Here is a 71,939-nt window from a genome sequence, read left to right on the forward strand (position 1 = left end):
CTGGAGAATCTTGTCCCTGGTTGATACTGACTTCTTGGAATAGTGCCAATAGGTGCTATCAAGTGAAAACTCTATTTAATTAGTATAACTGTGGAAGGGACTTTGGAAGCAACTTAGCTGACAGGGCCTGGGTTACATTGAAATTGGTGAAGAGGCTTCTAACACAGTCTGATATGAAGCCAAAACAGTCTATGAAACACATGGTTGAGGAATACAATGTCCATGTCAGTACAAAAATTATTAGCAGGGCATTGAAAGCTACACGGGAGGTTGTATTAGGCAATGAGAAAGCTCAATATGAAAAAATTCGGGATTACCTGATGGAGTTACATAGTAGTAACCCTGGTTCAACAGCACTGATGAAGGTTATTCCTCAGCCTGAATCTCCCCCTCTGTTTGATCGGTTGTACATATGCATGAAAGCCTGTAAGAAAAGGTTCAAAGAGGGATGCAGTGGGTTTAGACAGATGATTTCTAAAAGGGTATTATGGTGGACAACTATTAAGTGTAGTGGGTCAAGATGCCAATAACCACTTTTATGTGGTGGCCTTTGCAGTGGTACCCAATGAGTGCAAGGACACTTGTGCGAGGTGTTGAACGCGAAAATAGTTGAATATAGAGGAAGACCTATACTAACAATGATAGACGATCTAAGGTATTATGTCATGAGGAAGATGGCCCTACACAAGAAGAAGTTAAAAAATCATATTGAAAAATTAGCTCCAGTTCAGCACAAGAGGTTGGAAGAATTCATCAAGCCTAAAGCAAGTAAATGAATAGCTATTTGGGCAGGTGATAATGATAGAGTCCTCTTTAAAGTTCATAAGCAAGGACACAAGGTTGGGGTTAAGCTTGCACAAAGGACCTGCACCTACAACGTTTGGGAGTTAACTAGTATGGTCATTGTTAGTATTTATATCTCTGTGAATTTATCTTATTATGCATCTAACTGAGTACTATTTCCAGGCATGCCTTGTAGACATGCAGTAGCAGCGATGTATAAAATTGGTGTGAATCCTGAAGACCTCGTACACACCTGGCTAACAATAGATGCAATCAGAGTTATTTATGCCCACACAATGAAGCCAGTAAATAGTGAAAAGTATTAGGAGTCCACTGATGCCCCAAGGCTATTGCCTCTACCAATTAAACGACCAGCACATCGACCAAAGGTAAAGAGAAGAATTGATCCAGTGGAAACTGAGATGAATCCCAACAAGGCAAAGAAAATATTTGAAGTCACTTGTAACAAATGTGGCCAAAAAGGCCACTACTATAAAACATGCACCAATCCTCCAACAGATCTAAACTGAAAATCAATGACTAAAAAAGAAAGGAGGACAAATGGAGTGAAGAAGAAAGCTCACTCGGTTGGAGTTGATGTCTCTGAAAACACAACCAATGTGCATGTATGGAACTAAGTAAGGATCGATTTGTCTTTAAAGTTAAGTGGTTAGGGATTTAAATGTCTCAATTTACTTTGGTCAAGGGTTTAATTGACTATAAAAATGATGGTAATGTTCATTTGTTGTATATGATAGCAGGAAGGAGGAGATGGAAACTACAATAAGGCCCTAATGTGGCTAGAGTTGGTGTGAACCATAAGGTTGTTTTGTTAGTTTTGTCCTAACTGAATAGTCTTTGTTATATATATTTAACTCTTGGTGGTGCTATTGTTATCATTGTTAGGTAAAAACTATGAAAAATAAGAAGAAACTACTAAGAGGAGAGAAAAAAACAAGTGGTATAGGTCCAAAAAATCAACCACAAGAGATTCTTTTGTCACAAAATGCCCTATAATCAGAGGAAGTAAAGTTATCCTATATATACTTTAAAGTTAATTACCTTAGCTTCATAAATTATTTGAGACATCATAAAAAATTCTTTGTAAGTTCAGCATGCTACAAATTCCAGCAACATTCAACAAGGTACATCTGATGCAGCCTTCACAACTCAATTCAATCCAACCCGAAGGTTAAAGAATCCTGTTGTCAGGCGCCCACCTCCACCAACTCAATATATGCAATTCAGTCAACCACCTATAACAGATCAATCTAACCTAACAGCTAACATGTCAAGTTTCATACCCACACCCCCACCAGCACCAAAGCTAACACTCTGGTTCAAATCTCAACCAAGACAAAGTCCAGCTCTAAGGTCCCATACTTAGACAAATCCTACTCATGGCCTAATAACTCCTCCAACAAATCCAACAAGTGGAGGTGGTGCAATAGCAGCAGAAACAATGGCTGCTGCAAGTTCAGAAACTGCTTCAAGACTTTTTAAATTTGTGCCCGCTCCTGGATTCAAGCGTCCAGGACTTAGGCCATCTAAGAAGACATGAACTTGGACTACCTTTTGTTGCTATTTTGTATCTTAGTTACAAGTCTTTAGGACACATATTTTGATTCAAAAAAATTTCTATATTTTGCTACTTAATACTACTGATTTTAATTATAGGGCTTTTTGTTGAGATCCCTATATTTTAGTTATCTGACTCAAGACAATGTTACTGCCCATATTTTGAATGGTATATTATGTGTTAAGTTGTTTCAACAACTGTACTGCTCCTTTATTATTAATATATTAACATGCATTTTTCTTTGAATGTAGATACTTACTGCTACTTAATTAGCATGCATACTTGTTAAGTTTATTTTATGATATATATGCTATTAACTATCAATACAGGGATGAAATTTAACATATTTATCACAGGTGATGGTTCAAATTTTACAAATTCACCACAATAATTCTTATTTCATTCATCATTAAAAGTGTTGTTCACAACTCAACTCTATGAAATAACAAAATTCAGCTATCAAAATCCTACACACTTACTCTGAACAAGCTTGCAATTAAAACCCCACCCAAAAATGCTAACAAATTAAACGCATACCTAATATATCTATTTTCACCCATTTTCAATCTGCAGTAATCTAACTGATCCTTCAAACCAATTAATTTTTTCTCTAACTCATTAATTTTTTTATCTACCACATAACTATGACCTTCCAATCGATTCTGCTTATGCTTTGATGCCCCAAATGAGACAGCCTTGTTAGCATCCTCACCACATGAAGACATGATCGTCTAGCCATGCAAAGAAGTTGCAATGTCATTTTTCAATCTACAAAAATGTTTAACATTTGTTATCATCTATGGAATAGAAATTGAAAACAAAAAATAGCTAAATCCTAAAAAATTACCTTGAAGTTTGGGCAGCGAAAGAATAATCTATCTGGATTCTTCACCGTCCCTAACATGAACAATATTGCATGAGAATCATAATAACAAATTCGAGCAACTCATTTATTCTTCCTCGGAGCTCCAGCACTCCCACTAGAATTCAAGCTCCAGCCTGAATCGTCTCTACTTCATGGGTTTGATGATGAACAACGCTCTCCACTACCAATCATGGTCTCCTAGGATTTGTATTTGGCTTGGGAGAAGAGTGAGAGATTAGCTGCATGGAATCACTTTCAAACCATTGTGTTTCAGTGAAGATTAAAAATGACGTAATTTTTTGTTTCTAAAGCGGGACAGATCGACCCCTTACCATTCCATAATGGCACGTGGCGAGAAACCCAAAAACGACGTAGTTTTAGGTCTCTAAAAAGGGACAAATCGACTTCTGTCCATTCTCTAATGGCCAACGTAAAACTTAACAGAGTATTAACTTCCAACTTAACAACGTTAACTGACACGTAAGTAATTTCTATCTATTTTAGTCAGAAGAGATGACGGAAGGACTGAAAAATTTTACGAAAATATTCACTCTGTAACACTTATTTAAATGAATAAACTAAGTAATGAGTTAATCACTTTGACCAACCTAAAGTTAATTAGTTATTACAAAATATAACAAATTAGGAAGTCAACAACAAAAATTCAGCCAACTTCGATTAATAAGGATTTTAGTCTTATAAAAGTATTCTTCTATTCTTGTTTACTTCTTCTTTTTTTTAACTACCACAATTTCATTTATCATTATTGTCATGGGCCATCCATTGCCATCTCCACCCATACTAAATTCTAAACATCAAATCATAAATTTTAAATTCTAAATAAATCTTAAATTTCAAAACTTAAAATTTAAATTTATTTTATTTTTATTTTACTTTCAAATATTTTTTTACCTAAATTTTAGATGTTTTATTGTTTTTTGTTTATAATGTTTTATTTTATGTTCATTTTTTCTTTTATATTAATAACTAATTTTTAAATCAACTGGCTGAATATTTTTTTGTGACTACTGGCTGAATTAATTAATACCTGTTCCATCTTAGTCTTTTCAGTTTTCAAAATATAAACATCTTCATAAATCCTATACCACTAAAGTCACTTTTTTTATTTTTAATATTAGATTAACAATAGTGTTTTTTTAAATTATGATCTACTATAGTATTTTTTTAAAATGTAGGATGATTTAATGTATGGAGTACAAATCGGACCGTCCGATTTTTAAGTATAGAAATCGGACCGTCCAATTTGTGTTGAAAAAATTAAAAAAATCTGGTCAACACAAATCATTAGGTCCGATTTGTGTATTCTAAATTTTTTTTATTTTTTCAACACACGATTTGTGTACTCCAAACTTTTAAAATTTTTTAAACACAAATTGAAATGTCCGATTTGTGTACCTTTCATAATTTTATAAAACACAAAAAATTATCGCGTTAAGATATAACACTCATTTTACTTCCATATCTAAATTTTTTAACCCTACTAAAATTATTAAAGTGGAAGCGACAGCAATATTAAGAAGAAAAAAAAAAGGAAAAAGGGACAAAGAATAATAAATATTATTATCTGTTACATATATATGATGTTTATCTTCTGCTTGGTCCAGATGCCTAGCTATCTATCTTGGTATTCATTATATATAAAAAAAATTGGAAGAGATGACGAGATTCTTTGACGATCAATTCAGATCACTAGGTTCAAATTATAAAATGACAGTTTTCTGATAATGGCAACAAGAAGAGAATGAACAACTCATTCAGCTGTGTTCTCGACATACACCAAAATTCAAAATAACAACGTCTGTGTTAGATCAACATGCACGCCATGTTGATGGATATTATCCATTCTTGTATGATATTCATGAACCAAAATTCAACATTAGCTCTACTTAATTAGAGCCATTAAGTTTAGACTGGTGAATATTAATGTATTTGTTTCGAAAAAAATTAAGGAGTGTAATATTTTTTTATTTTTAAATTTTAAATTTTAAATCTTGAACTTTGAATTTTATTAATAATGTTACATATTTATAGATTATTATTTAAGGAGTGTAATATTATTCTCTATTTGTGTTTAGTTAATGCTTAGATTATTATTTATGGGTTTTTCTTTTATTTTTTTTAAAATTAGTTTGTTATATGATAAGATAAAATAATAAATTGGTCCCTTACGTTTAGACGTAATTTTATTTTAGTCCTTAAGGTTTAAAGTATTTTATTTGAATCCAAAAAAATTTCATTTAGTTTCAATTTAGTACCACCGTGAGGTCAAAGTTAAATAATTAACTAAATGTCCTATATGACAGCAATACAAGAACAAGGTCAATAATCTGAAAAATAAATACAAGTTCCAGAAGCATCAAAATCAACTGTGAATGCATTGATACATTTATTTATCAATTTCCTTAGTTTTGTGAAAAATATTTCATTTAAATTATAAAAAATGATAAATAAAAGTAGGTGAATTCTATGGTGTAGAAAGGAAATTGTTTCTACATGTGTAGAATGATAGGTGTCAATGCATTAGTAGTTTATGTTGATGGTTTTTGGATGGGAAAGAATTAATTAGAGTACACAATTATTGATTCATTGGACCCACAAAAAAAAAGAGAGTGTGTGACATTATATCTATGTCATAGAGACAACTTATTAGGTTTTTTTATTTTAATAAATTAAATAAAAATTTTATTTATTAAAATAAATAATTTAAAAAATTATTACCATGTAGACGAGATATATGTATTTATAAATATAAAAATATATTTTATAAAAATAATAAAAATATTAATAATTTAAATTAGACCAAACTTTTAAAAATATAACATTTCAATTAATATGGAAGGTGGACGATCTTAACCGTACTACTTCCATTCACCGGCGTTTTTTATTAGAATTTACACTAAATCAATTCAAATATTAACAAGGCGGGATTCGAATCCCCAACACTTGCTTAAACAAACTAGTGAGCTAACCACTAGACAAAGTTTATTAATTAGTTAGTTAAAACCGCCTATTTCTTCTATTATTTTGAAACTGCTCATCTTTTCTATTATTTGAAACTGCTTATCTTTCTTATTATTTGAAATATTCTATTTTTAAGAGTTTGATTTAATTTAAATTATTAATATTTTTTATTATTTTCAAAAATTATATTTTTATATTTACAAATACATATATCTCGTTTACAGTAAGGAGATATATGAAAATTGAAAAAATACACATATCTCGATACGGATAAAATTATCTCGTTTACAGTATAAAAAATATAAGAGATGCTGATGTATTTTCCTAATAATTTTTAAAATTATTTATTTCAGAAAATAAAATATTTATTTAATTTATTAAAATAAAAAATTTCCACATATTATTTGATTTATTGTTAATAAATATGTATATCACTAATCAAATTAGAATTAAGTCCATTAGATGAAAAAAATTTTGAAAAAAAAATAATATTTTTTAATATTAACCAAAATATTTTTCATAGAATTTAAAAAAGAAAAAGATTTGGAGACTAACTTACTTTCACTCTTAAAATTATTATTATTAAAAACGAAAGAATGTATAATTTAAGTAATAGGTAATTACTATTCATTTACTGTGGTTAACAAATTTAATTTGTTTTTATAATTATATGTCCTAAATATATTACTAATTATTTTTATATTTTTAATATTTTACATGTTTTAATTTATAAATTGAATTGATAATTTACTATTATTAAAGGTATCCCATTTTTTTAGAAGAAAATATTTAACTTTGAACAAAAGATTAAATTAGAACGATATAAAATGTTTTAGACAAAAATAAAATATTTTAAACATTAAGGATAAAATTAGAATTTAGTTCAAATATTATGGACCAAACAATATTTTTTCAATTGTAAATTGTTATTTATTTTCAAATATTTAATAATAGGGTAAAATATACTTTTGTCCTTAATGTTTTCAATTCATTCAATTACAATTGAAAAAATATTTTACTTTTGTCTAAAATATTTTATATCGTTCTAATTTAGTCTTTTGTTCAAAGTTAAATATTTTCTTCTAAAAAAATGGGATACCTTTAATTATAGTAAATTATCAATTCAATTTATAAATTAAAACATGTAAAATATTAAAAATAAAAAAATAATTAGTAATATATTTAGGACATATAATTATAAAACAAATTAAATTTGTTAACCACGGTAAATGAATAGTAATTACCTATTACTTAAATTATACATTCTTTCGTTTTTAATAGTAATAATTGTAAGAGTGAAAGTAAGTTAGTTTCCAGATCTTTTTCTTTTTAAATTCTATAAAAAATATTTTGGTTAATATTAAAAAATATTTTTTTTTCAAAATTTTTTTCATCTAATGGACTTAATTCTAATTTGATTAGTGATACACATATTTATTAACAATAAATCAAATAATATGTGGGAATTTTTATTTTAATAAATTAAATAAATGTTTTATTTTTGAAATAAATAATTTTAAAAATTATTAGGAAAATACATCAGCATCTCTTATCTTATTTATACTGTAAACGAGATAATTTTATCCGTATCGAGATATGTATATTTTTTAATTTTCATATATCTCTTTATCGTAAATATATCCTTATTGTAAACGAGATATGTATATTTGTAAATATAAAAATATATTTTTTGAAAATAATAAAAAATATTAATAATTTAAATTAAATCAAACTCTTAAAAATAGAATATTTCAAATAATAAGAAAGATAAGCAGTTTCAAATAATAGAAAAGATGAGCAGTTTCAAAATAATAGAAGAAATAGGCGGTTTTAACTAACTAATTAATAAACTTGGTCTAGTGGTTAGCTCACTAGTTTGCTTAAGCAAGTGTTGGGGATTCGAATCCAGCCTTATTATTATTTGAATTGATTTAGTGTAAATTCTAATAAAAAACGCCGGTGGATGGAAGTAGTACGGTTAAGATCGTCCACCTTCCATATTAATTGAAATGTTCTATTTTTATGAGTTTGGTCTAATTTAAATTATTAATAATTTTATTATTTTTATAAAATATATTTTTATATTTATAAATACATATATCTCGTCTACATGGTAATAATTTTTTAAATTATTTATTTTAATAAATAAAATATTTATTTAATTTATTAAAATAAAAAAATCTAATAAATTGTCTCTATGACACATATATAATGTCACACACTCTCTTTTTTTTGTGGGTCCAATGAATCAACAATTGTGTGCTCTAATTAATTCTTTCCCATCCAAGAGCCATCAACATAAACTACTAATGCATTGACACCTATCATTCTACACATGTAGAAACAATTTCCTTTCTACACCATAGAATCCACCATAAAAGTATTGATGCATCTACAATTGATTTTGTATATCTGGAATTTGTATTTATTTTTTAAATTATCGACCTTGTTCTTGTACTGTTGTCATGTAGGACATTTCATTAATTATTTAATTTTGATCTTACAATGAGATTACATTAAAACTAAATGAAATTTTTTTAAATTTAAATAAGACACTTTAAACTCTAAGAACCAAAATAAAATTACACCCAAACATAAAGTACTAATTTAGTACTTTACCATATATCATATTATGCGGCGTATATATATGATCTCATGAAATATATAATGAATATGTTATGAGTATCGAAGATCAATATTTCCAAAAGAACTCCACATCAAAAAGTTAATACCTAAAAAATAATCTTATTATATGGCCTTGTGTTCTCTTAAATGAATTTTATAAGATTTTTATATTACGTTTTATTCTAAATATATGAGAAAATAAGATATTAAAAATAAAATATAAAAAATAGAAATATAAAAATTAGTATTTTTATATTTTATTTGGTGATGAACTAGAATAAATTATAAAAGTCTAATTTAGAAGAGTGTTAAGAGGCCATCAATTAATATTTTTACTTATTAAATGCTGACCAAATTTTAATAAAAGTATTATCTTCTTAGATTTTCTATTTAATTTATTCTCATTTTTTATCATTCAAAAAATTTGAGAAAAAATATATAATAATAAAAAATAAAATTATAAAAAATTAATACAAATAATAAAAAAATAATTAAAAATAAGTTATATCTCTTATTAATATCTTATGTTTTTTATTAAAATAAATATAAAATATATTAATTTAATACATCTAAAAATAATATTTTTATTTATATCTCATTTTATCTATCAAACATAATTTTATATCTCTATATTTTTGTCTCAATATCTCATACTTATAAATAACGGCAGCCTTGCTACTAGCCAAACCGAAGAACTACCTGAGTAGGGTTTTAACCAAACAAAAGAAAAATTAGTAAAGTTCTGCAAAATTGATAAAGGCATTAATGTTATTTGCACACGTAAATTGGTTACTTTTTTTTTTTATACACCAACTTAAATTTAAGATAAAAAAATAGGATAAAATATATTTTTTATTTTTAATATTTGTATTTTTTAAATATTTTTAACGTTTAATTATATTTAATTTTATTCTTAGTATTTTTAATTTGTATCAAAATTATTTTTAAATATTAATTTTATTTAAAATATTAGAGACAAAAATAAAAATATTTAAAAATATTTTTGAAACAAATAAAAAATTTTAAGAACAATTAATTAAATAAAAAACATTAAAAAAAATTAAATATTAAAAATATTTTTAAAAAAATTACAAATTTTAAAAATAAAAAATATATTTTATCAAAGAAGATAAGATAGGAAAAAATAAATGAGAACTACAATCAAAATAATACTTGTAAATTATGTTTATAAAATAAAATTATAATTTCGGTGTACAAATCATTTATCCTATATAAAAGGATACACATAGGACACACAATACAAAATCAAACACAAAAATTGGTTATCTACTTCTCCATATTTGTTATTATATATTTATAAATACTAAAATGGATTTAATTAAACTGAAAATAAAACTTCTAATTTATGATGACTAGCTAGTAGATATATAGAATGCTACTACTTTTAATGAAGAGAAATTATTCTAGTACACTAAATTTTTTTAACTTATATATTAACACTCATTTTAACATCTTAGATTTTGATGTGATTTTTACTTTTAATACTTTAACTCTTAATTTTTCATCCTTAAATTTTATTGGTATGAAAAAAAATAATGCACAAAATAATGAAATATCATTAATCTTAGCTATAAAATAACAAGGAGGAAAAATGAAAAATATTTCTAGCAAAACAAATACAATTAAAATAAAATTTAGATCCTCTAAATTTTAAATTTTCAATTTAAAAGATAAAATATAATATTTTTTTTGAATAATTTTTTTCTCATATTTTTTTAAATTTTATTTATAAAATAAATAATAAAAAATTAATATTTTATCCTTGTGATATTCAAAATTTAAAAAATCTAAATTTATTAAAATGGGAGTGATAATATTTCTTATCAATTCATTTTTTGAGTTAAAAGATTAGAAGAAAAAAACTACACCAGTCAATTCCAAACCGCCAAGGTCACTGAAATATTTGACTTCTACAGCGTTATATGGCCTTGTAACCAGATGTCCAGACGTTGTGTGAATGGAATTTCTTTACCTCTTGTTTCTTGTATCATGGATGATGAATGACGTTTACAACACAATTTTCCCAAGATGAAAAAAGAAAAAAAAAAGATAGAATGTGAAAAGGACATACCGACATATATAAAAGGAATAAAATGAATTAACAGAAAGAACTGCCACGAAAATTATCCACAGAGTAGTCACAAAGGTCAACATGGGGAGGAAACTTGATGTGAAATGCAAGATTAGAAGATGGGCCTAATGGGGATCTTGGTTGTTACTTCTCAGTTTCTCAAAATTATTAATGGAATCTTTCTTCTTCTTTTTTTTTTCATAGATAGCTAATTTGAATAAAAAAAATCTAAATTCACATAATAAATCAACCACTAAATATAGTTATTATATATTTATTTTTTTATAGATATGTACAGTAAAATATATTTTAAAAATAAAAATTATACTCGAAAAGCTCTACTCTATTCTCATTAGTAAATTAATTATATTATGCATATAGTTACTAAATTAGTAATTTGTATAATATATATTAAAAATGTATAAAATAATATATATATTTATACATAAATATATCATAACTAATTTTTAGTACACGTAATATTTTTATAGTAAATAAGATTGTATTTGTTTACCAGGAAAAAAGACAGTGAAATAGGAACATAAACACAAAAATATATGATAAATTCTGTGGTGTTTGTAATTTTGGTGTCGAAATTGCCGTTATTTTTTATAGTAAGTTTAAATATTAAAAAATTATTTATTTTTATATTTTTTAATTTAAATATTAAATTTTATCTCATTTTAGTAAGTTAGGTAAATATATATAGACATCATAGCATACACTAAAATATATTTAGCAAGACAAAAATATTGTATCTAGAGATATGAAATTAGTGTATTTTATATGTATCTTGACAAAAAAAAACACAACCATTAATAAAAAATACAATTTATTTTTTATTTTTTCATTATTTTTATTAATTTTTATAATTATATTTTTTATTATTATATTTTTCTTCTCAAATTTAAAAAAAATAAAAATAAATTAAATTTTTATAATTTATTTTATTTTATTACCAAATAGAATATAAAAACACTAAATTTTATATTTCTATTCTTTATATCTTATTTTTCGTATCTTATCTTATTTTATTCTAAAATATATATATAATCTAATAAACAATAAATATTATAATTTATAAAAATATTACATATACATAAAAAATAATTACTATATATATATATATTATTTTATTTATTTTTAATATATATTTTATATTTTAATATGTATTTTATGCTCTTATTAATGTTTATAAACTGGTACCATGATTATAAAGTTTAAATTAATCATGGAATCTTTAAAGTCTACCTAGTGGCTTTCTTACCCACACGTGTCAGTTCGATTCAAACGTCCCTATATATTTCCAAGAAATTTTCCTCAAAATGGACTGCAAAAACCAAACACACAGACAACACGTCCTGTGTTGGCAAATCTTAACATACAATAATTCATTGACGTGATTCTGGTTGAAACCTTTATTAGTATCTTAATATTTTTTGGGACTCCAATCTAGCCAACTTTCATTATTATATCCAAATCAAAATTATTTGTGCTTTGCCAAATTTTCACTCATCCTCTTCTGTCTTTTCCTTAACAATCAAAAGCCAAACAAAGAACACCAGTTTGTTCATTCAAACCAGAAACACAAAAGCAATCATTGAGCAGCAAAGTTTGGATCTTTTCTTTGATTCCTTTTCTTTATCATGGTCTCTGTTTCGGTCTTATACTCTGTTTCTCTTTAGATTTCTTCTTTACTCCTTTATTTCCATATACCCTGAAGTTCCTTAATCATCAAGTTACTATTTTTGTGCCAAAATTAGTGTTTTTGAATCCAATCTAAACATGGGTCACTACACTTTGTTGTTGAACACTGGTTTTCTTATAGTGGTGTGTGCCTTCATGGTTGTTCATTTGCAACTTCCTGAAGTTGTCGATGTGGACAACCACACCGACAACTCTTTCTCTAACATAACAACCGACCAAGATTGCAACAGTTTGCACAACCATGGCGACTACAAACACAAGTGTCTGTACCTCAAATCCAACGATCCATGTGTCTCTCAGGGCTACATCGATTACCTTTTCTTCTTCTATTGCAAGCTTGGGAGGTTCCCTCTTTTAGGTTACACTCTATTGATACTTTGGCTCCTTGTTTTGTTTTACATGTTGGCAAACACAACTTGTCAGTATTTTTGTCCTTCACTTGAAAACCTTTCAAAGTTTCTTAGGTTGTCGCCAACAATTGCTGGGGTGACTCTTCTCTCCCTTGGCAATGGTGCCAGTGATGTCTTCTCAAGCCTTGTTTCTTTCCAAGGAAGTGGGACCCAAAGCATTGGCTTCAACACTGTTCTTGGTGGGGTTTCTTTTGTCACTTGTGTTGTTGTGGGCCTAGTTAGCATTTCAATACGTAACAAGAGTGTTGGGGTTATCAAATCTGCGTTTGTGAGAGATGTTTGCTTTCTCTTTCTCGTTCTTTTGTTCTTGTTTGGCATCTTGATCAGTGGTGAGATCAATGTTCTTGGTGCAGTTGGTTTTACTCTTTTGTATGGGTTGTATGTGGTTGTTGTTTACGTGTCTTCGACGCGATGGAAGGGTGGTTGTGGTGGCGATCATCAAGTCGGGGTTGTCGAGGTTGATGGTGTTGCTGATATTGCTGAAAATCTGAACGTGCAGCTTCTGAATTCCATTGAGAAAGGTTTTATTGATGAAAATGAAATGAATGATGTTAAAGAAAAGAGGAACTGGTGTTTGGGATCTTCAATATGGCGAAATTCCCTTTATGCCCTTGAGATGCCACTTTACTTGCCAAGGAGGTTGACAATTCCGGTTGTTTGTGAAGAAAATTGGTCAAAGCCATTTGCTGTGGGTTCAGTGATTTTGGCACCGGTTCTGTTATGTGTAATTTGGGTTCCTTTTAATAGAGAAAATTTTATGAGCACCTTTATGATCTATGGGATCGGTTTATTAATTGGAATTGTACTTGGAATAGCGGCAATTTTAACTACGAATATGTCGGCGCCGCCGCCGCGGAAGTGGTTGTTTCCATGGCTTGCCGGAGGGTTTCTGATGAGTGTGATTTGGAGTTATATTTCAGCTCAAGAATTGGTAGGGTTGCTAGTTTCAATTGGATACATTTGTGGAATTAGTCCTTCAATTCTAGGGTTAACGGTTCTTGCTTGGGGGAATTCACTTGGGGATTTAATGACGAATTTAACCCTGGCTATAAATGGTGGATCTGAGGGTGCTCAAATTGCAATTTCAGGTTGCTATGCTGGCCCAATATTCAATACTCTTGTTGGGTTGGGTTTGTCTCTTGTGACTTGCACTTGGTCACAGTACCCACAAAGTGTTGTGATAACTAAGGATTTATATCTATGGGAGACAATGGGGTTTTTGGTCATTGGATTGATTTGGGCACTTGTGGTTTTGATTAGAAAAGATATGAAACTTAATGGACTTTTGGGAGTGGGGCTTTTGGTAATTTACTTCGTTTCTCTATTTCTGAGGCTAGTTCAGAGTAAAGGGTCTCTAGATCTAGACCAATTCTAGTAGAACTTCATAATTGATAATTCTTAATTTGTAAGCCTGTTATTATTGTAAAATTGGTGTATTGATACAAATTTAATAACTTAGATTTAGAAACAGTCATGAATGAGTTTTTATTATGAGAGTTCCTAAGTTTATGATGCTATTAGAATTGTGTTCATGATGTAAGAATTATTTATTAGTATGAATTTGCTGTAAGTGTTGTGTAGTTATTATTGTTAGTATTGCCAAAATGGCTTTGCATTATGTAAAGGAAACTTTTATAGGAAGGTCCCAATTATTAATTTAAAAATTTTGTTTATAGTCTTTAATCTTTATAGAGTGTTGGTTAAAAGCTTTTTATTAAGAGTACTGTAATTTTTTGTCTATATATTTATTGTTATATATAAATAGTTTAAATTTATAGGTGCGATTTCTTATTCTAATTGACCAAATTTTTTATAATATAACTTTTATAATCATCAAAAATTAAAGAATATCATGTATTAAAATTTAAATATTTAATTTAATTCAATTTTTTTATTTATTATACAAAGAATATTACATTATCTATTTTTTTTAGAACGCATTAACATTTTTTGACCTATATCTACTTTCTTTTCTTTTTTTTTTTTCTTTATTCTTCATCATATATATATATATATATATATATATATATATATATATATATATATATATATATATATATATATATATATATATATATGGTGAGTTCTACCCAACTCCCTCTAAATCAATATGTAAATTATCATTTATGACGTGACACCTCTAAATCAATATGTAAATTATCCTTTATGACGTGACACCTTTTAATTGAATGTTTAGTTTTAATTTGAGTTAATTTAATCCAATAAAAATTAACATCTTAACTAAAATAGGGTCATTTTATAATTAAATATTTTTTTAAGATAGATGATTATATAATTTTTGTAAAAATTAAAAAATAAATTTAAATGTTTTTTACCAAATCAGTATTAAACTATTAATTTGATTCGCTCTACCCTTCTATTAAAGAACACCTCCCTTGGGGAGTGAAGAACATTTCCTCCCTTCCACTATTATTTTCTACTCAAATTCGTTTCTACTAAGCTTCACCTTCACCTTTTTAATTTTTTCATTTTAATTATTTCAGAAAATTTATACATGTATTTGACTGGAACGCAATTTATGCACCTTCAATAGTAGATTTTCAGTTAAACAAATTTTATGGGACAGAACTAGATATTTGGCCTCTATACGGTGCAAAGACTCGGATCATTTTAGAAGATTTCCTAGCTTAGATATATTGTGAGATCGAAAGACTATGATTCATTGGTTGCTTTTTCTTTTCTCTTTGTTATTTTCTTTTGTAAGACAGGTCTGTTATCCTTCCATCTTGTGTCATTTTCCCCATATTAATGATACATTTCTTTTCAAGTCTGATATAATTTTTTTATCACAAATGCTTACAGTTCTAAAATATGACAGAAATATGACAAACCAAGAATGAATCAGAAAATTGAAGTTTACGAATCTAAATTGATAAGATTCATTGAAGCTAGACATCAAATATTATTCACTCGTGAAAAGTACAGCAGGCCTTAGATTTGGTCCTGTTGCTTCCACTGCATCAACTAATGTCTTTTCTAAATTAGGGTTTTCTGGAAGTATGATTTGGGGAAGAAGCATAGATTTAATTTTTAATATTTTAATAAATTATATAATTATCCATTTTGAGCTCTAGTCTAATTTTAAAATAGTTTAACTATAGTTAACATAACAACTAATTAAAAAACGACATGTTACAGAGAGTAATTTACATGTTATTATAAGAATGGCACAGTAGAATTTACCTATATAACACAGATAAATAGTATAATTTTGAAAGAATTAGTAAGGATAACGAGGGGGATACACGTTACACCACGATTTTGAATCAGAAGAGAGATCTCAAGAAATGGCAGATCTATTCACTCTATCAATAACGGAGCCGGATCTGGTGTATCATAAGGGATTTGCCTTTTCTATTGATTCCTCCGGATTGGATCAAAAACAATTCTTGAGGGGGGTATTCAACTCCAGGGATAACAGAAAGAGGGTAAATACAATAAAAAATGACTTGTAGTTTGCAAAAATTCAACAAACATGCATGTAAATCTAAACAAAATAAAGATTGCTTAAAATGCATTTTTTATTTTATACTTATTTAATATACGTTTGGAATTTAGTGTGTTTGTTTGAGGTGAAAATGGGAAGAAAGAAAAGGAAGGAAAAGAAATTGAAAGGAAAATAGTTATTTTTCTTTGTTTGGTTGAAGAGAGAAATGGGAGAGGAAGGAAAATGAATGGAAAAATATTGGTGGGACCTACCAATTTTCTTTTCCTCCAACAATGGAGAAAAAATGGAGAGAAAATTATTTATCTCTCTCTGCTTCCAATATTATCCCTTTACTTTTTTCAATATATTTTATAATATAAGGATAAAATTATTTTTTTATACCATTTCTTTCCTTCCTATTTTCCTTTCATCCAAACACATCTAAAGAAAATAAAAATCCACTCAATTTCTTTCCTTTCCTTTCTTTCCTTTCTATTTCTTTCTTCTCTATTTCTTTTCTTCCAACCAAACATATTAGTGAAATGTATTACTTATGTTTATTTTGTTTCAAATATTGTTTATTTCTTTGTTTATTGTATGTTACATTTATTGATTATACAAAGCCTATTTGTCATAAATGAGAGTGGTGAATAAGTGTCAAAATATTTTTAATATGATCATTTCTGACATAATGAATAACTAAAAGTAATTTTGAACAACAGTATATATTGAAATCATATTTGAAAATAAAAAGTATTATATATATATTAAAAATTAATTATTAAATTAATTATTATATATATATTTATATATATGTGTGTGTTATTTTACACATGTTTTAATATTATTTTTTATTTTAATATATATTTTGTACGAATAATTAATTTTGTATATACATATAATATGATTATTTTTTAAAATTAATAAATAATTTTATTCAAAATATATTTACTTTGTCATATTTAAGATTTAATGATGCATCTAAACAGTTGGATATACGATAAACAATGTACAATAAATTTAAGAAGGGTTATACTTGCATCAAAAGCATCACTAATTACCACTGCTACTTTGTACATAGCTTTAATTTCCTTGGCTATTGGCAATTCTTGTGAATTAAGAATAAGATGTGAATGAATTACAAGTTTTCAGTGGCCTAATAAGTAAGCATGGATATGGTATTAGTCAAATTCTTGGTCTACAATTCTTGACTTCAATCAAAACGCATTGAAGCTTCATTTTTTTTGAATCCATTTGTCGACAACTATCCACTACCCACTTTGGATTGGTGATGCATACCTCACATTTAATCTCTATCTCTCTCATAATAAAAAAGATAGTTTGTTTTAATTATTTTGTAAAATTTTGACCAAATAATTCATTATAAAATTTAGGAATTTATTATCTTAATAAGTCTAACTAACAATGGTTATCATTATAATATTTGTTTTTAAATTATGTAAATCATTAATGATCGCTTTCTCAGATATTGTCTTTCAAGATAATCGATAAAATTTCATTAAATATTTATTCTGAAACAATAACTATACTCACATGCATGATGCATATTTATATCATACATAGTCACCAACAAAAAAAATCATACATAGGATACATAAAATTTTATTATGGGCATTCGTTATCCAAAAACAAAGAGAAAAAAAAAAAAAAAAGAATGACTCACAAAACATATGATTCTTTTTTCTTTTTTTCCCTCTGATCTCTGTATTCTTTCACTCTGTATGAGAATGTTTTCCTTGAAACAGAGGGTGATATACCAAACCTATAACATAAGTCCACCTCATATAATAAATCAAATTATACGTCGTAGTCAACTAGTTATCACTTTTAAATTTTATTATTTTAAAAAAAATAAATTTATTATTTTAAATTGATTAACCCTTAAAAATCGAAGTGAATTGATTAATTATTAATTTTTTACTAGTTGTTTCAATTTTTTTATTGGATTGATTTTGAATTAAATAGACTATTTTAATGGCCAATTCTTGATTAATGCAATCGAATTGGTCGATTCTATTCGGTCCGATCCTCATAAGAACGATGTTTTCCCTCCAAAACACTATCTAAATCCCTCACCATCCATCACCTAAATCACTCCTAGTGACTTAACAACTTACACTAATTTAATGAAAAGTCTAGGGGGCAGCAGTTTTATTGAATTTTGGCCAGCATGTAATCAGCAGAGAAAGGTGAGCCATTGGATGAAATCTCACACTAATCTCACACCATCAAATCATCATTGATGACTAGTTGATGGCTAACAATCACAAAAATTGCTGGCCCCTAGCATTGCTCCTAATTTAAATAGCATAACCTTTGATCCACCAATAATATGAAATGTTTCTTACATATAATCATTCAAATCATTCGATTAATAATACGATAACATATCAATACTTGTGCAAACTAAATATTTGCAACTTAATTCCTTTAAATAAACGATATAATTCAAGCACAATATATATAATATCGTAGGAGTATATAAGAATAAGAATTTCTCAAAAATTAAGGCTTGCTCCCTTCTATTATTGGAGAAAGATATCACAACTTTAGAAGTGCTCCAACACTTGGACTAATCATGGAGCAATTTTGGTGAGGGCTCATGGATCTTATTAGCTTTCACTTAGATGATTAAAATTTATAGGTGCAATTTATTATTCCATTTAACCAAATTTTTTATAATATAATATTCGTGATAATAAAAATTTAAATAATATTACATACCAAAATTGGAACGAGCCTATATATTGTACTATACAATGCAAAAAGTATTGTACATTTATACTCTCTACTTTTTCATAGAACGCATTAACATTCGTTCTTGTTTTTTGATCGACATGATCACTTGTCAATAAAACTCATTCTTAAAACTTATTTTTTTCATCGAATCAAATCCAATATCTCAATATACATCCACACTCTTCTTGTCAAATCTACCAACTGATGAGTAAATTTGCATGGCCGCCCCAAGCTTGTAACATTGTCCACATTTACTAACGGTTTCAACTAAATTCTAATACCACCTGTCGTTGAGACCTTTGAGTGTAAAGGATAGCAAGATTTTGTTCCCTACTTTGGAGGATGACATATATGTTCTTTTTTGTGTTCATTGCATCAAATTTTGATTGAATGGGCCAAATATTCTACTGGATGGCCGGCAACCGAGTAAGACAGAAGGCCAAGTGCTTCAAACGGTTTAATTAGAGGTTAAACCAAATTTAAATATAAAGTAGATGGTCAAAATAAATATTGGCTGAAAAATAAAGAATATAAATCCAGTTCAGCTAGGAATTATTGCATGATTGAGTAGACTCTCAACTGTGCCACTGTGTAGTGAAAGGGAAACAACAGACAATGAAACCGAAAGGTATCATTTCAGTTATATGGGTCATCCCCAAATCATGTCACTTATTGAAGTTACATAACGTAGACAATAAGAATTGAACTTACTCCCTCAGTTCCTTGTAAATTGGGACCTTGCAAATTATTTTCTCCATATCATATCATTGAAAGAGAAATACTTAGATTTCTTCCTCTACATCATCAAAATCTAATTCCATGGAATATATAAACACGTCTCCTTATTTTACAAACTTGCCTAATTTGATCGTGGAAGTCTGAAAGACCCTAACCTCAACATCAACCTTGATCTCAAGCTCAACATGATTCCGCAACATCATGATTTTACTCTCGGGCAAATTGATCCCAAAGTCATAGAGCGGTGGTCCACAATGATTTGTGGATTTTGTGCTTTACACACTACATTTCCCATATTGGATATTTCAGTTTTCCGGTATCATTTATTACCCCAGTGCAGCTAATCTTCTCTCCCTCAACATTTCCATTTATAATTATTTCATGTCCCCAGATGCTCCAGAGTCCAGACCTCGGATTATATTAGGATAACAGTAAAACTTCAAGTAACTGACAATATTTTTTGAACTTATGGATATAATAGATCTGGAAAGCTTTCAAGTGTACTGGTATACTGGTGTTTCAGTTACCAAAATTTCAGTGATTTTTAACTGTTGATTTTAATACCGGTATACTGGTACACTTGAAAATTTTCCTAGATCTTAAAGTAACAGTATATTATTAAGACCCAAATCAACAACTCAATCAGAAGATGAGGTGAGAGGATGAGGTATAACTTCACATACTGGAATAGAAGATTTGTAACTTCGCGTGACTAGGTAATGAGTTGTCGAGTAGAGTTGTTTGAATGGGTTGTAGAAATAACAAAATTGTTCATAAATCGTGTTGTTCCTACTAAGTAATGGAGCATGAAACGCCTCTACAAGCTAAACATGTTAATTTTAGTCATGATAATTAGGTCACATACATAAGATACTCTTTAGACATGATGAGAAAACTCTTGTATGTACCAGTACATAAGGGATTTAACATGTAGCATGAACAAAAAACCATCGCTAGATCTTCAGCCGAATGTTGAAATCAGGAAGGATTTGTAAATGCTCATGAACTTAGCCACAAACGCTGCCATTGTCAACATATAGAGCAAAAAGAAAAATATACGGTCAGCAATAAATTCTTGTACAGGCCAAACATATATCATAGTATATAAGATTATAAGTGATTCTTGGATGCTTCAGGAGAGACATGAATTGTGCTTACAATCGTATCCTGAAAAGTCAACTCCTGGTGGCCAAGAATACCTTAATATGGGGTTGCTTCAGTATAACCCCATTGCTACTCACATATTTAGACCATTACAAATGCTAATATAGATAAAAAAATTGTCTATAAGAATTCGCAATGGTTAGCCCACAAGCTCACAAGATATAGCTAACTATTTGACTTTGACTACAACGGAAAAATACCTTCTATGTGAAAAATGGCCTTCTGTCCAAGTCGCATTCTATGTTCCTGTTCCAATGAAGGGAAAAAAGAATAAGAGACTCCATACTCCAAAATAGAGGAAAAAACGGCCAGACAAAATCTTTTACTGTATAGTATATATTAATGCACTTACATAATATGCTGCCCAATGGCATACTTCATGCTTTAGTTCATAATCCAATTTCCTCAGCAGTTCATAAAGAAGCCTCTGAAAGAACAGCCAACAGATGCAAGTTGAAGTCAATGAGTCAACTAGTCACGTAAAATAGAATTTAACCACAACATATGCTCTGGATCAGCTAAACCAGACCTAGTTCCGCATCCAGTGTCCTTAATACTTCCCATGTAAATTTTAGAATGGAATGAGGAAAATTTGCAAAGGAGTGCATTTACCTTCAAAATGATCTCTGGGGGAATGCAATTGATTAGCAGCTCATACACCTTTCCTCGGACTTGAAACAACCTATAAGGCATATATGTGTGAGAGACTAAGTGTTGTGATAAGAGATGTAATGCATGACACATAAGGTACTTAGGTGAACAAATTCAGATTAAATTGAGCACACCATTGAATATGAAACCAGTAGACCTGATTGTGTTATCAATGCTCTAGCAAAATATTTATAAGGAAAATCTAGAGGGCAAACTCTGTATAAAGCAAACCTTTTTGGGCTCTGTTCCTTCATTATATCAGATGAAATTTCGGAAATATATTCCTCCCAGTCCATTGGGGGAATTGTTTGTTTGCTAGTGAAAGGATACCTAAAAGAAATACAGAAACATGCAACAAAATGAAATAGAATTAATGTCAGCAGTTGCCATTAAGTTGTGCCTTAGAATTGAGATGATGAATTAAGGTGATGCATCCACTAAGGTGAGAAATCCATGGGGCTTACTGTTGTACACGGCAAGTCTCAAAAGACAATATGGCCCTCCTTAAATTTCTATTTGATTTCTCTGCTATGCGACTAGCAAAACCAGGGGGAAGTTGCAGCCCTTCTTTCTTACCAATGAATTCCAAAACTTCAACAATCTGCCACAGAGATTCCCACAAAGATTAAGTACAGATAAATATTCAAATCAGAAAACTAGAGAAGATGTAATCAATATAATAATAGTACTCCTTTGACACTATCTTATATACAGTGCATACTGGATACTGGTCAGTAGCATATTAAAGTCTAGGTGGCCAGTAGTTTTGTTGAATTTTGGCCAGCATGTAACCAGCAGAGAAATGTGAGTCATTGGATGAAATCTCACACCAATCTCACACCATTAAATTATCATTGATGGCTATTTGCTGGCTACCAATCACAAAAGTTGCTGGCCCCCTAGCATTGCTCATTATATTATATCATATTGTACAAAATTCAAAATCTAAACAAGAGTGAGAGCAGCTTCAGATATATTGAAACAAACAGCCAAAATATACCATTATTATCAGTAGTTAACAAGAGTGAGTTCTTAGTTTTCTTTCTTTCTTCAACAAATAGTATGAGTTTTTCTCCACTGAAATACTGAATAGCAGTGGTTAACAAGCATATCTAAAATTCTAAGTAGAGAACATGCCAGCAAAGCTTCACAAAGTAATGATGGAGATAGTTGTAAATCAAACATTGCACTTATCAGATCAGCAAACTCATTCTACATTCAATTATACTTCCTTTTTCCAACTTTCTTCATCAGCATAATATCATACCTACTTCAATAGGAAATTAGGAACAAAAGCTACTAATTAGTACATCCCCACCAGAGAAAGGCAAAAAGCCACAATGCTGAAAAATATTTTTCTTATAGAAACTGGAAAGCAAAAGATAGTTTCCTTTCTTCCCCTAGCTACTGTAGCATATATTAAGTGCTGACCTTATCTTCACTTGGTGCATTTATTCGCACATTCAGACAACGAGAGCGGATAGCTTCTGTGACTCTTGAAGAACTATTGCAACACAGAATCAATCTGCAATAAGCACTGTACTTCTCCATGGTTCGGCGGAGAGAATGTTGTGCTTCTCTAGAGAGTTTGTCCACATCATTGAGCACCAGTACTGATATGGGACAAAAATATCAGAATGCAATTGTCAACAAAAAATAAGAAAGGCATCGCAAAAGCTTTTAGTCCATATATATTAATTATAAAACCCCAGGGGAAAGCGGTTTCCCCTATAACACTGCCAAAAATAAAGGGACAACAAGAATACTTTCAATTAGAAAATGCCAGATCAAACAGCAATATAACAGTCCATGATAAAAATATTTCAAAAGATGAATAAATAGAGGAACCACGATGACAAAATTGTGCAAAAAATCCAACCAAACTTAGTTGACTATGCGAAGGTGCCTACTTCCTATTTCATTGAAACCATACTCATGTAAAAAATTAAAAACAAAGAATCCAAGTTACCTTTAAATGCTTTCTTCCCTTTGGTATCAATGGGTCTATTCTTAGCCATTTCTTTGATTATTTCTTGAACAATGTATCTATCCTGAAAACCTGCATCACTTGGACTCATTTCAATGTGGTTGGCACTTGATAGTGTTGTCAGCTCAAGATCAATCGATCTACTACCAGCCTGAAACCAATTCTCAAGTACTTTAAAATAGAAACAAATGATTTATAAAATGTCAAATTGCCAATGATTCAGATTGCTATATGTGTAATCCATTCGAATATAATTCAAACATAATCTGTTATGCATCATAATCCACATGTGGCGCAAAATAACCCAAAATTGAACAAGTGTGATATCCTGTGGCAAGCACACACAACAGTGAGTAACTTTTATAAGAATGGGATATCTTTTTAAGTTAAAAGGATCAACACAAATATTTTGAGGAACATTGAGGCATTCATTATTTTCCAAGTCAAGTCATATAGTTTACATATTATTGCCTCAGAATTTTTTTTTCTTTGAATAATTATAATCTTTTAAAATCACATATTAGTTACATGTTGATATCAGAATCTTCAGGACTTGAAAGTTTATCAGAGAAAATCTCCCCAACCATAATACTAAGGAAATATTTCTAATAAGTTGCAAAATAAGGAAGAAGGACTTGGTAAATAGAAGGAAGCTTACATCCACTTTCCAGGTCCTGTTTTCCACCTTCACCTACAATGTATATGGAAAAAAAAAAAGAAAAAAAATTAGAACAAATCATATTGTGGGCGCCAAGACAATAAACCAAAACTGAACTACATTACTCACTACTCATGTTATACAAAATTTCCTTTTATGGTTTTTCAGAAAGCCAATCACTCAACACAAATAATGCACATGAGAAAGCGAAAAACAAACAAACAAACAAACAAAAAGGTCAGAAAAGAACCTTTTCAGCACCAGGCCCAAACATTTGGCGGAGAAGAGCCATTATTAGAGTTTTCTTGCCAGAACCAGGTGATCCATAGAAGAGCAAATGGGGGCAATCCTGTTCTGTAACCTGCAACAAGTAATCACAGGGAGACACATCCAAACACACATGAATAACAATAATAACAGTAAACAACTTAAAAACTTGAGCAACAGATTGATTAAATTACATTTACATGCAGAAAGAAAAAGGAAGGAGCAGTACCAACTTCTTGAGATTTTGTGCGATGTCGCCATGGACCATAACCTGGTCGAGAGTTTTAGGCCGGTACTTGTCCACCCACAACATCCTTTGTCTTATGCCTCTTGTTAGCCTTCAAGTGTTCAAATTCAACTATACGTCAAAGAAGAAAGAGATGCGCATGTCACACAGTACAGATGGCAAAGCGCCCTGCCCCACCCCACCAAACCCTGCCAGAAAGGGCGCCGGACCAGCCCAGCTTGCCAAAGAAAAGTAGGCTAGATATAATCCACCCCGTTTTTTGGTGGATTGGCAGGTTGGTGGCATATATATTAAAGAAAAATTCTCATTTTTGTCCAGCAACAATTTTCAAACAACTGTGCCAATTTCAATAACACAATGTCTAATATATTTATGCAACAATTAACAATTTCAACCACTTCAGACATTTCAACAACAATACAAAAACAATTGCAGAAAATATATAATAAATAAGGTGAAAACTCAGGTGCAGTTGAATTCACGTGAAGTTGATAACTGAAAGCCGAGAGTCGCTAGATGATTTGACTGATTTGATTAAATTTTAATCTAATGGCTCTCAACTATCAAATTCACCTAAAATGTACTGCACCTGAGTTTTCACCAATAAATAAATATTAAGGAAAAAAGGGCATGCAGGAGAGAAACTACTCGTCCGGGAACGTGAAGAGAACTGCCGGGGAGAGAATGATAAGATTAGAGCTGCCGGAAAGAGCTGTCGGCGCCAGCCATCAGTGTTGCGAAGATAGAACAGCGAAGGGAAAGCCGTGAGCACACCTAATGAGTGATGAGAAGCCGACGAGAGGCGAGGCGAGGCAAGATAGGAGTGCGAAAAATTTGTAAAACTTAGGGTTTGCATAGATCAAATACAAAAACATAAAAATTTCGAAAATTTCGCACCAAAAGAAAGAGAGAAGCCGTAAGTTGAGGGAAATTAGGCTGTTCACCAAAACATTAAAATTAAAAATAAACAAACAAATTTTCAGTACGTCTTAATAGAACTGAATCAAAAGAGCACAAATTGCAGTAAAGGAAATCAACGAGCGAAGAACATAACAGGAAGAAATTGCAAATTGAACGATTAACAATAACCAGTGACTCGCTAATCACATTAAAAAAAAAAAACGCTGAAACGAGGGCAATGGTACAAACCAGATAAAAAGCAGCTTGCGTAACGGAGAAAAACGACACCTGCCTTTGCTCGCTGGGTAGTGCTCTGTTCGGCCAGTGAGGGGTTTAGGGCTCGATAACGAGTTAGGTTAAGCACTTAAGTGCATCTCTCTCCTTTAGTGGCGGGAAAGGGAAGCCCGCGTTTCCTTTTTTTTCCCTTCCTTTTTTGTATGGAGTCCAGTCTGGTAGAAAATTTTTCACGCCAATTACTTAAACTAGTCCAAAGTTTTAAAGAGTGGATATTTTAGTTTCTAAAAAATGTAATATACAGTATAAGTATACAACTATCAATGTTTATTTTTGTCAGATAACATCATTTTCGACTATATTTTTTTATTATTCACTAACATACACATCAATTTGCACGCATCTTTGATAAATCTTCATGTATAATAAGATAGATAAGTTAATGTCAAATTAAAAAATAGGATATTAAAATAAGGGAGTACTAAGGAAGTACTTCTTCTAACTTCTTATTAAATAATTAATCAGCAACCATTATAATCAAGTAACAATTTTAAAAATAAAATAGACAAAAATTATAGCTTATTTTTTTCAAAATATTCAGACACAAACAAAAATATTTCTACCAAAACTATAAAAAGTTAAAAACTCTCAAAAATAAAAAAATAATTGTGATAAAAAAATATTATTTTTGTTTTTGGTGGATTCCTCGATCCCAAAAAAACAGAGAAAAAAAAACCACTTATCCATTCCATGCTAAAAAGAAAGAAAAAGCTCGAAAACAAATTTCATTACTTCGTGTATCGTTTCCGTTGAATTCCGATGGCCGAAAAGTCAACCCTATCCCCAACATCGCAAACCTCTTCTCCTCTTCCTCGTCGCCGACCCTCTGTACCCTCTCTCTCTCTGTGATCATTCCGTTCATCATTTTTCATGTCTTATTATCTGTTATTAACCTTCTTGAATTCGCAGCTCTCCTAATCCAATCTTATTTTGATCTTGACTGATGCAACGCAGCAGCGGGTGCAGTACCTGGAGGTGAACTGCACGAGCTCCGGCAAGACGCGGCGGTTTGCGGAGAGCACGGATGCGGGATCGGCGGTGGAGTTGATAAATATGAGGCTGAAGACGGAGGAAGTAGGGCTTCCATCTGCATTGTATATAGAGGCAGTAAAAGACGGTGAAGAGCCAATTGTTTTTGGTCCAACTTCCACTCTTGTCAGCTACGGTGACGGTTGGAAGCTTCAAACCGTTACCCAAACGGATCTCTTCCGTACGGGTAAGTCTGAATCACCTAACACCTCTCACTGATAACGAATAAAAAAAAGGGAAAAAAAAGGAAGAAAATAGTTTTCTTTCTACATTAGGCGGGTGTGGAGATAAGGTTACTACTCCTAAAGGATTTGAGTTTATGGATAAGTGATGGCCAAAAATAATAAATTCTGATGGTCCTTTAGTATTTCTGTTTGATAAATTTGATTAACTTATCATCTATGGTTCTTCTCTATTAATCTCACTTTAAGACAACTGCGTATGAGTCTCCATTTTCATATAATATTAAATTTAAAGGTGTTGAACTCAATTTGGTAGTTAGGACACTTAATTTTATCCTTTAAGAACTAAATTATGCAATGTCAGCCATTAGAAGGCACAATGACACTTAATTGGGACCGGAGCTTGCTCCTTTGTACTAGTGTAGTGGCTCAGCTGCCATAGTGTTTCCACCCTTGCTGGTATTCCTTACTCAGATTCGACTTGAAATGAGGATCAGGGTTCTCGCTAGATATGTATGATTCACCCGGTACCTGTTATTGGTAGTAGCATCAGTCTCTTTCCACTCCCTCTGTCTGAGTTGAGACTTGAGAGGAAGTCTACTAAATGTAGGGATACTCCACCTGACAGTGGTAGTCTTATTTCAATAATGCTTTGTTGGTTACATAGGTATTCTGTTAACTGGATTGGTGACGAAAAACTCAACTAAGATTCATGGTTATAAAGCTTAGGACCAAATTGATCATGTTTAAAACCAAGGAAATAAACTTACTATGAGGTAAAACTTCAGAAATCAAATTGAGTCTTCTCTCATTATTGTGCTTTCTTTTTCTTGAAGGATTTGTAGTAGTACATAGTTATGACTGATTTGTATTCGGTGGAGGTTAAAAAAGATCTCTTAGATGGCGTTTGGATTCTGTGTCGGAAATAGAAAGACACAGATACCAATACTTTCTGTCTCTACTATTAGGAAGTTGTACAATTTTGTGTTTCTATAATGAAGACTTTCTGTGTATAGTTTTTCTGTCCAAACATTGTCTTAATATATTAACATTTGTTAATGCTATCCTCAAATGTGAACGAGTGTGCATCTATGTGAACTTTTTCGGGTCTTCATAATCATTCAAACCAGCTATATAACATTTGTTTTTTTTTTTTTGGAGGGAGAGAGAAGGGGTGGGGGTTGATCATCACCACACATTTTCCATTGTTGTTGCTGCATGATAAAACAGCCAGAACTTGTATGTGGAATGTTTCAAATTATGATATCCATAAACTACTTTTCAAATATTGTAATTTTCTATTTTTTTTTTTTCCCTTGGGAGAGTAAGTAGGAAAAACTTGTAATGTTACTAAAAAATGCTTCATTTTTTTATGCAGAAGAAATCAGACATAGAGACGTTCGACGGATGCCAAAGCAGGCATTTGTAAGTGTTATTTTCTTTTTTAAAATTAACTTTTATTTTCAAATAAGCAAAATTGAGAACAATTTTTCATGAAAATTAGTTTCTTTAAATTTTTGGCATGACACTTTCCAATTTTTTTTTTTGCTTTCTTTCTCCAGGGTTTGGGTGTCTTATATCCAGAAAGGAGGGAATCCAAACCAAGGGTATCGAAACCAATCAATCTATTGTATATTCTTAAAATAGTGTTTGCTTTTATTTTTATTTTTGTACTTGGTGCAATTTTTACACTGTTTCTTGATTATCTTCCTGAACTGATATTGTTTGTCAAGTAACAATGTAGTGCTTTTTCAATGCTTGAAACTGGTTCGTTCCTATGATTAAGGAGCTTCATAGTGCATATTGTTCAAATTATAGCAATGCCGCAATGGAATCTACACCCTTCTTCAATAAGGATATTCACGTATAAATCTAAATGATTTGGGTACTTTTTTTTATACCCAATCTGCATCTTTATTTGTCTTGGTAGGGTGTCAGTATGAAACAGAAATTATTAAGTTTAAATTTTTGAGAGTTTGTAATTCACGAAAGAAAATATAAGATATTGATGCAAAAGTTAACATGACTCACGTTTTTTCAATTTTGGGAGGAACTTACAGGAGATTCTATGGTGCTGATGGTGGTTATGAGCATCACATGCTTACATACATGTGGTGTCATGGCCAGATACTGATGTGTGGAGCTGAGAATAAATGTGAGTACGAGACTATAGGATCTGTAAAGTAATTTCATTGCTCTCATTTTGATTGCTTTGTGAAGAATAAATAATTAGAAGATAATCACTAATTTATAGATGGTTAGGTAATGGACCAGCTCTCGTTCATGGTGGGCAGGGGTGTACATGTCCGACTCGGCCCGGTCCCGAATACTTTAGGGGTTAATTTAGTGTAATTTCATCGGGTTTAGGGGTCAGGTAAGGGTCTCAAAAATAGATTCGGTCATTATTTTGGGTCGGGTTCGGTCCATAATTCGGGTCGTTCGAATTCGGCCTGGTGGTCCGGTCATCATACACAATTAATATTTTGTGATATTAGTGATGGATGATGGTTATTCTTATGTGGAATTTAAATATTGTAAACCATAATATTTTGTGTTATTAGTTATTATAAGATTATAACTTAATGTTTTATGTTTAAAATGCATAAGACTTTAGACTAATGCATAATATTTGTTATTTGTATTGATTTAAATATTTGGTGTTATTAGACAATATTAGTATTGATTATGATTATGCTTTAATTTTAGAGAATGGTTGATTCTTGTTATATCTTTTTAAGTGAATTTTACTATGTGAATTGTGAAATAATAGTTAGAGATTAGGTGATTATTACATGCTAAAGACCCGGTTTTCACCCGACTCGAAGGTGCATAGGTTTTATCAGGTCTATGATCATATTAGGGTCTAAAAATTAGGCTCAGTCTATATTTTGAGCCGAATTTAGGTTAAGTCAAACTCGGTGTGGCACGGTCCATATACACTCCTAATGGTGGGTTGTCTGATGTTGGTCAAAGATAAATAAAAAACAAAGAAGGTCCCAAAAAAAATTAAATAAAGAACATTCTGAAAAAACCTCAAGTGGCTAATTAAAGAACAAGAATTAATAAGAATCCTGACCTAAATGTATGGTTCCTCTGATGACTTTAGTGGAACCGCTGCTTTCTCTCATTTTCAACTAATTTTTCTCTTTCTTTTTTTTTTTAAAAATATCTAAATACACTAAAAAAAATACTTCAAAAATTACACTATAATTCACCTCTACTAAAAAAATCAACAAACAAATATAATCTATTTTTTAAAATTCGAATATTTTGTTTATGAAAATTATTCACGCGAATAAATAAAAATAAACATAACTTCGTAGAATTGATTATATTTTATGATAAAGTATATAAAAAAAATCTTTTATTATATAAAGGTATTAGAAAATATATGAGTTATATTTAAAAAGAGACTAACTTCACAAAACTTTTGTTATTATTGTTGTTTATTTTTCTTTGTTTTTTATTTTTAAATAATTATATTAAATTATACACAAATTCAAAGTTTTTTTTTATAAATGAGTTTTTAAATTTAATATTAATCTATATATTGTCTAACTAATTTATAAACAATATAATACTTTTAAATTTATAATATATAGTATAATTGATTTACGGATCTAAGTCTAATTACTATAATTCTATTAGCAAACCCTAACCAAAAATAAAAAATTCTATTTCTACCGTACTTTAAAAAATATTTTTTCTATTATAGAAAATCAATGATTCCATCTAAAACAAAAACTAATTGTCATCCCACATTTCATGATATGCCTATTAAATTAAACTAAACCGAACTTTCTTACTGATTTTTATATTTTCATCATAATCATGGATCAATATAACAATAATGATTCCCTTCATGCCACATTCATTGGTAACCCAATGTTAAATAAAACAAGAACTCAATAAATTGTCCTTTATGGCCCTTATATGCATTTTAAAATATAAAGTTTCTACAGCCCACAAATTAATGGCCCATTACCCTAACACCTAGTTATAAAACTAATTACTGTATACCGACCAAAAAAAAAAAATTACTGTATAATTACTCTCAATCTCAGAACTTAATGCTTTTCCTGCTTCGCTCTTTTTTATAAGGAAGTGGATCCTATCTTGGGTAAAAAAAAAAAATAGATGATATTAATTATGATCTTTTATTTTTTATTATTATTTTTTATATTTATTTTTTGTTCTATTTATAAAATTAATTATAAGAGATCATATTTTATTTTTTTAAATATTAAAAAAATTGAAAAAGATCTATACCATTTTCACCCCCACATGTTGTTCTTTCATATTGTCACATGAAGTCAGCACACTATGCTGAAATGTGCATAATCACGGTAGAATTTTCCTTTAAACCCATTTAAAATAGCGACACATATCGCTCCACTAACAAAGTTAGTTCTTACATCTTACCATTGCCATTTTATCTATTCTATTATATAAAAATTGGATTTTTACATTTAATAATGATGCTGGCATGTTACGGAGAATATTTTTTAATTTAATTATTTTTAATTATTCAATATAATTTATTATAATAACTTAATTATATCAATTAATTAATTATTTAATTTGATTAAATATTTAAATATTAATATAATTTATTATAATTATACTACATTAATTATAATTTATTATATTAGTTAATTGATTTATTCTTTTATAAAATTTGAAATAAAATAAATAATTTATTATTTATTCTAATTGAATTTATTAAATTTAATTATATATTATATATAAATTAAAAATAATTTATAAATTATTTTATATTATATATGTATTAACAAAATATTATATATGTGTTAATTAAATATTATATACGCACAGAAAAATGAATATAAAGATAGTTTATATAGTATTGATAATATTATATACGCACTGTGTATTTTTTTTTATTTTAGTATTATATAATATTGATAATATGCTAATCCAAATTAAACCCTATCGTATTTCATATTCCCATTTCAACCTGCCGATCCAAAGTCTTGTTTTTGAACTTATCTCCCAATAAGCATAGACGCTAGCGATGGAGAATGGCGTTTTTGGACGGACGACTTCAAAACGTTGACATAAGAGTTTTAAAAACGAGAAGACTGATTGATTCTACGGTGATGGGATGACGACTGAGTTGTGCCAACGAAGAGGTCAAGGACGATCGAAGATGTTAATGTGCCCCGAGGAGATAAATAACATACCGACAAGAGGAGACTTTCACTGATATTGTCGTACATTGTAGATAAATAAATTAACAACGATAATGTATTTTATTTTAATCACACAATCTAAAATTACAAAATTAAGACGAAAAATAATTTTGACAAGAAAACGAAAAAAAATTGATAATAATGAGTTTGCTCTTTTTTTTTGTATTTATAGTAAGTGTTCTTTATAAGACTTTTTTTATTAAAAATACAATTTAAGCTATTATCATTATTACTAAGAATATTAGTAAAATAATTTGTATTATACATAATTTTTTATTTTAATTTAATAATTGAACAACTATAAACAACTATTCACCTTTGTAAAAGTCATTCTTTTAAATTTATATTTAATAAACTATAAGTTACATTAAAACTATGTAATCTCCAAATTTTCGAATATTATTTAAGTTAATTAATTATTTAATATTATTTAAGATATACTTAATCATAATTTAAAATTATATACTATTTAATTTAAATTAATACATAAACTTCTATACTAACCGCAATGTGACCACTGTTAATATATATATAACAATTAATATATATTGATATCGAAAAATAATTTTATTAATATTTTTTATTTAATGTTAAAATAATATATATTGATATAAAAAAATTATTAGTAAAATATTATTATAATTGTTAACGAAAATTTTAGTAAAATCACAATTTAATAATTAAAGAATTATTGAAGAAGATAAAAAAATTATTAAAAAATATTTTAGTAAGTAAAATTTTAAAAAAAATAAAATTTTTGTTAGAAGATATTTTTGTAAAAAATATTTTTTTTAAAAAATGGATAAAGTTAACACTAGTTAATACAAAAAATTTAAACTGAATTTAAAAAAAGATTTTTTAAAAGTTATAGAGGGAGAAAAATGTGTATTTTATAAATAAAAAAGAGGAGAGTCATTTTAGCATTTTTCAAAGAAAAACAGTAAATTTTTTTTTTTAAATAATGTTACGTCAAAATATTTAAAGTACTTTTAAATGTCTAAAATATCATGTAAATAACTAATTTATTGAATTAAATTTAGATTATAGAATTTAATTGGTAAATTTACTTTAATTATTATATATCTTCTTCATAATTGTATTTTATTGGAAATATATTTTAGAAGTTATCATTAATTAATGCGTTTGCAATTTCCATAAACAAATTTAAAAAGATTGTTGCCATTATCTTCATAGAGTGTTGGTGTAGTTAATTAAGTATTGTACAAGAAGTCAACAATACAGGTGCCATAATAAACTAGGGCATGTACACCACGTACCTATTTATTTTATCTTTCTTTTCTTTCTTGGAATTGTCGATGATTTATCCACTAAATGAAGGTATAAAGCATCAACGGTCAGTCACAAAAAAAAAAGCATCAACGGTTACTTTTTGATCTATCAAAAGATTTTAAATAAATGAAGAAATGAATTAGAAGATATGGTACAATCATATCAAATATCTTTCATGCTCTATAAATTCTTAAAAGCATCACAAGTAAAGAAGAGGGCCAAAAATTAGAAAATATATAAAAGCAAAAGAACTTAAGAAGCGAATTTTTTTTACTACATAAAAAATATTTCTGCAGAGAATATCACAGTTAATAAAAAAAAAATAAGTTGGAGAAGAAAAGTGATACTTCAAAAACTGAAGTAAAATACACATGTTTAATATTAGGTATATTTTAAATTTCTGAACGCAAATTTTTTTTTCAACTTTTTTTTTCTCATGTTATCATATAATATTCATAAAAAAAAGTCATCAGGTCACCCATAAAAAAAATTAGCTAATATATGTTTTAAAGATACATGATAAATTTATTAATAATAAAAAATTTTAAATATTTTTATTTAATGACTATAAAATAAATGCATTAAAAATTTAAATGAGAAAATAATAAATAGGTCATTGACCTTTTAATTTGATCTGCGAACATTTAAGTTTTTGAAAATTTGAAAATATATTTAAATCTCTACTCTTTTTAAAACTTGGACATTTCGATCTCTCATGTTCACTTGGGTCTGTCATACTCAATAGAAAAATCAAATATGACTCTTATTATACCGACTTAGTTAATACAAATGTACACGTGAAATTTTTTTTTTAAAATGAGACAAATTAAACTCGAGGATCAATGTGTTTAAATTTTTTAAAAATGTCAAAAACTTAAATATATTTTTAAATTTTCAAAGATTTAAATATCTGTGAATTAATAAATTAAAGATCAATTTATCATTTTTTCTTAAACTTTTTATATTTTTATAAAAAAATTTTTGTTTTATAATTTTAATATGTGCCTCTAGAATATATGATAGATAAGCTCCAAAAAAAATTATACCATTCTGATTTTTATATCAATAAAAACTATCTTCAATATTTTTTTTTTTTGCTAATATTTTAAATAGAATAAATTCAGACATGCATATATATTTGAGTTGTGTTGCAAGTATTTATGAGTGAATAAGACATAGAGTAATAAAAATCAAGAAAATGAATGTATATGAAGTAAGAAAAATAAAGGAGAAGAGTGTATATATCAGCAGAAGTAAAGATAATAAATATATTTATGGAATGTAAAAAAAAATATACTGTGTGCAGCTACACAAATAAAAGGCAAATGGTCAAATTAATTTTTAAAAAGTTATTTATTTTTTAAATTGGTTTTTAACTTTTTTTAGTTAAATTTATTTTTTAAAAATTTTAAATTAATTTTATTAATTTTTTTATCATTTTTTTATTGATGATGTCAAAATTTATTAATGTAACATATTAAGTATATTATAAAATACACTTAGAAATTTTAATTAACTATTAATATAATAAGTTTATGAAGTTAAATTAAATCAAAATCTAATTGAAGAAAGAACTTAAAGTATTGAAATTTTTTAATTTGAGATTGATTTAATCTAATTTCATAAATTAATCATATTAATAATCAATTACAACTACTAGATGTATATTGTGATATTACTTAACTTATTCTACATTCATAAATTCTGATATTATTAACCATCGAAGTGATAAAAAGGTTAAGATGACTAATTTAAAATTTTTAAAAAATAAATTTAATTACAAATATTTTTTAAATATTATTTTAAAAAACAAATAATATTTTTAAAAACTAATTTTACAATTTACTTCACGCACAAATTTAAAAAATTGTTGCCATTCCCTTGATAGAGTGTTGGTGTAGTTAAGTATTGCACAACAATACAGGTGCCATAATAAACCAGTGCATGTAGACCCGCTATTTTTATTTTTTCTTTCTTTTCTTTCTTGGATTCTCCGTCGTCAATTATTCTTCTTTACTTGTTCAAACTTGACAGCATGCATTCCCCTTTTCAATATTTTTGTTAGTTCCCATAAATACATCTTCCTATAAATTATTATTATTATTATTTGTGATGGTACCTTGGAATCTGGGAGTACTTAAGAACAACGGATTTTGATGACATTTTGACCCGTTTGTATTTTTTTATTTTTTTTTGTGAGTTAACATAAATGAATAAAATAATTAAAAAAGGGGTCAGAAGTAAATAAATAACAAGCTCCACTTTATAATTAAATTTGCTTTAAATTTTTTAAGTTTAGTCATTAATTTAAAATTTTTAATTTATGATTTTTCATTCTTTATAAATATTATGTTGTCTTGCACTAGAAAAATAATTTGTATTCTTATAGTTTTTACTATCTAATTTAGGGTGTAATTTGGTTTTCAATTTTAATTTAATTTGATTTTGAATTTTTTTAAAGTTCTAGTGTAAATGCCGAATTTTGTCTAACATAATATTTAAAAAAAAAGTAGTTGATAATTTAGTTTGCACTTTTTTTCTGGGCGAAAAAAAATTCAGTCCCATCAATAAAAAAAGGAAAACATAAAAAAAAAGCAGAAGAAAAATAGAAGAAGTCTAGCTAATATAGCCCAATATTACTCAAGACCAAAATTAAGGCTCAAGATTTTTTATTGGACCAACAAAACATCCAATCAACAAACATGCATTGGCAGAGGCATGTGATGTAGTGAACTTAAGAAGCGAATATTTTTTACTACAAAAATATATTTCTGCAGAGAATATCACAGTTAATAAAAAAATAAGTTGGAGAAGAAAAGTGATAGTTCAAAATCTGAAGCAAAATAGACATATTTAATATTAGGTATATTTTAAATTTCGGAACGCAATTTTTTTTCTTTTTTCAATTTTTTTTATTTTATCATATAATATTCATAAAAAAAATCATCAGTTCACCCATAAAAAAAAGATTTAGTTAATATATGTCTTATGGATATATGATAAGTTTATTATTAATAAAAAAATTTAAATATTTTTATTTAATGACTATAAAATAAATGCATAAAAAATTTAAATGAGAAAAAGATAAATAGGTTATTAATCTTTTGATTCGTAAACATTTAAGTTTTTGAAAATTTGAAAATATATTTAAATCTCTAGCATTTTTTTAAATTTGGACATATCGATCGGTTATGTTCACTTTGGTCAACGAAAAAATTATATGTGACTTCTATTTTACTCACCTGGTTAATATGAATATATATGTGAGAGAATTTTTAAAATGAAACAAATTAAATCTAGAGATTGTGTCTAGATTTTAATTTAAAAATATTTAAAACTTAAATATATTTTTAAATGTTTAAGAATTTAAATGTCACATCAAAAAGTTAAAGATCGATTTGTCATTTTTTATATTTTCAATAAAAACTTTTTATTTTATAATCTTAATATGTATTTTTAGAACGTAAGATAAATAAATTCTAAAAAAGATTATACTATTTTTGCTTCTATATCAATAAAAATTATATTTAATATATTTTTTCTTTGTTAATATTTTGAATAGAATAAATTCAGACCTGCATATATATTTGAATTGTGTTGCAAGTATTTATGAATAAATAAGATATAAAATAATAAAAACAAAAAAAAAACAAATGTATGTAAAGTAAAAAAAATGAAAGAGAATAGTATATCAATAAAAAAGTAAAAATAATAAATATATTTATGAAATGAAAAAAAAACTTTATTATATAAATTAAAATTATATAAAAAATATAATTTAGTTTTTATAGTTATTTTTTATTATCTTATTATTATTTAAAATATAAATTCTAATTTTTTCAAGTACTATTTAATTTTATAAAAAAAAAAACTATAAATTTACCATTTTTATCATATAATTCACTGTAAAAGAAAGAGTATAATGTGCTGCACAAATAAATTTAAAAAGATTGTTGCCATTCTCTTCATAGAGTGTTCGTGTAGTTAAAGTACTGCACAACAATACAGGTGCCATAATAAATTAGTGCACTAGACAACAAACTTTTTTATTTTATCTTTCTTTTTTTATTTAAAATTATTGGTCAATTATTTTCTTGTGCAGTGTTATTTTATTTATTTCAACTTTTAAAGTATGCATGTTTTATTTTTAAATTTTTTAATCAGTTTTCAAGTTTCTATCATTAATATTATTTGTCATTTAGTATATAAATTATTATTATTATTATTATTATTATTATTTGTGACCGTACCTAGGATTACTATAAGAACAACGGATCTTGATGACATTTTGACCCGTTTGTTTTTTTTATTTTTTGTTTTGTTTTTGTGTGGTAACATAAATGAATAAAATAATTTTAAAAAGGGTCAGAAGTTAATAAATAACAAGCTCCAGTTTATAATTTAACAATACATTTTTTCTACAATTTATTAGGGATATCACTGCGTTTAGTTTAGTTTTTATCATAGATATATTATGTTCGTTCCAAAAAAAAAGTAAGTTTCTTAAATTTTTGCCCTTATTTGTTATTCTTGTGTAAATAATATCCTTTTATTGCAATTTATAAAAACAAAAAACTAAAAAAATAAATATTAATAAAATCATAATAATTGACATAATATACTCAAAAAAATAACGGTTTTAAATGAATGTATTAAGGATACATTGAAATTAAATTTTCGTCTTTTTTTAGGCATAATCAAATTTCTAAATATCTTTAAAATATCAATTTTTTTCCATAACAAAATTGATGGCGACTGTATTATTTATATTGTTTATTTTTTTTGTCACATTTTCATCGTATGTGTAGTCCGTTTTGAGCACGTTGTAATATCTAACATATTATATTTGTACTATTTTTAAATATTCTTAATTTAATTATCTAACATTATATTTCTTAAACTAAGTTTATAAAATTAATCATTTCTGGCATCTCCTTCAACTTGTTAAATATCTCGATTTTTAACAATTTTGTAAAGATATCTATGACTGTACTTAATTTTTAGCAAGACAATATTCAATTAAAATTTCTTTTTCATTCATTAATTGTTTAATTCTGTGAAATTAAATATCAATATGTTTCAATCTTCCATGAAACACAAAATTTTTAAAAAGTGCAATAACTAATTTGTTGCTATATATTCTTTTTACCTGTACTGTTTTCGTTGCTTAATTATTGTTGCTATATATTTTGTTTTTACTGTAGAGAATGCTACTACTAATTATTTTTCGAAGACTATGAAATTACACCAAAATCAAGATAAAATGCAAATTTTGAAGTATTTTTTTTGTTTCAATATCTTCAACCCATTCACCCTTAGTGTAATCAACAAAATTTATTTCATTAGTATTTTCATAAAAAATACCATCATTTAAAGTACCTTTGATATATCAAAAAATCTTTTTTGCCGCTTACAAATAGAGCCGTCAAAATGGGTTAAACCTATCGGGCCAGCCTAATTATCCATTTAAATGGGTGTGGTTTGCCTCTAAAAATTAAGTTCGTTTAAATTTTAGGTTAAATGAGTCGAGCCCGATTAACTCGAAAATCTGACCCATCGACTAAAAAAAATACTATTTGTTTAAAATTTTTGACCTAAAAGTGATATTATTTGTCAAAATATTTTTCAAAAAATTAAATAAAATGATAAACAGATCAGCCCATTTAACTAATCGGGCTGACCATAAATTGTATGGGCTAAAAAATTTTGACTAATCAAATTTCTTATTCAAATTTACTTTAAATTCTTCAAATTTAGTCCAACTTAAAATTTTAAATTCATGATTATTCGTTTCTCATGAATGTTGTGTTGTCTTGTACTCGAAAAACAATTTGATTCTTGTAGTTTCTACCACCTTCTAATTAGGATGCAACTTAGTTTCTAATTTCAATTCAATTTGATTTTAATTTTTTTTAATATTCTAGTATATTATTCTTAAATGTTCTTGATTTAATTATTTAGCACCTTTGTCTGTCTTTCTCGATATTTTCATTAGTAATAATCTATTATCAAACACATTAAGACTTGATTTGATAAAAAAATTTTAAACACTTTATTTTATATTTGGTAAATAAAAAAGTTTATATGAGTGTGTTTGTAACCTTTAAAAGTTATGAGTATTTTTTAAAATATTTCAAAAAAAATTTTTAAAATTTGTTTATACTTATTAAAATTAAAAAATTTAATATAACCTCATAAATTAATTAATATCTAAATTTAATTTTTACATTAATATTCATTATAATATTTATAAATTTTAAAATTTATTTTATCAAATACACTTATTATTACTTATGTTTATTAAAAAATATTTTTAATTTATTAAATATAAATATTATAATTTTTAAAAAATTATATATAAAAATTAATTTTTATAATCTACATTTATAAAATAAAAATTTTATTAAACTAAGCCAAACTTAACTCAATTGGTTATTAGTATTCACCTTTTATTTTATGTACTAACATTTATCAATTATCATACCACTTCATTATGCCTCTATTTTGTTTTTTTTTTTTTCATATACACCTTCTCCTTTTGTTTAATTTGTCTAATAGTGTTTCATATTACCATTTTGAAAATATTTGATAAAAAAAATAAATTACAAGATAAATTCTAACTATTTTTTTTGTTTGTTCAGTAGATATTATCCATTATCGTTATATAACTCTGCAATCAATTATGAATGAATCTATACCTTAACTTGATCCTTTTAATTTATTAAACTATATTAAATATATATTAAAATTATCTAAAAATATATAATACATAAAATAAATTAAAATATATATAACTAATTTTAGTACCCACTTGTTATTTTTGTAATTTAATTATTATCCTAAAATAAAGTTATTTAACCAGCAGCGGTGTGAAGACTATGAACCTCAATAACAGTCAAATCCATTCATCATCCGTTGCTATGGCTTCCTCTAACTATCAACAAAACGACCATTCTCCTTCTAATTCTCCTGTGATCCGTTTCTTCAAGGTTATCCTCGGAAAAACTCTTGAAGATGAAAACTTTGTAAGCATTTATCGTCGTTTCCATCTCCTCTTTTTTCTTTTAAACTGTGTATCTTTTGAGATATTATTAAGTTTAATAATAGTTTCTCTCTTTATTCCCCTGCATATGATTTTTTTTTATAAACACTTTTCTCGTAGAATAACACACATGCATGGCTTCTTAGCTGCAAAGATAGTAATAGTAAGCTCTTTAAAATTAATAGTGTTACTGTTCATCGCTTCTTGTTATCTAGATAATTTTTCATTAGCAATAATGTAGGCTTAATTATAATTAATTTTGCAGTAGAAATAGATAAAAAATACATAAGATGAAATGAAAACCTAAAAATATATTTGTTAAGTGGTTACATCTTATGTACTCCTGATGTATTCTTACTACAAAAGTAATTATAATTAAATCTACATTATTGTTAATGAAAAATAATCAGGTAACACTTTCACTAATCATTTTTCATTGTGCATATGTTCTGATTCTTATCATTACTGATTTGGTCACTACTAATTTTCATGTTGCAAAATAGTCCTTTGAGATTTGAAATTAGTCTCTCCTTTAAAATAGGTGAAAAATTAATCTTTACCTACATACAAAATTTAGGACTAATATGCTTGGACTATTTTATTGCACTATTTATAATTATCGGTGAAGGATGAATTGAGGATTTAATGTAACTATATGATGGCTTGACATATTTGATTAAATTATTTAACATAATACATGTCAACATCTTGGTGAAGATATAGTAATGTATATCACCTTATTGTTAATATCGTTATTAACATCATATTCATAACACTGCAGAAGTTACCAAAAAAGTTCACTAGAAAATATCGTTCTGACCTATCAAACCCATTGTATCTTAAGCCTCCAGATGGTACTGAATGGAGAGTAGATTGGATCATTCATGATGGTGGAATTTTGTTTAAAGAAGGTTGGAAAGAGTTTGTTGCATATTACTCTCTTGATGATGGCTATGTGTTACGGTTTGAGTATAATATTGGAACTTCTCACATTGAAGTACAAATATCTGACATGAGTGGCCTCCAAATAAAGTATCCTGTCAATGATCAGATCAAAGAACACCCGCCACAACACAGGGGCCAGTCGGTGGAAGGGCCAAAAGAACAACAAACTAGAGATGTGGATAGCAGTCCCAACACTCAAAACATGAGACTTAACGAGGTACGGCAGAAGAAAATATTGAATGAACCAGTGCTAGGAGTCCGGGGCCAACCGAGGAAAAAACTGAGAACACCAGTGTCATCTGCTTCTAAAGGTAGACAGTTGGAAAATGACACACAAATCAGGAAAGGTATTAAATTTGAAAAGAAAAACCATAAGATACCAGTGTCTATCAATCAAGATTCTAATGGTATGTGTCTCACGATTGGATCATCCTTTTCTTTTGTGAATTCAACCGTTATTACTTGCAACTACTTTTTGTATATTATGGTGGTAGCTTCTGATTCTTTGTTTACCATGTACAAGGCAAAAGAAATAGAAAAAGAAAAGATTCTGAATCTTCTGTTAGTCCCTATCTTGCAAGACATGAATCTCTGAAAGAAGCTAAGAAGTTCAAGTGGGAAAAGCCCTCTTTCATCATCAAGATAAAGCAACTGTCTCAAACGAGAGCACCACGTGTAAGTATAATTTAATACATATATCCGTGTTGAAAATTATATATCATGTGAACCTCCATGTGCTATCATTCTTTCAAACTTTGTCTTATTTCTAACGATAATGACATAAATATGATGTGCTGCAGTACTTTTCAACTAAATTCTTCAGGAAGTATTTTGTAAATAATCCACAAAATGCTAATATAAGGTTTGGAAAGAAGTTGTTCCCTGTTAAGTTGATCTATAGACCATCATCATGTGATGCCTTTATGTCTGCTGGTTGGAACTTTTTTGCTCGAGCTAGTAAATTACAAGCCGGAGATGTTTGTTTGTTTAAGCTCGTCAATAGAAAAGATCCAGTGCTTGATGTTCATATTTGTCGTCGACAACGCCGCGGTAAGGCAATTGTTTAGAAATTTTTAAGCTTTGTTATTCTGTAAAAAAATTAAGATATCAGTCCAACATTGAAAACGTAATTAACTTTAATAATGGAATAGAATTTAGCATTATCCTCATTAAAAAAAATATATAAAAAATTAATTGATCTTGTGTTTGACTTGGAGTACATTTTACAAATCTTTAAATTTTTCCTTCCTCTAAACATTTATAGCAGTAGAATCCCAATCTCAAGAGAATTATTGTTAGTTCTGGCTGAGAATGCAATTAGCTTATAACTGCAGCAACTATATATTTGGTCTTTAATGTAATCACAATTTGTTATATAAACTAATCTTATGATAAAATTTTTGTTGGTCTCCAACCCTATAGATATAGCTTGTAAACTCTCCATAAGTAAGATTCATGCTAATTTTTTTTACAATCTGTTATGATATTAGAGTCACTTTCCAAATCAGTGACTCATGAGATTCAGCTCCTGAAAGAAGTTAAGGAGCTCAATTCACAGAATCCCTCTTTCATGGTCAAGATAAAAGACAGTGATCCAAGAAGATCAAGGCCTGTAAGTTTATTTCTTATCTGTGACAAAACATAATATGCCATACAAACTTTTTGAGTGCTAGTTTATACTTAATTTCACAAATTGTAAGTTTATAACTATTTTTAACCATAGCGATTCAAAAATGAAATGTGGTGCAGAACTTATCAGCTATCTTCTACAGAAAATATTTTAAAAAGAATCAGCAGAATGTGAAGTTACAGTTCGGAAAGGAGTTGTGGCCTGTTACGATAATCTACAATCCATCGTCAAGAAACACCTTTATTTCTGCTGGTTGGAGCTCTTTTGCTAGAGCAAATAAATTAGAAGCTGGAGATGTTTGTGTTTTTGAGCTCATCAATAAAAAAAATCTGTTTAATGTTCATGTCTGTAGAGTCCAATACTAGGCTAATATATTATAACTTCAGGAACTAAGAGCTCGTAATTCTTAGACAAGTTAATTTTGTGAAGAATGTATCACCTTTCTTTTGTTGAATCAAACTTCTACTGTATCCTGGATTCCTATCCTTTTTGGTGTCACTAGTTATATATATATATGTATGAACTAAGTGCTTTAATTTTACTTGTTTTGTCACTTCATGATTGCATTGTTTATCCTCTCAAAGTGAAGATATGGTTGTGTTTGGTCATAGGGATAAAAAAAAGTGAAACAGAATTTTCATGGATTTTTACCTATGAATCTAATCGATCAACTCATTAAAATAGTATATTATAAAAAAGATTGAAAATTAATAAAATATAAATTAATTAGAATTAATTTTATGTCTATTATAATTCCAATATTTATAAGATTTTTTTTAGAATACTATTTTACTAATTTCGTGCTTTTTATTTTGAGAGAAAATTTTTCTTATTTTATCAAATAAAATTTATAAAAATTGGAGAAGTTAAAAATTTTTTAAAAATAATTTTTGAGTCTTTTCCACATTTAAGAACCTTATTGATACATTAAAGATAAAACTATTTTTAGGTACTATCACTAGAATTTTAATCCTCTATAATTAAGAGTTTAAATATAGTTTTTGGTTTATCACTTCTAGTTATACGGTGTGTGTTGTTTTTTCTCATTTTGTGTGTATATATATAACTGCTTATATAAGTAGCGAGTTAGAGTTGGTATTGCATTGAGTACTTTCATGAGAGTAGAGACAACTCATATTGAGGGTAAAATGGCAACTTCATCATCCACCACCTCCTAAATACTCTTCTGTTGCTGTTATCTTCTTTAGCTTTTTCAATTAACTTGTCTTCTTACCGGAAACTGTGACCGTGTCTGTGAACAAGAAGAACATCCATGGCTTCCTCTATTTCCTCTGATATCCTTTTCTTCAAGATTGGTCTCGGAAAAAGCGTTGAAGATGGAAACCTTGTAAGCATTTTCTTCACTTCATATCCTATTTACTTATAATATTATTTAATGCATGCATTCCTCTTTGTGATTTTTCCCTTGTAAGGGTTTCTTCATTTATGCTTGTTACTAAGACTAGTTTCATACTTTCATTTGAATTGCAGAAGTTACCAGAAAAGTTCAGTAAGAAATATGGTGATGGTGTTCCAAATCCAGTGTATCTGAAGCCTCCAGATGGCACTGCATGGAAGATAGATTGGTCTTTGTATGATGGTGTGATTCAATTTGAAAATGGTTGGAACGAATTTGCTTCATATTACGCTTTGGATAATGGCAATCTGCTGATGTTTGTGTACAATGAAACTTCTAACATTAAAGTACACATTCTTGACATCATTTATGGCCTTGAAATAAACTATCCTTCCTTGGATCACATTGGCGATGACAATTCGATTGAGATCTTGAATGAACTGCCGCCACGAGGCTGGCCGAGGAAAAGACTGAAAGCAGCAGCAGAAGTATCATCTCCTTCTACAAGTAAAATATTGAGGAGTTCTGTCAAAACTGGAGATGTAGAAAAGGGCCCTGATAAACAAAACTGGATGCAGTGTTGCAACAATGAAGAAGCTAGTCAATCTTAAGAGACAGGTCTTAAGATGCCAACAATTCAAAGTGCCAGAGCTGATCCTGATAGTATGTAATTTCATGAGCAATTCATCCTTTTATTTTCGTAGATTCTAATGTATGTCTTTCATTTTCGTAGATTCTAATGTAATCCTTTGTGGCTAAAATGCATAAATCATAGTTACAAATTCACCAAATATGTATCGTACGCATATGCGTGCCATACCAGACCGTATTGCATTTCATGTAACTATGCAATAAATATCTTATTGTTCTTAGGCTGTGTTCAAATTTTGTTGAAATGAATAAAAATTACTGTGTTGTTTGAAGCTTGAACTTAGCTACAAGTAACTTCTATGCAAATTTTTATGGTGTACATGTAAAGTTGTTCAAGAAGCAAGGAAATTCAAGTCAAAGAATCCCTCTTTTGATAACTAGTAGGTTCGGTCCCAGACCACTAGATACGAAGCACTTTTAATTTGCTAAAAATCGATACAACAAATTGGAAGTGGAAGAATTATACGCATGAATATAAAATGGTGGTCCATCTGCAAGTGACAGTGTGCCTATAGTTGCACAAGTGATTTAAAATAGCGACATGATGACACATGTCACTCCACTAACAAAGTTGTGTTCATTGCATCAAATTTTGATTGAATGGGCCAAATATTTTACTGGATGGCCGGCAACCGAGTAATACAGAAGGCCTAGTGCTTCAAACGGTTTAATTAGAGGTTAAACCAAATTTAAATATAAAGTATATGGTCAAAATAAATATTGGCTGAAAAATAAATATATAAATCCAGTTCAGTTAGGAATTATTGCATGATAGAATAAAGAGACTCTCAACTGTGTCACTGTGTAGTGAAAGGGAAACAACAGACGATGAAACCGAGAGGTATCATTTCAGTTATATGGGCCATCGCCAAATCATGTCACTCACTGAAGTTACATAACATAGACGATGAGAATTGAACTTACTCCTTCAGTTCCTTGTAAATTATTTTCTCCATATCATATCATTAAAAGGAAATTCTTAGATTTCTTCCTCTACATCAATTAAATTTTTGTTCTTATCACTTATTTTTTTTGTCGTATTTTTTTAAATTTCATAGATAAAATCACTTTATAAAGAAAATCTAATTCCTGCTAGATCTTCAGCAGGAATGTAGCATTGTCATATAGCATGAACAGCAAACCATTGCTAGATCTTCAGCCGAATGTTGAAATCAGGAAGGATTTGTAAATGCTAATGAACTTAGCCACAAACGCTGCCATTGTCAACATATAGAGCAAAAAGAAAAATATACCGTCAGCAATAAATTCTTGTACAGGCCATACATATATCATAGTATATAAGATTATAAGTGATTCTTGGATGCTTCAGGAGAGACATGAATTGTGCTTATAATCATATCTTGAAAAGTCACTCCTGGTGGCCAAGAATACCTTAGTATGGGGTTGCTTCAGTATAACCCCATTGCTACTCACATATTTAGACCATTACAAATGCTAATATAGATAAAAAAATTGTCTATAAGAATTTGCAATGGTTAGCCCACAAGCTCACAAGATATAGCTAACAATTTGACTTTGACCACAATGGAAAAATACCTTCTATGTGAAAAATGGCCTTCTGTCCAAGTCGCATTCTATGTTCCTGTTCCAATAAAGGGAAAAAAGAATAAGAGACTCCATACTTCAAAATAGAGGAAAAAACGGCCAGACAAAATCTTCTACTGTATAAATATATATTAAAGCACTTACATAATATGCTGCCCAATGGCATACTTCATGCTTTAGTTCATAATCCAATTCCTCAGCAGTTCATAAAGAAGCATCTGAAAGAACAGCCAACAGATGCAAGTTGAAGTCAATGAGTCAACTAGTCACGTAAAATAGAATTTAACCACAACATATGCTCTGGATCAGCTAAACCAGACCTAGTTCTGCATCCAGTATCCTTAATACTTCCCATATAAGTTTTAGAATGGAATGAGGAAAATTTGCAAAGGAGGGCATTTACCTTCAAAATGATCTCTGGGGGAATGCAATTGATTAGCAGCTCGTACACCTTTCCTCGAACTAGAAACAACCTATAAGGCATATATGTGTGAGAGACTAAGCATTGTGATAAGAGATGTAATGCATGACACATAAGGTACTTAGGTGAAGAAATTCAGATTAAATTGAGCACACTATTGAATATGAAACCAGTAGACCTGATTGTGATTTCAATGCTCTAGCAAAATATTTATGAGGAAAATCTAGAGGGTAAACTCTGTATAAAGCAAACCTTTTGGGCTCTGTTCCTTCATTATATCAGATGGAATTTCGGAAATATATTCCTCCCAGTCCATTGGGGGAATTGCTTGTTTGTTAGTGAAAGGATACCTAAAAGAAACACAGAAACATGCAACAAAATGAAATAGAATTAATGGCAGCAGTTGCCATTAAGTTGTGCCTTAGAATTGAGATGATGAATTAAGGTGATGCATCCAATATGGTGAGAAATCCATGAGGCTTACTGTTGTACACGGCAAGTCTCAAAAGACAATATGGCCCTCTTTAAATTTCTATTTGATTTCTCTGCTATGCGACTAGCAAAACCAGGGGGAAGATGCAGCCCTTCTTTCTTACCAATGAATTCCAAAACTTCAACAATCTGCCACAGAGATTCCCAAAGATTAAGTACAGATAAATACTCAAATCAGAAAACTAGAGAAGATATAATCAATATAATAATAGTACTCCTTTGACACTATCTTATATACAGTGGATACTGGATACTGGTCAGTAGCATATTATATTATATCATATTGTACAAAATTCAAAATCTAAACAAGAGTGAGAGCAGCTTCAGATATATTGAAACAAACAGCCAAAATATACCATTATTATCAGTGGTTAACAAGAGTGAGTTCTTAGTTTTCTTTCTTTCTTCAACAAATAGTATGAGTTTTTCTCGACTGAAATACTGAATAGCAGTGGTTAACAAGCATATCTAAAATTCTAAGTAGAGAACATGCCAGAAAAGCTTCACAAAGTAATGATAGAGATAGTTGTAAATCAAACATTGCATTTATCAGATAAGCAAACTCATTCTATACTCAATTATATTTCCTTTTTCCAACTTTCTTAATCAGCATAATATTGTGCCTACTTCAATAGGAAATTAGGTAACAAAAGCTACTAATTAGTACATCCCCACCAGAGAAAGGCAAAGAGCCACAATGATGAAAAATATTTTTCTTATAGAAACTGGAAAGCAAAAGATAGTTTCCTTTCTTCCCCTAGCTACTGTAGCATATATTAAGTGCTGACCTTATCTTCACTTGGTGCATTTATTCGCACATTCAGACAACGAGAGCGGATAGCTTCTGTGACCCTTGAAGAACTATTGCAACACAGAATCAATCTGCAATAAGCACTGTACTTCTCCATGGTTTGGCGGAGAGAATGTGGTGCTTCTCTAGAGAGTTTGTCCACATCATTGAGCACCAGTACTGATATGGGACAAAAATATCAGAATGCAATTGTCAACAAAAAATAAGAAAGGCATAGCGAAAGCTTTTAGTCCATATATATTAATTATAAAAACCCCAGGGGAAAGCGGTTGCCCCTTTAGCATTGCCAAAAATAAAGGGACAACAAGAATACTTTCAATTAGAAAATGCCAGATCAAACAGCAATATAACAGTCCAAGATAAAATATTTCAAAAGATGAATAAATACAGGAACCACGATGACAAAATTGTGCAAAAAATCCGACCAAACTTAGTTGACTATTGGAAGGTGCCTACTTCCTATTTGATTGAAACCATACTCATGTAAAAAATTAAAAACAAAGAATCCAAGTTACCTTTAAATCCTTTCTTCCCTTTGGTATCAATGGGTCTATTCTTAGCCATTTCTTTGATTATTTCTTGAACAATGTATCTATCCTGAAAACCTGCATCACTTGGACTCATTTCAATGTGGTTGGCACTTGATAGTGTTGTCAGCTCATGATCAATCGATCTACTACCAGCCTGAAACCAATTCTCAAGTACTTTAAAATAGAAACAAATAATTTATAAAATGTCAAATTGCCAATTATTCATATTGCTATATATGTAAACCATTTGAATATAATTCAAACATAATCTGTTATGCATCATAATCCACATGTGGGGGAAAATAACCCAAAATTGAACAAGTGTGATCCCCTGTGGCAAGCACACACAACAGTGAGTAACTTTTATAGGAATGGGATATCTTTTTAAGTTAAAAGGATCAACACAAATATTTTGAGGAACATTGAGGCATTCATTATTTTCCAAGTCAAGTCATATAGTTTACATATTATTTGCCTCAGAATATTTTTTCTTTGAATAATTATAATCTTTTAAAATCACATATTAGTGACATGTTGATATCAGCATCTTCAGGACTTGAAAGTTTATCAGAGAAAATCTCCCCAACCATAATATAAGGAAGTATTTCTAATAAGCCACAAAATAAGGAAGAAGGACTCGGTAAATAGAAGGAAGCTTACATCCACTTTCCAGGTCCTGTTTTCCACCTTCACCTACAATGTATATGAAAAAAAAATTAGAACAAATCATATTGCGGGCGCCAAGACAATAAACCAAAACTGAACTACATTACTCACTACTCATGTTATACAAAATTTCCTTTTACGTTTTTTCAGAAAGCAAATCACTTAACACAAATAAGGCACATGAGAAAGCGAAAAACAAGCAAACAAATAAAAAGGTCAGAAAAGAACCTTTTCAGCACCAGGCCCAAACATTTGGCGGAGAAGAGCCATTATTAGAGTTTTCTCGCCAGAACCAGGTGACCCATAGAAGAGCAAATGGGGTCAATCCTGTTCTGTAACCTGCAACAAGTAATCACAGGGAGACACATCCAAACACACATGAATAACAATAATAATAGTAAACAAATTAAAAACTTAAGCAACAGATTGATTAAATTACATTTACATGCAGAAAGAAAAAGGAAGTAGCAGTACCAATTTCTTGAGATTTTGTGCGATGTCGCCATGGACCATAACCTGGTCGAGAGTTTTAGGCCGGTACTTGTCCACCCACAACATCCCTTTGCCTTATGCCTCTTGTTAGCCTTCAAGTGTTCAAACTCAACCATGAGTCAAAGAAGAAAGAGATGCGCATGTCACACAGGAGTACAGATGGCAAAGCGCCCTGCCCTGCCCCGGCCCACCAAACCCTGCCAGAAAGGGCGCTGGACCAGCCCAGCTTGCCAAAGAAAAATAGGCTAGATATAATCCACCCCGTTTTTTGGTGGATTGGCAGGTTGGTGGCATATATATTAAAGAAAAATTCTCATTTTTGTCCAAAACAGTTTTCAAACAACTGTGCCAATTTCAATAACACAACGCCTAATATATTTATGCAACAATTAACAATTTCAACCACTTCAGACATTTCAACAACAATACAAAAACAATTGCAGAAAATACATAATAAATAAATATTAAGAAAAAAATGGCATGCAGGAGAGAAACTACTCGTCCGGGAACGTGAAGAGTACTGCCGGAGAGAATGACAAGATTAGAGCTGCCAGGAAGAGCTATCGGCACCAGCCATCAGTGTTGCGAAGATAGAACGGCGAAGGGAAAGCCGTGAGCACACCGTAATGAGTGATGAGAAGCCGACGAGAGGCGAGGCGAGGCGAGATAGGAGTGTGAACATTTTCTAAAACTTAGGGTTTGCATAGATCAAATACAAAAACATAAAAATTTCAAAAATTCGCACCAAAAGAGAGAGAGAAGCCATAAGTTGAGAGAAATTAGGCTATTCACCAAAACATTAAAATTAAAAATAAAGAAACAAATTTTCAGTACGTCTTAATAGAACTTAATCAAAAGAGCACAAATTGCAGTAAAGGAAATCAACGAGGGAAGAACATAACAGGAAGAAATTGCAAATTGAACGATTAACAATAACCAGTGACTCGCTAATCACATTTAAAAAAACGCTGAAACGAGGGCAATGGTACAAACCAGATAAGAAGCAGCTTGCGTAACGGAGAAAAACGACACCTGCCTCTGCTCACTGGGTAGTGCTCTGTTCGGCCGCCAGTGAGGGGTTTAGGGCTCGATAACGAGTTAGGTTAAGCACTTAAGCGCATCTCTCTCCTTTAGTGGCGGGAAAGGGAAGCCCGCGTTTCCTTTTTTTTCCTTCCTTTTTTTTGTATGGAGTCCAGTCGGGTAGAAAATTTTTCACTAGTCGAAAGTTTTAAAAAGTGGAAAGTGTGGCGGTTGCTCTATCGCCACGTTTTTGGTGACCTGTCACCACGCTTTTTCTTTTGCCACACTTTTTACAAATGGCCTCCCGGCCGTATGTGGTTAATATGGCCACGCTTTTGAAGCGTGGCAATAAAAAAAGATATGGCCACGCTTTTGAAGCGTAGTGATAGAGATATATAGCAACGCTTTCGAAGCGTAGCTATCACAAAAAATGGCCACGCTTTTATAGCCTTGTAAATTTAAAAAAAAAGTCCTTTTTTTATTACCAAACTTATATTACAAGACAAATCAAATAATAATTATAGACATATAATTTTTGCTATAATTGTTTTATACATTAAAAAACTAATACTCAAATACAAAATAAATCTCAAGTTTAAATTCCAAAACTAAAAACTGAAGAAAAATACAAAAACAATACAACTTAAATCCTAAGTCCTTCGCTGTTCCTCATTCCTCTAGCCCTCTTAAACTTCCTTCCTTTAGATCATACATAATTGTTTCGGAAACATTTGTGAACTTTTTTACATGCAAAAGATGACAAAAACAGATACAAAATTGATAAATTATTTTGAAGCTTCACTTTCTATTCTAGGCAACACTAGCTTTATTTTCTTTTAGCCTATTACTCAAAGTCGCAGACCAAAACATGTGTTATCTTGTAAAAAAACTTTAAAAAGAAGATTAAACAATAAAAGAAAAGGAAACAAGCATTATTACCAGAAGCCCTCCTCCAACAAGAAAAGCCAATCTGATTTCCTTTGATCGAAAAACATGCCAGAATTTGACATTATTCCTTTTCTGTCGGTCTTGCTCTGATTGAGCTGTGAGGAAATCAACTTCATCCTCTAAGCGAGCAAGATCATATATAGATCTTAGAAAGCACATCAACTGCTTCATTTCTCCTATTCTGTAAACATAGCATTTGTAAAATAGCATCAGGGATCAAGCGAAAGAATATAAACTCTTGAAGAAGATACACACATGCGCGCATGCACACACAATGAAAATTTGTGCTACTAAAGTAAGTTATATGGATTAGACAACTTCATGGTTTCATATTCTAAACAAAACCATGAAAAGGTAATGATATTTGAAAGTAGCTAATGTTACTATAACTGTAGAGAAGACCTTCAAATAATGCATTTTAAATATGGTATTTGAGAGCAGATAGTAATACCATCGTTGAGAATGGCTATGACAAGAACCATAAAGGGAGGAAAGTTAAATTCCCAAATGCATGTGAGTAACATAAAGCCAACCTGCAACCCAAAATAAACTGAAAATGAGAAGGAAAGAAAATGATGGCTTGATCACTGCTAAATTCTCCATATATCATATATGCACTTATAACTTACCACAATACGGATGGTGATAGATACAACATATATCTGCAAAAGAAAAATAAAATAAGGCTTTGAATTTTTCGTTACAACAAGGACTATTGCAATATTTTCTTAATATTTTCGTAGTTGGGGGATTACTGTGTAGTTTTTCATTCTTTGGAAAATTGCACGGCTAGTTAAAACAGCACTTATGATCACCCTCAACCCAGGTTCTGTTAGAACTATATCAGAGGCACTTCTTGCAGCATCTGTTGCATCTGCTACAGCGATACCTATGTCTGCTATCTTCAAAGCTGGTGCATCATTCACTCCATCACCATTCACCAGTCATCCCACAAATGTGCTTTCTAGCTTGTAACCTCTTCACAATCTCATATTTGTGCTGAGGGAACATATATAATCAGAAAATAGACAAGAATTTGGATTAGAGCTTTTCAGTGATTGCTATTATACTTACCAGGAAAGACACCAGCAAAACCATCTGCATTCTCTATAAGATCATCGACGGGAACAGAAGCAAAATTATCTTTGCTTTCTCCTAGCAGCGACGAAGAAGGATACATGTTAGAGCCCATTCCAAGACACCTTCCTGTTTCCTTAGTAATTGCAAGCTGATCACCTGTAAGGGTATTTTTTTTTTTTTTTTTCAAGAGTATGAGATGTGATCCATTTCCCTTCTTGGTTACAAACAATTAATTCCTGAGACAAATTTCTGGAGGTAAAATCTCCCACTGGTAGTCAGTAAGGCATCGGTTTTATTTTTTAATTTTTCAAATGATTCGAAGATGATCCAAAGGAGTAACCAGGTTGGTAGTTGAAATAGTACCTCCTTTGGGTCTGCTAACGTAGATACAATTGCACAATCAATTGCATCTTGGTTCTCTAGCCTTGATGCCCTTGCAGCCATAAGTACAACCATGTCCTGATTAATTCCATCAGCAAAGACCTGCCAGATATTGATCATTGTTGGAAAAAGAAGAAACAGGTTAGTATTTTGAAAACACATAAATGGCTGTATAGACAATGGAGTTACTCTTTGTCTTTCCATTATCTTCTTTCTTTAAGAAATTATCTTCTTTACATTTAACTATGTTTCAAAATGTTAGGACAAATGAGTTATCAAACCTCAATTAGATACATGTCCACTGTAAGCTTGTTGAGAGTTAATGTGCCTGTTTTATCAATGCATAGGACATCCATTCCAGCCATTTCTTCAATTGCAGTCATTCTCTTTGTTATAGCACCCTGCAAAGATTTATATCATTAGTACCTAACCTATAATCATCATTAGATAATAACTTTTATCATTAAAGGATAACAAGTAGGCCCCGTTTGGTAACTACACCAAGACAAAAATATAGAGTACAAACCTATTTGAAGGAGATAGATACAGAAACAGAAAAAATGTTTCTATCTAGGAACAAAATTTGCCTGATTTTCTATGTAGTCTCTGTCTTCGTGTTTCTATATTTTAGTTCTCAGGCACTTAAGCACAACATTACATTCCATCCTATATAGCTCAACAAAATGTTTGAATCAATAAACTAAATGTAACCTGCTGAGACAATTTGTGTGAAGAAAATATGGAATCCATGAATTACCTTTTTCAATGATTTGGAGTGCTTACAGCTAAAGAACCACACTCAGCAATGATTTTGTTCAGCATAAACACAAAAAAGAAAAGAACAAAACTTAGTTGCACAAATGAACCAATTAACCTTCGGAGATTTAACTACTATAATGACAGCAAAAGAACCACGTTTGACATTATTATATGAGGCTCAAACAAATATCATTTAAACTTCTCTGACTACTTACGAACGGAAGAATCAGGGAACTAGGGAAGCACAAATGAATCAGAGAATAAACATAAACAAAGAAGCACAAATCAATTTTGTTCAGATGAGAAGCCAAACCCTGCTAGTAACCTTGTTCTTCGGGAACTTGACGGTACCATCGGTTCTCTCCTTCCACCGGTTCCCTTCCTTGTCGAATCTGTAAAACTTCGATTTCCTAAAATCAATTGGAAAAGAGTAATAACAATTAAAAGCACAGATTTATTGTAATATTAAAAAAAATGATTAAATGATGATCGAAGATTTACTGAAAAAGCAGGAAGATTTACTCAACAGCTGCGACAGCGATCACACTGAGGACTCCCTCTCGCGCGTCCCCCCTTCTTGCGACGGCAACGGTTCTCGCGGCTCCCTCATCGGCAACCAGGAAGCACGACGGTGACTGGCGAGGGAGCAGCTCCTCTTTCCCCTCCTCGGCGGAGGCGAATAGCGAAGCTCCTCCAGCGGCGGAGACGCGTTTGGTGACGGCTCCTCCTCTCTCATCGTTGCACACACTCTCTCTCTCGGGTTTGACTCGACAGCGGCGGCGGGCTGGTCTTCGACGGAGCTGGCAGCAAGGCGGCGTCTCCTTCCTAGAGCTCTCCTCTTCCGCGTGGGTGAGGTGGTGCGTGTGAGTATTGTGTTGTGTGCGCCGGAGAGGGGAAACGGGGGAGTGGGGCTGCGGCGCTGTTGTGAGCTCGATCGATTAGATTAGGGTAGCCACTAGCCAGGGTGAAAGGGTTGGAGACCGGGTTGAAAGAGTGTCATTAGGGTGGGGACCAGGTTGGGGACCGGTTCATTAGGGTTTTTCCTTTTTAAACCTTTTGGCCACGCTTTAAAAGCGTGGCCGTAATAAAACCCTATCGCCACGCTTTTAAAACGTCCCTATTCTTTCTATGGCCACGCTTCTAAAGCGTGGCAGAAAAAAACGTAGCCGTTTTTCTAATCAATTGCCACCTTTACAAAAGTGTGGCCGTTGACCCTTTTCGCCACGCTTTTTAAGCGTGACAAAAAATGGCCAAATTTCTAATCTATCACCACTTCACAAAAATGTGGCTATTGACCACTTTTAGTCACGCTTTTAAAGCGTGGCAAAAAAAGCGTGACCATAAGTCTTTTTTTCTTATAGTGATATAGCTATTATATGCCTTAAAAATACATGATACATTTATTAATAATAAAAAATTTTAAATATTTTCATTTAATAATTACAAAATAAATGCATTAAAAATTTAAATAAAAAATGATATATAAGTCATTGATCTTTTAATTTGATTTGCGAATATTTAAGTTTTTGAGAATTTGAAAATACATTTAAGTCTCTACACTTTTTAAAACTTTGACATATCGATCTCTCATGTTCACCTTGGGTCTGTCATATCCAACGGAAAAATCAAATGTGACTCACATTATACTAACCTAGTTGATACAAATATACATGTAAGAAAGTTTTTAAAATGAGATAACTTAGACTCCGGAATCAATGTGTTTAAATTTTGAAAAGATCAAGAACTTAAATATATTTTTAAATCTTTAAAAAGTTAAATATTTGCGGATAAAAAAATCAGAGATCAATTTATCATTTTTCTTAAACTTTTTATATTTTTTATAAAAAAATTTTGTTTTATAATTTTAATTTGTGCCTCTACAATATATGATAGATAAGTTCTAAAAAAAAATTATACTATTCTTGCTTTTATATCAATAAAAATTACCTTCAATATATTTTTTTTTTGCTAATATTTTGAATAGAATAAATTCAAACATGCATATATATTTGAGTTGTGTTGCAAGTATTTATGAGTGAATAAGGCATAGAGTAATAAAAATCAAGAAAATGAATTTATATGAATTGAGAAAAATGGAGGAGAAGAGTGTATATATCAACAGAGAAGTAAAGATAATAAATATATTTATGGAATGTAAAAAAAAAAAGTGTAATGTCTGCAGCTATACAAATAAAAGATAAATGGTCAAATTAATTTTTTAAAAAATATTTATTTTTTAAATTGGTCTTTAAATTTTTTTAAAATTAAATTCGTTTTTTTAAAATATTAAATTAATTTTGAAAGTGCTTTTATCATTTTTTTTATTAATGATGCCAAAATTTATTAATGTAACATATTAAGTATACTACAAAATACATTTAAAAATTTTAATTGACTATTAATATAATAAGTTTATGAAGTTAAATCAAATCAAAATCTAATTGAAGAAAAAATTTAAGGTATTGAAATCTTTTAATTTGAGATTAATTTGATCTAATTTTATAAACTAATCATATTAATAATCAATTACAATTACTAGATATATGTTGTGATATTACTTAACATACTACATTAACCAAATTCTAATGTTGTTAGCAATAAAAATGACAAAAAAACTAACATAACTAATTTAAAATTAAAAAAAATAATTAATTTTTTTAAAATAGTATTTTAAAAAATAAATAATCTTTTAAAAACTAATTTTACAATTTACTTCACGCACAAAATTAAAAAGATTGTTGCCATTCCCTTGATAGAGTGTTGGTGTAGTTAAGTATTGCACAACAATACAGGTGCCATAATAAATCAGTGCATGTAGAACACATATTTTTTTTTCTTTCTTGGATTGTCCGTCGTCAATTATTCTTCTTGTGTGTTATTTACTTTTCCAACTTCCTAAATCCAAAGCATGTATCTCTCTTATCAATTTTTTGTTAGTTCCCAGATTCCCTTATTTGTCATTTAGCATATAAATTATTATTATTATTATTATTATTATTATTATTATTATTATTATTATTATTTGTGATGGTACCTTGGAATCTGGGAGTACTTAAGAACAACGAATTTTGATGACATTTTGACCCGTTTGTATTTTTTTATTCTTTTTTTTGTGAGTTAACATAAATGAATAAAATAATTAAAAAAGGGGTCAGAAGTAAATAAATAACATTATAACAAGCTCCAGTTTATAATTAAATTTGCTTTAAATTTTTAATTTATGATTCTTCATTCTTTATAAATATTATATTGTCATACACTAAAAAAATAATTTATATTCTTATAGTTTTTATTATCTGATTTAGGGTGTAATTTGGTTTTCAATTTTAATTTAATTTGGTTTTAATTTTTTTTAAAGTTCTAGTGTAAATGTCGAATTTTGTCTAACATAATATTTAAAAAAAGTAGTTGATAATTTAGTTTGCACTTTTTTTTTCTGAGCGAAAAAAAATTCAGTTCCATCAATAAAAAAAAAGGAAACATAAAAAAAAACCGAAAAATAGAAGAAGTCTAGCTAATATAGCCCAATATTCCTCAAGATCAAAATAAAGGCTCAAGATTTTTTATTGGACCAACAAAACGTCCAATCAACAAACATGCATTGGCCGAGGCATGTGATGTAGTGAACTTAAGAAGCGAATCTTTTTTTACTACAAAAATATATTTCTGGAGAGAATATCACAGTTAATAAAAAAATAAGTTGGAGAAGAAAAGTGATAGTTCAAAATCTGAAGCAAAATAGACATATTTAATATTAGGTATATTTTAAATTTCAGAACGCAATTTTTTTTCTTTTTTCAATTTTTTTATTTTATCATATAATATTCATAAAAAAATTTTAAATATTTTTATTTAATGACTACAAAATAAATGTATAAAAAATTTAAATGAGAAAAAGACAAATAGGTCATTAATCTTTTGATCTGCAAATATTTAAGTTTTCGAAAATTGAAAAATATATTTAAATCTCTAATATTTTTTAAAATTTGGACATATCGATCCGTTATGTTCACTTTGGTCAACGAAAAAATTAAATGTGACTTCTGCTCTACTCACATAGTTAATACGAATGTATATGTGAGAGAATTTTTAAAATGAGACAAATTAAATCTAGAAATTGTGTCTAGATTTTAATTTAAAAATATCTTAAACTTAAATATATTTTTAAATTTTTAAGAATTTAAATGTCTAAGAATAAAAAAAGTTAGAGATTGGTTTATCATTTTTTTTAATTTTTTATATTTTCAATAAAAACATTTTGTTTTATAATCTTAATATGTGTTTTTAGAACGTATAATAAATAAATTCTAAAAAGAAATTATACTATTTTTCTTCTATATCAATAAAAATTATTTTTAATATATTTTTTCTTTGTTAATATTTTGAATAGAATAAATTTAGACCTGCATATATATTTAAATTGTGTTGCAAGTATTTATGAGTAAATAAGACATAAAATAATAAAAATAAAAAAACAAATGTATATGAAGTAAGAAAAATGAAAGAGAATAGTATATCAATAAAGAAGTAAAAATAATAAATATATTTATGAAATGTAAAAAAATACTTTATTATATAAATTAAAATTATATAAAAAATATAAATTTAGTTTTTATAATTATTTTTTATTATATTATTATTATTTAAAATATAAATTCTAATTTTTTCAAGTACTATTTAATTTTATAAAAAAAACTATAAATTTACCATTTTTATCATATACTTCACCGTAAAAGAAAGAGTATAATGTGCTGCACAAATAAATTTAAAAAGATGGTTGTCATTCTCTTCATAGAGTGTACGCGTAGTTAAAGTACTGCACAACAATACAGGTGCCATATAAATTAGTGCACTAGAGACTAGACAACATACTTTTTTATTTTATCTTTTTTTTTTTATTTGAAATTGTTGGTTAATTATTTTTTTGTGCAGTATTATTTTACTTATTTCAATTATTTTTTTTGTGCAGTATTATTTTACTTTTTTCAACTTTTAAAGTATGCATGTTTTATTTTTAAATTTTTTAATCAGTTTTCAAGTTTCTATCATTAATATTATTTGTCATTTATTATTATTATTATTATTATTTGTGACGGTACCTAGGATTACTATAAGAACAACGATCTTGATGACATTTTGACCCGTTTGTTTTTTAATTCATTTTTGTTTTTGTTTTTGTGTGGTAACATAAATGAATAAAATAATTTTAAAAAGGGTCAGAAGTTAATAAATAACAAACTCCAGTTTATAATTTAACAATACATTTTTTCTAAAATTTATTAGGGATATCACTGCGTTTAGTTTAGTTTTTATCATAGATATATTATGTTCGTTCCAAAAAAAAAAAAGTAAGTTTCTTAAATTTTTGCCGTTATTTGTTATTCTTGTGTAAATAATATCCTTTTATTGCAATTTATAAAAACAAAAAAGAAAAAAATATTAATAAAATCATAATAATTGACATAATATACTAAAAAAGATAACGGTTTTAAATGAATGTATTATGGATACATTGAAATTAAGTTTTCGTCCTTTTTTAGGCATAATCAAAATTCTATATATATTTAAAATATTAATTTTTTTTCCATAACAAAATTGGTGGCGACTCTATTATTTATATTTTTTATTTTTGTTTTGTCACATTCTCATTTGTCCATTTTGAGCACGTTGTAACATTTAACATATTATATTTGTACTATTTTTAAATATTCTTAATTTAATTATCTAACATTATATTTCTTAAACTAAGTTTACAAAATTAATCATTTCGAGCATCTTCTTCAACTTGTTAAATATCTCGGTTTTTAACAATTTTGTAAAGATATTTACGACTGTACTTAATTTTTAGTAAGACAATATTCAATTAAAAATTTTTTCTCATTCATTAATTATTTAATTCTGTGAAATCAAATATCAATATGTTTCAATCTTCCATGAAACACAAGATTTTTAGAAAGCGCAATAACTAATTTGTTGCTATATATTCTTTTTACCTATACTGTTTTCATTGCTTAACTTAGTGTTGCTATATATTCTGTTTTTACCGTAGAGAACGCTACTACTAATTATTTTTTGAAGACTATGAAATTACACTAAAATCAAGATGAAATGCAAATTTTGAAGTATTTTTTTGTTAACCCATTCACTCTCGGTGTAATCAACAAGATTTATTTTATTAGTATTTTCATAAAAAAATACCATCATTTAAAGTACCTTTGATATATCAAAGAATCCTTTTTGCCGCTTGCAAATAGAGCCGTCAAAATGGGTTAAACCTATCGGGCCAGCCTAATTATCCATTTAAATGGGTGTGGTTTGCCTCTAAAAATTAAGTTCGTTTAAATTTCAGGTTAAATGGGTCGAGCCCGATTAACTCGGAAATCTGACCCATCGACTAAAAAAATACTATTTGTTTAAAATTTTTGACCAAAAAGTAATATTGTTTGTCAAAATATTTCTCAAAAAATAAAATAAAATGATAAACGGACAAGTCCATTCAACCGATCGGGCTGACCATAAATTGTATGGGCTAAAAAATTATGGCCTGCGAATAAAGCGAAGTGAGTCAGGCCTAAATAGTCCGGGTTGGCCCGTTTGACAGCCCTATTTGCAAATAGTTGGTACAAGGCTCCTCCATAAATCTGCTAAGCAATCCAACTCTAAACATAATATATTGTCTAGTTGCAGTTAAGTACCTCAGACTTTTAATCAAGCTTCTGTAATAAGTAGAATTTATTATTTTTCCTTTATCTCTTCTTAACAACTTAAAATTTTTTTCGATCGAAATAGGAACTGATTTGGAATGTATCATCTACATTTTTTTCAAAATATTATTTGCATATTTGTTCTGTGAAATAAAGATTATGTCATCTTTCTAAACGACTTCGATTTCGAGAAAGTAAGACATCAAACACATATCTGTCATTTCAAATTGCTTTATTATAACCTCTTTGAATTCTGCAATTATCTTCAAATTATTACTAGTAAAGATCAAATTATCAATATAAAGACACATGATTAAGATTCATCCAGATTCAACAAACTTGATATAAAGAGTATATTCAAATGTACATCTTTTGAAACCATTTTGAGTGAAAAAAGAATAAATAATCTTCTTGTATCATGCTAGTATTCTTTGCTTCAACCTGTATAAAATTTTCTTCAATCGATAAACTGTATCTTCTTCTTCACTCTTCATGAATTTCATATCTTGCAAGTTGCTCAACATACACTTCTTCTTCTAAAGTGGCAAATGCAGATTTAATATACATTTGATATATCTTTCATTTAGTTTGAGCCGATAGTGAACTAATCATACAGATAATATCTAATATAGCAAGAGGAGTAAATACTTCAAAGAAGTCAATACTTGATTTTTATTTGTATCCCTTAGCAACTAATATTACTTTGAAATGATCAACTTCACTGTTGGAATTGTATTTAATTTTGTAAACCTATTTTACTCCAATAGACTTCTTATTTGTTGGTAAATCTATTGGCTCCCGTATGTCCTTTTTCTCAATGGCATGAATCTCTTCATCTATTGTTTTTTTTTTTTCAATTGTTGACTCTAGAGACTTCTTCAAATTTCAACGGCACACAATTTGAAAATAAAACAAAGTTGACAATTTCTTCATCAAATGGATCATCATCGCTGCCAACTTTATAATCTGTCAATCTAGCAGGTAGTCTACGTTTTTTTTAAGGTCTTCTAGATGATTTTAGTTGTTTAGTTGTGTTAGGTTGTCTTTCTTCTACTTTATCACATGAATTTGAAATTACAATCGGCTGCTTTCTGTTCCCATCCCAAATATCTTTGTCGTCAAGCGTCACATTTTTTGCTGATGATCACCTTCTTTGATTTTGGATTATACAGCTTGTATGCTTTTGAGTTTATGCTATAGCCATTAAAAATACACTTTTCGCCTTTGTCGTCTAACTTCTTCCTTAATTGATATGGAACATGGGTATAAGCAATACACCCAAAGACATAGTAGCTAGAATCTCGATTTAACTCTCAAAATCTTCCGATATTACGATTTTAAATGAGTTTATCGATTTAACGAAATTTGTACTAAGTCTGACGATTTTACGATTTTAATCTTGTTAAGATTTTACGTTTTACGTTTTTTATTTACTTTTTCGATTTCACGTAAAATCTCGATTTTCTCTACCTTGCCCAAAGACTCTGAAAATGATTAATGGAAGGCTTCTTTTCACTCCAAACTTTCTCTGGAGTCTTATCACGAACACTTTTTATTGGATACCTGCTATATACTAAAATATAAACGGTTGTTGCGACATACATGAGTATACTTTCTATATACTAAAATATGAACATGCTTTATAACAATAGAAAGTATATCCATGTATATCTACTAAAATTATTAATAAAAGTGATAAAGTACTTGTAACTACCATTGCTTGAAATCTCAAAAAAACAAAGATCTGAATGCACCATTTCAAGCAATCTTTAAACTCTCCATAATTTTTCTGTAGAGAATGGATCTCCGTACTTCTTTTTCAGTTGACAAATCTCACAAACACAATTAGAAATATGAATCTTTGGAAACAAGTATTTTTCTTGACAGATAATTTAGGCCAGAAAAATAAAAATACACAGACCGCATATGCCACCGTTAGCTATCATCAAGTATTACAGAACTCATGCAAGAAGGATTAACATGTTGAATTTTTAATGGAAACATTATGTTTGAAATCATCTTTACTTTATCTATGAACCTTTTGTTGTTGTCAAATATTATGCAAATATCCACTATATGTTATTATCTTATATCCGTTCTCAAATAATTGCCCCATACTCAATAAATTTTAATCAAGTTCGAGAGTATAAAAAACATAAAAAATATAATTCAGAGAACCATCATTCAATCTAATTGGTCTTTGCTCTTTTCCTTCAATAGGGATTTTATACTATTACCAAATTTGAATAGAAATTTTTCTACCAAACATATGATTATCACAACCATTATCCAAATATCATATATTTTTATCTTCAGCATATGAGTCACTTGTAAAAAATAAAGTTTGAATATCTGAATTATCATCAGTATTTTGATGTTGATTTTCTGCAACGTGTACTTAATTATTATTCATCATTTTAATTTTGTAGTCTGCCACATTGTTTCCATACTTTCTATAATGAAAACAGTTGAAATTAGTTCGTTCTTGATAAAAATGCCTCGACTTCTTTTTCGGTTGACAAACCTGAAATTTGTTCCACCTCTTCCTTGATTAGGTGGTATAAAATTACTATAACTTTCATGGCTATAATTTTCATGACCTCTGTCTCTGGAATTTCTTCCTCTACTTTAAAAATTGAAAGCACGGTCTCGTCCTTCTTGTGTGTAGCTTGATTCTGCACCATTATTTAAATTCACTCGGCTTTTCACAGCTACTTGAGTCGATTTTTCTAACTTATCTAATATTCTGCTAATGTGACTTTACATGGCTCCTTGAAACTCTGCAATCGTCATAGTATCCATATCATGAGACTCTAATATTGTAGTTGACACATAACCATACTTCATCAGCATAGTGCAAAATTTTTTTTTCCACCGTTTTATTATTGGGAATATCTTTTTTATAGACTCTTGTCTATTTGTAATACGAGAAAAATATTGCTCAACAGTTTATGAGTTAGACATCATCTCGTACCTTTTATATTCTCTTCTCAAAGACTCTAGCTTTATTTTTTGAGCTTTATCTATGTCTTTGTATGACAATTTCAATGTGTTTCATATTTCTTTTGTACTTCTGGCATTTGCTATTTTGTCAAACACCGTATAATCTACACCTTGGTGAATTTGAGACAGGGTTAATTGATTTTTTTTCTATTGGACAGCATCAGCTCCTTCTTGCAAACCCAACTCAATAAAATTCTACAAGTTATGAGCCTTCAAATGGATAAACATCAAGTCTTTCCAACTTAAAATTTTAAATTCATAATTCTTCCTTCTTCATGAATGTTGTGTTGTCTTGCACTGGAAAAACAATTTGATTCTTGTAATTTCTACCACCTTCTAATTAGGATGCAACTTGGTTTCTAATGTCAATTCAATTTAATTTTAATTTTTTTTAATATTCTAGCATATTGTATTTTTTAAAATTTATTTTATCAAATACACCTATTATTACTTATGTTTATTAAAAATATTTTTAATTTATTAAATATAAATACTATAATTTTTTATATATAAAAATTAATTTTTATAATCTACATTTATAAAATAAAAATTTTATTAAACTAAGCCAAACTTAACTCAATTGGTTATTAGTATTCACTTTTTATTTTATGTACTAACATTTATCAATTATCATACCACTTCATTATGCTTCTATTTTATTTTTTTTTTCATATACACCTTCTCCTTTTGTTTAATTTGTCTAATAGTGTTTCATATTACCATTTTGGAAATATTTGATAAAAAAAATAAACAAAAATAATTACAAGATAAATTCTAACTATTTTTTTTGTCCAGTAATACCATTATCCATTATCGTTGTATAACTCTGCAATCAATTATGAATGAATCTATACCCTAACTTGATCCTTTTAATTTATTAAACTATATTAAATATATATTAAAATTATCTAAAAATATATAATACATAAAATAAATTAAAATATATATAATTAATTTCAGTACCCACTTGTTATTTTTGTAATTTAATTATTATCCTAAAATAAAGTTATTTAACCAGCAGCGGTGAGAAGACTGTGAACCTCAATAACAGTCAAATTCATTCATCATCTATGACTTCCTCTAACTATCAACAAAACGAGCATTCTTCTTCTAATTCTCCTGTGATCCGTTTCTTCAAGGTTATCCTCAGAAAAACTCTTCAAGATGAAAACTTTGTAAGCATTTCTCGTCGTTTCCATCTCCTCTTTTTTCTTTTAAACTGTTTATCTTTTGAGATATTGTTAAGTTCAACAATAGTTTCTCTCTTTATTCCCCTGCATATGATTTTTTTTTTGTTTATAAACACTTTTCTCGTAGAACAACACACATGCATGGCTTCTTAGCTGCAAAGATAGTAATAGTAAACTCTTTAAAATTAATAGTGTTACTGTTCATCGCTTCTTGTTATCTAGATCATTTTTCATTAGTAATAATGTAGGCTTAATTATAATTAATTTTGCAGCAGAAATAGATAAAAAATACATAAGATGAAATGAAAACCTAAAAATATATTTGTTAAGTGGTTACATCTTATGTACTCCTGATGTATTCTTACTACAAAAGTAATTACAATTAAATCTACATTATCGTTAATGAAAAATAATCAGGTAACACTTTCACTAATCATTTTTCATTGTGCATATGTTCTGATTCTTATCATTACTGATTTGGTCACTACTAATTTTCATGTTGCAAAATAGTCCTTTGAGATTTGAAAATTAGTTTCTCCTTTAAAATAGGTGAAAGATTAATCTTTACCTACATACAAAATTTAGGACTAATATGCTTGGACCATTTTATTGCACTATTTATAATTATCGGTGAAGGATGAATTGGGGGTTTAATGTAACTATATGATGGCTTGACATATTTGATTAAATTATTTAACATAATACATATCAATATATTGGTGAAGATATACTAATGTATATTACCTTATTGTTAATATGGTTATTAACATCATATTCATAACGCTGCAGAAGTTACCAAAAAAGTTCACTAGAAAATATGGTTCTGACCTATCAAACCCATTGTATCTTAAGCCTTCGGATGGTACTGAATGGAGAGTAGATTGGATCATTCATGATGGTGAAATTTTGTTTAAAGAAGGTTGGAAAGAGTTTGTTGCATATTACTCTCTTGATGATGGCCATGTGTTATGGTTTGAGTATAATATTGGAACTTCTCGCATTGAAGTACAAATATCTGACATGAGTGGCCTCGAAATAGAGTATCCTGTCAATGATCAGATCAAAGAGCACCCGCCACAACACAGGGGTGAGCCGGTGGAAAGGCCAAAAGAACAACAAACTAGAGATGTGGATAGCAGTCCCAACACTCAAAACATGAGACTTAACGAGGTACGGCAGAAGAAAAGATTGAATGAACCACTACTAGGAGTCTGGGGCCAACCGAGGAAAAAACTGAGAGCACCAGTGTCATCTGCTTCTAAAGGTAGACAGTTGGAAAATGACACACAAATCAGGGAAGGTATTAAATTTGAAAAGAAAAACCATAAGATGCCAGTGTCTATCAATCAAGATTCTAATGGTATGTGTCTCACGATTGGATCATCCTTTTCTTTTGTGGATTCAACCGTTATTACTTGCAATTGCTATTTGTATATTATGGTGGTAGCTTCTGATTCTTTGTTTCCCATGTACAAGGCAAAAGAAATAGAAAAAGAAAAGATTCTGAATCTTCTGTTAGTCCCTGTCTTGCAAGACCTGAATCTCTGAAAGAAGCTAAGAAGTTCAAGTGGGAAAAGTCCTCTTTCATCATCAAGATAAAGCAACTGTCTCAAACGAGAGCACCACGTGTAAGTATAAGTTAATACATATATCCGTGTTGAAAATTATACATCATGTGAACCTCCATGTGCTATCATTCTTTCAAACTTTATCTTATTTCTAACGATAATGACATAAATATGATGTGCTGCAGTACTTTCCAACTAAATTCTTCAGGAAGTATTTTGTAAATAATCCACAAAATGCTAATATAAGGTTTGGAAAGAAGTTATTCCCTGTTAAGTTGATCTATAGGCCATCATCATGTGATGCCTTTATGTCTGCTGGTTGGAACTTTTTTGCTCGAGCTAGTAAATTACAAGCCGGAGATGTTTGTTTGTTTAAGCTCGTCAATAGAAAAGATCCAGTGCTTGATGTTCATATTTGTCGTCGACAACGCCGCGGTAAGGCAATTGTTTAGAAATTTTTAAGCTGCGTTATTCTGTAAAAAAATTAAGATATCAGTCCAACGTTGAAAACGTAATTAACTTTAATAATGGAATAAAATTTAGCATTATCCTCATTAAAAAAATTATATTAAAATTTAATTGATCTCGTGTATGACTTGGAGTACATTTTAAAAATCTCTAATTTTTCCCTTCCTCTAAACATTTATAGCAGTAGAATCCCAATCTCAAGAGAACTATTGTTAGGTCTGGCTGAGGATGCAATTAGCTTATGACTGCAGTGACTATATATTTGGTCCTTAATGTAATCACAATTTGTTATATAAACTAATCTTATGATAAAATTTTTGTTGGTCTCCAACCCTATAGATATAGCTTGTATCCAAACTCTCCATAAGTAATGTTAGAAACAAGAGACTGAGAGAGTGATCTGAAAAGTGTATTATCGAGTTGTGTTGAAAGGTACAATATACAAGGGGTATTTATAGGTGCTAAATGAATCAAAGTAATAAAGACATAGAATCCTACAATTAATGTACAGATATACTATATAAATACTAATTGATCTAAATTGATTCTAATAATTCTCTAACAAGTAAGATTCATGCTAATTTTTTTTACAATCTGTTATGATATTAGAATCACTTTCCAAATCAGTGACTCATGAGATTCAGCTCCTGAAAGAAGTTAAGGAGCTCAATTCACAGAATCCCTCTTTCATGGTCAAGATAAAAGACAGTGATTCAAGAAGATCAAGGCCTGTAAGTTTATTTCTTATCTGTGACAAAACATAATATGCCATACAAACTTTTTGAGTGCTAGTTTATACTTAATTTCACAAATTGTAAGTTTATAACTATTTTTAACCATAGTGATTCAAAAATGAAATGTGGTGCAGAACTTATCAGCTATCTTCTATAGAAAATATTTTAAAAAGAATCAGCAAAATGTAAAATTACAGTTCGGAAAGGAGTTGTGGCCTGTTACTATAATCTACAATCCGTCGTCAAGAAACACCTTTATTTCGGCTGGTTGGAGCTCTTTTGCTAGAGCAAATAAATTAGAAACTGGAGATGTTTGTGTTTTTGAGCTCATCAATAAAAAAGACCTATTTAATGTTCATGTCTGTAGAGTCCAATGTTAGACTAATATATTATAACTTCAGAAACTAAGAGCTCGTAATTCTTAGACAAGTTAATTTTGTGAAGAATGTATCACCTTTCTTTTGTTGAATCAAACTTCTACTGTATTCTGATTCCTATCCTTTTTGGTGTCACTAGTTATATATATATATAATATGTATGAACTAAGTGCTTTAATTTTACTTGTTTTGCCACTTCATGATTGCATTGTTTATCCTCTCAAAGTGAAGATATGGTTGTGTTTGGTTATAGGGATAAAAAAAAGTGAGACAGAATTTTCATGGATTTTTACCTACGAATCTAACCGATCAACTCATTAAGATAGTATATTATAAAAAAGATTGAAGATTAATAAAATATAAAATAAGTAGAATTACTTTTATGTCTATTATAATTCCAATATTTATAAGATTTTTTTTTTTAGAATACTAATGTACTAATTTCGTGCTTTTTATTTTGAGAGAATTTTTCTTAATTTATCAAATAAAATTTTTAAAAATTAGAGAGGTTAAGAATTTTTTAAAAATAATTTTTAAGTCTTTTTCACACTTAAGAACCTTATTAATACATTAAAGATAAAACCATTTTTAAGTACTACCACTAGAATTTTAATCCTCTATAATTAAGAGTTTAAATATAGTTTTTGATTTATCATTTCTGGTTACACGCTTACACGGTGTGTGTTGTTTTTTTCTCACTGTTTTGTGTGTATATATAACTGCTTATATAAGTAGCGAGTTCGTCATGTATCTAGTATTACATTTGATGACAGTTCTTCTTGGTATTGCATTGAGTACTTTCATGAGAGTAGAGACAACTCATATTGAGGGTAAAATGGTAATTTCATCATCCACCACCTCTTAAATACTCTTCTGTTGCTGTCATCTTCTTTAGCTTTTTCAATTAACTTGTCTTCTTACCGGAGACTGTGACTGTGTCTGTGAACAAGAAGAACATCCATGGCTTCCTCTATTTCCTCTGATATCCGTTTTTTCAAGATTGGTCTCAGAAAAAGCCTTGAAGATGGAAACCTTGTAAGTATTTTCTTCACTTCATATCTTCTTTACTTATAATATTATTTAATGCATGCATTCCTCTTTGTGATTTTTCCCTTGTAAGGGTTTCTTCATTTATGCTTATTACTAAGACTAGTTTCATACTTTCATTTGAATTGCAGAAGTTACCAAAAAAGTTCAGTAAGAAATATGGTGATGGTGTTCCAAATCCAGTGTATCTGAAGCCTCCAGATGGCACTGCATGGAAGATAGATTGGTCTTTGTATGATGGTGTGATTCAATTTGAAAATGGTTGGAACGAATTTGCTTCATATTACTCTTTGGATAATGGCCATCTGCTGTGGTTTGCGTACAATGAAACTTCTAACATTGAAGTACAAATTTTTGACATCATTGATGGCTTTGAAATAAAGTATCCTTCCTTGGATCACATCGGCGATGACAATTCGATTGAGATGTTGAATGAACTGCCGCCACGAGGCTGGCCGAGGAAAAAACTGAAAGCAGCAGCAGAAGTATCATCTCCTTCTACAAGTAAAATATTGAGGAGTTCTGTCAAAACTGGAGATGTAGAAAAGGGCCCTGATAATCAAAACTGGATGCAGTGTTGCAACAATGAAGAAGCTAGTCAATCTGAAGAGACAGGTCTTAAGATGCCAACAATTCAAAGTGCCAGAGTTGATCCTGATAGTATGTAATTTCATGATCAATTCATCCTTTTATTTTCGTAGATTCTAATGTAATCCTTTGTGGCTAAAATGCATAAATCATAGTTACAAATTCACCAAATATGTATCGTACGCATATTGCATGCGTACCATACCAGACCGTATTGCATTTCATGTAACTATGCAATAAATATCTTATTGTTCTTAGGCTGTGTTCAAATTTTGTTCAAATGAATAAAAGTTACTGTGTTGTTTGAAGCTTGAACTTAGCTACAAGTAACTTGTATGCAAATTTTTATGGTGTACATGTAAAGTTCTTCAGGAAGCAAGGAAGTTCAAGTCAAAGAATCCCTCTTTCGATAACTAGTAGGTTTCGCTCCCAAAAGGTTTCGCTCCCAAACCAACCCAGTAGGACAGTTTAAAATTTTAAGTGTGTCAAGTGGTTGTGTGTTGCCATAGGATATGCAATTAAGAAGTGAAAAAATTGCACAAGTGATTTAAAATAGCGACATGATGACACATGTCACTCCACTAACAAAGTTAGTTCTTAGTTCTTACAGTTGCTATTTTATTTCTCATTAAAACCAGGGATCAAAATATCTTACATCACGAGTATACTTACAAGAACTAGAGTGAACATTAGCCCTTCCTCAGCATTTCAACAATGAAATACTTCTAATGTAATAGTTCTCTGGTTTCATAATGATGACCACTTTTGCATCTCTACATTACTTCTTGACTATATGTGAATAAGCAATAGTGACAAAAGAAAAACAGATTAAACATTCTAATTGCCCTGGAAATCACTCTAGTGTCAAGATTTGGCTACATCAATACGGAATGAAAATTTGAAATCTGAGGAGATGTTTGCTCATTTGCGTTATTAACTTTTTAAATTATATTTGCATTTACAATCCGTATAAAATGAATATTACAGCCGTAGTTAACTGTTGCTAAAGGAAATCATATTCCACACTACAATTGCTAAACTATTGAATCTCGATATTATATGCATTTTCTGTACAGAAATTACAGATATATACAACAAAAGTGGAGCTGCAGTTTGGGCTGCTACCAAGATTAAGCAAGACAACTTATCGATGCGTCGTCCACTTGCGCCACCAGCACATAAACTGCATCCTTCAGCGTGCTGTGGGTTCGGCCATAAAATACATAAACAAGTAGCCCTATTGCCAGCCAAATAGAAACACGCGCCCATGTACCAGACCTGGAAGTAAAAACCGGCTGGATAAGTTGCACAATGGAAGAAAAATACAGGTTAACCGAGCTATACTAAGTAAATGGGATGCTGAAAGTGCAGTAATATCCTATTAATTTGTTCTTCAAGTGTTCCCTAGAGGACTCCCTAGGTTAGGTCTGTCATGCAAAAGTAAATTGCTCATCCAAACACAAATTCGAATGCAAATGGGATGAATGTAAAGTGTAGTTGGGATATTATTTGGTGTAAAAAATAAGAGTATCTTTATTATTTGAAAAAATATATGAAAATTTATAGGCAAGCTAAAACAATTTCTATTTAAAAAAAAA

The 71,939-nt window shown here is 29.3% G+C and overlaps 7 protein-coding genes, 1 long non-coding RNA gene and 1 pseudogene across 29 annotated transcripts in view; 6 read left to right on the forward strand and 3 right to left on the reverse strand.

Annotated features, from left to right (window-relative positions):
* The first annotated feature begins 12,279 nt into the window (after positions 1–12,279).
* On the forward strand, positions 12,280–14,683 carry LOC130954824 (cation/calcium exchanger 2-like). Its single transcript, XM_057881597.1, has one exon. It carries the CDS (start codon positions 12,712–12,714, stop codon positions 14,416–14,418), a length of 1,707 nt encoding a protein of 568 aa, XP_057737580.1. The 5' UTR covers positions 12,280–12,711; the 3' UTR covers positions 14,419–14,683.
* Positions 14,684–20,791: 6,108 nt separating this feature from the next.
* On the reverse strand, positions 20,792–26,325 carry LOC130954232 (replication factor C subunit 3). 3 transcript variants are annotated; one of them, XM_057880964.1, is made up of 13 exons: positions 26,113–26,323; positions 25,612–25,737; positions 24,946–25,054; positions 24,700–24,810; positions 24,450–24,482; positions 23,774–23,942; positions 23,236–23,417; positions 22,269–22,405; positions 22,036–22,134; positions 21,766–21,835; positions 21,506–21,580; positions 21,354–21,399; positions 20,792–21,009 (listed from the first exon to the last, which is right to left on the reverse strand). In XM_057880964.1, the coding sequence occupies exons 3-13, from the start codon at positions 25,027–25,029 to the stop codon at positions 20,951–20,953; spliced, it is 1,065 nt and encodes a 354-aa protein (XP_057736947.1). In that variant the 5' UTR covers positions 25,030–25,054; positions 25,612–25,737; positions 26,113–26,323; the 3' UTR covers positions 20,792–20,950. The 3 variants fall into 3 exon arrangements, with proteins under 3 accessions (XP_057736947.1, XP_057736945.1, XP_057736946.1); XM_057880962.1 differs by lacking the exon at positions 25,612–25,737 and having other exon boundaries at positions 26,113–26,325; XM_057880963.1 differs by lacking the exon at positions 25,612–25,737 and having other exon boundaries at positions 24,946–25,074.
* A 510-nt stretch (positions 26,326–26,835) lies between these two features.
* Positions 26,836–29,947, forward strand: LOC130954542 (uncharacterized). Of its 11 annotated transcripts, XR_009076340.1 has the most exons (7): positions 26,836–26,985; positions 27,112–27,373; positions 28,747–28,793; positions 28,931–28,975; positions 29,187–29,253; positions 29,429–29,523; positions 29,623–29,940. XR_009076340.1 is itself a non-coding variant. In XM_057881301.1 (5 exons), exons 1-5 carry the CDS (start codon positions 26,917–26,919, stop codon positions 29,444–29,446), a joined length of 438 nt encoding a protein of 145 aa, XP_057737284.1. In that variant the 5' UTR covers positions 26,836–26,916; the 3' UTR covers positions 29,447–29,947. The 11 variants fall into 11 exon arrangements, 7 of the variants coding, with proteins under 7 accessions (XP_057737284.1, XP_057737282.1, XP_057737283.1 ...); XR_009076343.1 differs by lacking the exon at positions 29,187–29,253 and having other exon boundaries at positions 28,750–28,793; positions 29,623–29,943; XR_009076342.1 differs by lacking the exon at positions 29,187–29,253 and having other exon boundaries at positions 29,623–29,936.
* A 10,819-nt stretch (positions 29,948–40,766) lies between these two features.
* On the forward strand, positions 40,767–43,975 carry LOC130957996 (B3 domain-containing transcription factor VRN1-like). Of its 2 annotated transcripts, none has more exons than XM_057884867.1 (6): positions 40,767–40,896; positions 41,695–42,265; positions 42,382–42,533; positions 42,659–42,908; positions 43,349–43,470; positions 43,608–43,975. In XM_057884867.1, exons 1-6 carry the CDS (start codon positions 40,792–40,794, stop codon positions 43,851–43,853), a joined length of 1,446 nt encoding a protein of 481 aa, XP_057740850.1. In that variant the 5' UTR covers positions 40,767–40,791; the 3' UTR covers positions 43,854–43,975. The 2 variants fall into 2 exon arrangements, with proteins under 2 accessions (XP_057740850.1, XP_057740851.1); XM_057884868.1 differs by having other exon boundaries at positions 41,695–42,169.
* Positions 43,976–44,594: 619 nt separating this feature from the next.
* On the forward strand, positions 44,595–45,768 carry LOC130956282 (B3 domain-containing transcription factor VRN1-like). The gene is made up of 2 exons (XM_057883323.1): positions 44,595–44,836; positions 44,980–45,768. Exons 1-2 carry the CDS (start codon positions 44,762–44,764, stop codon positions 45,454–45,456), a joined length of 552 nt encoding a protein of 183 aa, XP_057739306.1. The 5' UTR covers positions 44,595–44,761; the 3' UTR covers positions 45,457–45,768.
* Positions 45,662–52,624, reverse strand: LOC130956283 (replication factor C subunit 3-like; annotated as a pseudogene).
* Positions 52,625–66,315: 13,691 nt separating this feature from the next.
* On the forward strand, positions 66,316–67,579 carry LOC130957762 (B3 domain-containing transcription factor VRN1-like). The gene is made up of 3 exons (XM_057884608.1): positions 66,316–66,919; positions 67,036–67,187; positions 67,313–67,579. The coding sequence occupies exons 1-3, from the start codon at positions 66,316–66,318 to the stop codon at positions 67,577–67,579; spliced, it is 1,023 nt and encodes a 340-aa protein (XP_057740591.1).
* A 1,679-nt stretch (positions 67,580–69,258) lies between these two features.
* LOC130955294 (B3 domain-containing protein At3g18960-like) lies at positions 69,259–70,801 on the forward strand. The gene is made up of 2 exons (XM_057882132.1): positions 69,259–69,741; positions 69,885–70,801. Exons 1-2 carry the CDS (start codon positions 69,667–69,669, stop codon positions 70,419–70,421), a joined length of 612 nt encoding a protein of 203 aa, XP_057738115.1. The 5' UTR covers positions 69,259–69,666; the 3' UTR covers positions 70,422–70,801.
* A 431-nt stretch (positions 70,802–71,232) lies between these two features.
* The window catches only part of LOC130955295 (uncharacterized), a 6,728-nt gene continuing 6,021 nt past the window's right edge, over positions 71,233–71,939 (reverse strand). For all 9 annotated transcript variants that reach the window (XR_009076715.1, XR_009076714.1, XR_009076713.1 and 6 more), the window contains one exon: positions 71,233–71,619. This is a non-coding gene — a long non-coding RNA (uncharacterized LOC130955295). The remainder of the gene's footprint in view (positions 71,620–71,939) is intronic.

The sequence above is a fragment of the Arachis stenosperma genome, chromosome 10 (assembly GCF_014773155.1).
Source record: "Arachis stenosperma cultivar V10309 chromosome 10, arast.V10309.gnm1.PFL2, whole genome shotgun sequence".
NCBI classification, from domain to species: domain Eukaryota; kingdom Viridiplantae; phylum Streptophyta; class Magnoliopsida; order Fabales; family Fabaceae; genus Arachis; species Arachis stenosperma.

Bases quoted from the DNA above. Each gene is read 5' to 3' on its own strand.
- LOC130954232 (XM_057880962.1), bottom strand. From the start codon at position 25,029: ATGTTGTGGGTGGACAAGTACCGGCCTAAAACTCTCGACCAGGTTATG. The intron at 24,483-24,699 runs GTTCTTTTCTGA...TATACATTGTAG, and splicing joins TTGGGCCTGGTGCTGAAAAG to GTGAAGGTGGAAAACAGGAC. The intron at 21,400-21,505 runs GTAAGTGCATTA...TCATTGGAACAG, and splicing joins GCCATTGGGCAGCATATTAT to GAACATAGAATGCGACTTGG.
- LOC130957996 (XM_057884867.1), top strand. From the start codon at position 40,792: ATGGCTTCCTCTAACTATCAACAAAACGACCATTCTCCTTCTAATTCT. The intron at 42,266-42,381 runs GTATGTGTCTCA...ACCATGTACAAG, and splicing joins TATCAATCAAGATTCTAATG to GCAAAAGAAATAGAAAAAGA. The intron at 42,534-42,658 runs GTAAGTATAATT...GATGTGCTGCAG, and splicing joins CTCAAACGAGAGCACCACGT to TACTTTTCAACTAAATTCTT.
- LOC130955294 (XM_057882132.1), top strand. From the start codon at position 69,667: ATGGCTTCCTCTATTTCCTCTGATATCCGTTTTTTCAAGATTGGTCTC. The intron at 69,742-69,884 runs GTAAGTATTTTC...TTTGAATTGCAG, and splicing joins GCCTTGAAGATGGAAACCTT to AAGTTACCAAAAAAGTTCAG.
- LOC130957762 (XM_057884608.1), top strand. From the start codon at position 66,316: ATGGTTATTAACATCATATTCATAACGCTGCAGAAGTTACCAAAAAAG. The intron at 66,920-67,035 runs GTATGTGTCTCA...CCCATGTACAAG, and splicing joins TATCAATCAAGATTCTAATG to GCAAAAGAAATAGAAAAAGA. The intron at 67,188-67,312 runs GTAAGTATAAGT...GATGTGCTGCAG, and splicing joins CTCAAACGAGAGCACCACGT to TACTTTCCAACTAAATTCTT.
- LOC130954542 (XM_057881296.1), top strand. From the start codon at position 26,917: ATGGCCGAAAAGTCAACCCTATCCCCAACATCGCAAACCTCTTCTCCT. The intron at 27,374-28,746 runs GTAAGTCTGAAT...TTTTTTATGCAG, and splicing joins AACGGATCTCTTCCGTACGG to AAGAAATCAGACATAGAGAC. The intron at 28,794-28,930 runs GTAAGTGTTATT...TTCTTTCTCCAG, and splicing joins GGATGCCAAAGCAGGCATTT to GGTTTGGGTGTCTTATATCC.
- LOC130956282 (XM_057883323.1), top strand. From the start codon at position 44,762: ATGGCTTCCTCTATTTCCTCTGATATCCTTTTCTTCAAGATTGGTCTC. The intron at 44,837-44,979 runs GTAAGCATTTTC...TTTGAATTGCAG, and splicing joins GCGTTGAAGATGGAAACCTT to AAGTTACCAGAAAAGTTCAG.
- LOC130954824 (XM_057881597.1), top strand. From the start codon at position 12,712: ATGGGTCACTACACTTTGTTGTTGAACACTGGTTTTCTTATAGTGGTG.